At 42.2% G+C, this 72,089-nt stretch overlaps 2 protein-coding genes and 1 long non-coding RNA gene across 3 annotated transcripts; 2 read left to right on the forward strand and 1 right to left on the reverse strand.

Moving 5' to 3' along the window:
- Nucleotides 1-8,193: 8,193 nt before the first annotated feature.
- Nucleotides 8,194-12,322, forward strand: LOC133343834 (ankyrin repeat domain-containing protein 34C-like). The gene is made up of 2 exons (XM_061553735.1): nt 8,194-8,680; nt 9,632-12,322. The coding sequence occupies exon 2, from the start codon at nt 9,655-9,657 to the stop codon at nt 11,236-11,238; it is 1,584 nt and encodes a 527-aa protein (XP_061409719.1). The 5' UTR covers nt 8,194-8,680; nt 9,632-9,654; the 3' UTR covers nt 11,239-12,322.
- Nucleotides 12,323-27,242: 14,920 nt separating this feature from the next.
- Nucleotides 27,243-37,041, forward strand: CCDC112 (coiled-coil domain containing 112). The gene is made up of 13 exons (XM_061553736.1): nt 27,243-27,345; nt 28,440-28,558; nt 30,726-30,847; nt 31,140-31,229; nt 31,343-31,418; nt 31,818-31,944; nt 32,704-32,829; nt 32,973-33,128; nt 33,388-33,555; nt 33,829-34,059; nt 34,297-34,392; nt 35,162-35,280; nt 35,619-37,041. Exons 1-13 carry the CDS (start codon nt 27,247-27,249, stop codon nt 35,647-35,649), a joined length of 1,560 nt encoding a protein of 519 aa, XP_061409720.1. The 5' UTR covers nt 27,243-27,246; the 3' UTR covers nt 35,650-37,041.
- LOC133343836 (uncharacterized) lies at nt 36,761-42,115 on the reverse strand. The gene is made up of 3 exons (XR_009755285.1): nt 41,867-42,115; nt 41,017-41,629; nt 36,761-36,860 (listed from the first exon to the last, which is right to left on the reverse strand). It is a non-coding gene; the product is annotated as an uncharacterized LOC133343836 (long non-coding RNA).
- Between the last annotated feature and the right edge of the window lie 29,974 nt (nt 42,116-72,089).

The raw sequence follows: 72,089 nt of genomic DNA on the forward strand, positions 1-72,089 counted from the left end.
TTTATGGAAAAAAAATTGTAAGTGTATCTACACATTAATATACTCATTATCACATCTGTGCAAAATAAAGACAGTCTTTCTCGATTTTGGCACGCAATAAACCAATATTATATAGTACATAAACAGTATTCTATACTATACTGTACATGGTATACTGTATACAGTAGGTTACAGACTTTCTTTCCTAATAAACAAATATACAAGTGGGTTGAAAAAAAAATCTCAATAATCTTTTACTCATAAATAATTACGGGGAAACTTGAAATACAACTATGTTTAGATACAGTGCTTTATAAATCCAAATTATATAATCCATTGCATAGTTAAGCAAATAAACACACTATATATGTGAACGTATTACATGAGCTATGGCAGTTGCATGGCTTCCACCCGGACCTCCAAGTGCGCCTTCATAGTCGACCAGGCTGTATATAATACATCAACACGCCTTTCATATGTAGCCACTTACCATAACATCCGAAGATGGATAGATGGCTGAAGACTGTAAATATGCTCATATTTTTACGAACTTGAAATATCGCGTATATAAACACAAATGCTTGTTTTTGGGGGGGTGAGATGTACCAACCTTATTTCCAGCAGTAAAAAAGAAAATCCCCAATATAAATGTTTCATGGGCACACATTCATTCAGCACTTTGAATGGACGTGGGTGGCATGACGGTTCGGTGGTTAGCGCTCATTGCGCTATGCCTCTAGAAACCCGTGCTTGATTCCTGGCTGTGGCTAACAAAGATCACGAGTGAGTGATATGGCAACTGCTCTTCCCCTCCGAACGTTCATTTTAATCCACCTAAACTGACTAGTGTGGTGAAGCATGGTAACAAAAAAAACCTCCACAACATGACATGGGGAAGGCTTTCATCTGGCAGTGGATCAAGAAAGGCTTGTACGTTCATTTAGTCTGCTTTAAAAAAAAGTTATCAAGATACCAATTTGACAGTTTAGTACACATTGTCAAACAAGACATGTGTAGAGGAGAGATATACGCGGTGCGCACTGTTAAGCGGGTGCAACTGAGGTCGAACAGGTGCGTGCGTTGCAACATGAGGTTTGCACCGACAAACCGCCAGTAATTAAGGGGAGAAGCGGGTGCAACCGAGGTCGAACAGGTGGGTACGCTGTGACCCGAGGTTGGCCTGGAAGAGACGGAGATGGGGAGTGATGATGAGGGATTAATGGGACAACTGGCGCCGAGCTGGCGGCAGCTTGAGGGGGAGCACGTGAGGACTCGGAATGAGGAGGGGTATATAAGGGGAGTGTGCGTAAGTGGAGGGTTGTTGGTGCCTGAGAACCAAGAGTGAAGACATCTCACCGCTGCCGCTTCAGCCGTCAATGGAACCTCAAACCTCACGCCGTTGCTGGGCGGGTGTTGGCTGAACCCCCCGCCCGGGATAGACAGGTGAGCGGGTCTGATGGAGCATAGGTGAGGGCAGCGGTGGAGATGCAGAGTCGCTGTGTGCGAAGTTGCTGTGTGCAGAGTCGCTGAGTGCGAAGTTGCTGTGTGCAGAGTCGCTGAGTGCGAAGTTGCTGTGTGCAGAGTCGCTGTGTGCGAAGTTGCTGTGTGCGGAGTTTGCTGTGTGCGAAGTTGCTGTGTGCAGAGTCGCTGTGTGCGAAGTTGCTGTGTGCAGAGTCGCTGAGTGCGAAGTTGCTGTGTGCAGAGTCGCTGTGTGCGAAGTTGCTGTGTGCGGAGTTTGCTGTGTGCGAAGTTGCTGTGTGCAGAGTCGCTGTGTGCGAAGTTGCTGTGTGCGGAGTCGCTGAGTGCAGTGTCGCTGAGTGCGGAGCTGCTGTGTGCGGAGTCGCTGAGAGCAGAGTTGCTGAGTGCAGGATAAGTGAGGTGCAGAATACTGTAGATAGGAGCGGGGAGAAGTCAAGTATATGTGACCATGCAGATAGTTACAGGAGCGCCTACAACTGGCGCAAGAACAGGTGAATAAAGTGTAAGCAGGTAACTTGTCACAACGTGTCGGTGTGAGTAATTTTTGAAGACACTACACATGTGTAGTGATGGGTTTAACGAGGGTGGAGATGAACGTTGGAGGCAACACGTTTATTAACACAAGGCTACGATACAGTGCGTAGCGAACCCTTAACACTTGAAGGGGTTACAGCCCCTTCACCTGCTGCCTAAGGAGGTACTGCCTCCGGACTGACATGCCCTACTACTGGGGCCACGGTCTCTGGGTCCTCCGGCTAGGGGTGACCTAGGGGAGGCTGTTCTGACCCAACCCAGCCAAGGTACAGGTCCCGACCACTGGCCCGCTCGGTCCCGGCCCTTACAAGGACGTCGGGTCAGGTGAGTCCCAGGGTCCTAGCTAGCTGGGCTTCAGTCTTCAACTGGCCCCGGACCTGTCCAGGTATATCAGCCCCTGGCCACGCCTCCCTTCCAGAGAGTTCTGGGGGGAGGTGGGAGGGGGTCTCGGGGGATCCTAGAACACCCCGCAGCCCCCCCTGCTTTGGGGCTGGAGAATGTAGCGACCCTTATGCCGGTCCAAGTTACTGCTCCTGGTGGACCCTGTCTGCTACTGCACGTAGCCCCTTTCCAGCGCTACACATGTATTAATTATCAGTCTACGTGCCACATATTTTGTGATGTCACAAATATGAAATTAAGCATCAAACTAAAATGATAATTGTGTTCTCACCAGGTTCCTGGTGATTAACACCAGTGGGTTGAAAGTCTTAAGAAATCTGAACCTCAGGGCCTACCTCATATCAATTTCAATGTCGGTCTCTCTGCTCCAACATTATGTAGATGAAGTGTTAGTTCATAATTGAGTAAACAGAATACAGACATTACGTAACTAATATTAAATGGCAGATGAGAAACTGTGATATGTATTTAGCCCTCAGGCCTGTTAGTGAGACCTGACGCAATTAATGAGGTATGAGACTTCAAAAGAGAACTAGACATAAATGCAATCTATCAAATTCATAATTACACTGGTGTTCACATGTTTAAAAACCATGTTTTCACATTCATATAAGATTAAAGTACAAAACTTTAATAAAATAACATGTTTAATCAAGCCAGTACTTTGAAATTTCTGTGCCAATAAAACACCTGCTCTCTCAATAAAACGTTAAAATACGGCATATCAAGAAATCTTTTTTTTGACAATTATAGTCAACGAAGATGTGTTCCGCATATCAATTTTGACCTATTTTGCAAGCAATGTTCATGAAAACAAATTCTGTGCATACAATTGTTTCAAATAAAACCAAATTAAAACACCAATTACTGATTATTCATCCGTGTATAGTCCAATATGCTTCTTGCAAATATAGCGATCAATAAACGAGGGAAATGTAAGAATAATAAATGTGAAAATGTAATTATTAACATTACAAATAACAAGTAAATGACGAATAAAATAGTCCTTTAGGAATCCACTGCTGGATGAAGGCCTCCTCATGCCTCTTTAGTCATGGGACTTCATCAGTGTTGTGAAATATGGTCAATAATTTGCATTTGACTGATATGCAGATGTATGTATATTGCATATTTCACATCGTACGTAGCCAACCATGCTAGGAGGTGCAGGCTTAATCGAGGACCCAAAACTAATAGGGACAATAAAGAGCATTGTCATTACAATATAGGCATCAAGCCATAGATTCCACTTGGTTATTTAATATCACTTAGAACATTGACACCTTCTGATTTTTGCACAAACTAGAGGTGGGACGATTTGGTCCATTATATCAATGACTCTACAAAACATTGAAGTCGACTCATTTTTCGAGGTCACCTTATTTGAGCCCATTTAAAAATGACGGCCACACCCCACCTTCTGGCTCCCGAAGGCAGGTAACCCCATACAAGCCATGCCTAGCGTGATGTGACTGATGATGTTGATGATATCACCAAGCCCTGCCCATCACCTCCCATCTAGTGGCAAATGTGGGAACAGAGATGTAAAAATAATCAGCTTTTCATCTTTGCTGCACAACCTTATCCGCACAATTAAAACGAGAATTTGTAGAGTAACTGGTTACTTTAATAAACACATATCTCAGCTGTAATAAAAACAACAAAGGAGAATATGAATCTGTTTAAAGAGTAATTATGACCTGGATAATATCTGATGTGTATTCTAAGATTACAGTTAATGAAATTTGTCACAATGCAGTATATACAAATGTATGCACTGTAATGATTCACCAGTGGAAAGCATACATTATAATATGAGCAGAGCACAATTTTAACACTGGTGGATACAGAATAACAATACAAAATAAACTGCTTTTTTCATTTCCAACTTTGTATGCTACAATGGCAGGCTTAAATTCTCACAGCTTATTAATTCAATGAAATAACCTGAAAACTAGTTTGAAATGTAATACCCCTTTCTATGCGATTGATATTTGTTATTTTGGCTTTGGTAATGTCAGGTCTCGTAACATTGCAACACTTATTCGTTAGAGGCTGAAACTCATGTTTAAAGTTACTCCACATAAGGGCATTATTTTGACACAAGCTAAAAAAGCATCAGTGCTTCATTTTCCTCCATGGTTTAGATGATCTTGTATCAAAAGAATCCATTGGCTCGTCCATTGGTTAAGGTATGTCATTGTCAAAAGAAACAAAACTCGAGTACAATCTAAAATTTAATTCCTAGGTTTAACTTTATGCACAGTTGATAGTTTGTGAAATATTATTTTAGTAAAAAACACTCATGTGCATTTGTTCCAATAGTGGTTTTATTTTCACATTTTACATACCAGTAGAGGAACACATTCCTGCGGAGAGAGCTGGTAGGAACGTTGGGTTCCTCGTTCAATGGCCAGGGTCAACGGCGGCGTGGGGTATTCCGCAAATATGCCCGACTGTGAGGGCGGGCACAAGCCGGCGTGAGTAGGTTAAACATTGAGTTTTATAAGGCACCACGGGGTGACCAGCCCCTCCCCACCCAGCCACACCCCTCCCACCCACCAACCAGCTCCACCCTCCCCACCCAGCCCCTCCCCACCTTCCCCACCCAGTCCCTCCCCACCTTCCCCTCTCCACCCAGCCCCACCCCTCCCATTTTTGGATGCACGACGGACGGACGGACGGACACAATAATCCCCTATGGGCTGGTGTAACCAGGAAGTTCCTATCAGTACAATATTCATGTTTAGCTGTATGGTCCGCACGCGAATTGATCTGGCTAACGCAGACATGATTCCTTGCAAAAGGTTTCTATTTGGTGGTTGTACCTCTTAAAACCTGTTTTATTTACTAGAAAACGTAAAACCGATTATTTTTTTTCATACCTTGATACTGGCAAAAAAGGATCCCATTTTGATCTGCACAATTTAATTTTCAGGAAAGAGGCTTTCATGGGTGAATTGCATTGAGCATAGCCGATCTTCCTTGGAGTTAATTGAGTACATTGTTATGCAACCACTCTTCCAAAGTACCCACCTTGTGTGGCCCACTTTAAAGAACTGTAATATAGATCACTCGCCTGCGAAAAATTGAGTGCACATCTGGTCCTGAGATTACTGTACAGGATTGGCTATGTTTATTTTAGATTATGTTTTGAAATGTTTAACAATAATAAAAGCAAGATCAGAAGAGCTTACAATATTAACCGTCAAAAAGTAGGTTTTTGAGCGTGCAGTACATTTTTTATGAGAAATTAAGCAATATCTGGGACATTTTACTCAAAATTGTGGTTTATGCAGAAAGAAAACATGACATCCAGAACCATTCAGAATACTTATTTGGTGGGGTGGCATAACTGGCAAAACATAGACCCATGTCCAAGCAGTCATTTTTGTTGACTGTACATGGTGGTCCAGATGTTTTGTGACCCCCCCCCCCTCCAAAAATTAATTGACCCCCGACATTTTTTCTTCCCTTTTGCGTATTCATTTTTGCTTTCACACCCCCATTGGTATTCAAAATGATTACGTTTTAGAGAATTAAGTTGGGGTGACAAGATATCTGGACCACCCTATCGATAATCGTGGGATTTAAGTTGGAATAAAGAGCAACATGCGTTGTTTTACAGTAATTCATCATTGTCACATCCTACATTGTCACCAGCTGAAAAGAAAAGAAAACAAAAATTTGGGCCAAACTCATGCAGGACAACTCTTAATGCTGTTAAAATATTTACACCTAGTTCCAAGTATTTCACACTGGAAATTGTTTTCTTATTTTGCAATGAAACAATTACTTTTAAATATGAACCGTTGCCACTTATGTGTGTTGTTGTAAAAAAAACCTTCGTATGCAAGTACGCACTGTATTGTCCCCCCCCCCCCCACACTTTTAAAGCACTACACGGCTGGTGGAATGGTGCAGGAGTTCAGTGGGTTCCAGCTCACTGCGCGATGAACCTGGCATTTTAGAGTCCCATTCCCGGTGAAGACGCACGTAAGTGGTGAGTGACATCCGAGACAGGCCTGCGCACCCTTCACATCCTCACAATCCGTATTCGCCAGCGTGGTGAAGGTTGGTCAAACAACGCCCCCATGACCCATTTCCATTGTGGGGAGGCTTTCACCTAGCAATTGATTGACTAAGGGGTCAAAAGTAATTAATTAATTAATGGTAGGATCTTTTCAGGAGGTATATAAGATAGGGTGGGTTACATTCTCATGCAGAATAGTTAGTCTATATCTCAACATGGTCATTAACTGTATCTGTGCATGTGGTTTTGTGATATTTGGAAGAGCATATGAAATACAAATTCATTAGGGTTGTGTAAAAGTGCTGTATATTTTAGCTATCAATGAATGCTATTGAATACCAATTCCCAAATACAGTACGATGTGTTTTACGCTTGTCAAATGGATATGCAATAATATGGCATAGCCGTTTTAACACCATATCGATAGCCGCATTTGTTAATCTTGCATAGTTATATTTACTGCTTTGAAGTGGAAGATGAAACTGCTGACATCATGTGCACAACCCACACAGTGTAATTTGTATATATGTTTTACATTTTAAACCTTATTGTTGCAACACGTTGATGATAGGGCCTTCCACAGCATTTGTTAATTCCAAGTGGTGTTACCAATTGGGCATCCAAAAAAAGCCGCATCAAAACAGCCGAGCCAGCTCCACTTGCAAATCAAGAACACCGTTGCAATTAATATTGCATGGATGTGCAGGGATATAAAAAAATGCTTTAAAGCAGAGCAGCTATCAAATGCAGACACAAAACCTGTCTTTACCTTTGCCGTAATGGGCCATAATTATTCCCCCAGTGTACGTGTAATGTTGTCATTCTGGCCTCGTTTCCATATCAAGAACATCCCCACGTGGTGCTTTCTTAACCACCACGCCCATCACCCCCACCCCCGCCACACTCAAATCAACTGATACCTATCCCCCATCCATCCATCTACCCATCCATCCATCCATATGTCTTCCCATCCATCCCGCAAGACACGAAAACAAATCTGCAGGCAATGATGCGGCTCGCTAGCAGACCGCTTCCAACCATCCAACCATCAAGGGCAAGCATCTCTCACACACAACCAGGCAAATATTTGTTAGAATAGCATCAGGGGAAAAAAAGACCCGAGCCTTTATCATGCAGTATGTTTTACACCAATGCAAAATAAGAATGCAATCGACTATTAGATTATTAGCAAAGCAAATTGGAGCTAAAAGTCACCGAGCCACAGACAAGACAGATACAGAAAGCTATAGGCACCCCCCCCCCCCGGGACTTTGTGGGTGGGAAAGAAGGCACGCAAGCTGTCAGGCAGGCAGACAGGCAGTCAGGCGGGTAGGCAGGCAGTCAGGCAGTCAGGCGGGTAGGCAGGCAGGCAGGCAGACAGACAGACAGTCAGGCAGGCAGGCAGCCAGGCAGGCAGGCAGACATGCAGCCAGGCAGTCAGGCAGGCAGACAGGCAGGCAGGTAGGCAGACAGGCAGGCAGGCAGACATGCAGGCAGGCAGTCAGTCAGGCAGGCAGCCAGGCAGGCAGTCAGACAGGCAGGTAGTCAGACAGTCAGACAGTTAGGCATTCAGGCAGGCAGGCAGTCAGTCAGTTAGGCATTCAGGCAGGCAGGCAGTCAGGCAGTCAGGCAGGCAGGCAGGCAGGCAGTCAGTCAGTTAGGCATTCAGGCAGGCAGGCAGGCAGTCAGGCAGTCAGGCGGGTAGGCAGGCTTGTCGCGGAGGCGTAGGCGACGCAATTAAAGCGCACAGCTGGCGTCAAAAAAAAAAAGGGCACGCGGCTTCGCTCGCCGCGGACACGCGCACAGCGGCGCGAGGCGTGCGCGCGACGGCTTCGCTCCCCCCCTGAGCAGGAGTGTGGGCGCTTGCGACGCGTTCGTCCAACGCCTATTGTTCCCTTTTCTTTTGTTTGCGCTCTCATTGTTATTGAAGGTGACCATCGAACAACAATATGACTGCGGATGCCTGCGACGTTGGGCGAGCGCCGGTATTTCTCGCCGACGCACACGTACACGAGCGGCTGGGAGTGGCTTATGCGCTTATTATTTATTTCCTTATTTTTAACAGGAGATGTGGAGTGGCCACATCAAAGACGGGGCTGGTTTATTCATACTTCAGAGCCAGCCAACATCATGTGTCTCGACGTTGATGATAGAAACTGAAGTAACAATGATGTGTACATTGTTGTGAGATTGTCTGCGAGCTGCACATTGTTCATCACTTTCGTGGACGGACCCTCACGGCTGTCAGAGGAGGTAAGAATTCTTCAAATGTCATTTTACAAAACTCTCGTTACCAAACCTCTGCATTCTTCCTGCAATGTGACAAATATATATTGAAATGCATTTTTATAAAAAATAACCTACCGCATTGAAAGACAGAAAATGAAGTGTGTAACTTTTACAATTACAGCGTGCGCTGAAGTGGTTTGCAATGCTGTTATGTCAGTCTCTGTTTCATTTATGATAATGTGGCATATATTTATTGGTACATGCAACACCCATGAATACTAAAGACGTAGCTCTTCTGATGTGCAGATTTTAAAATGTGGCCATGCTATGTTAATGCTATAGTAAATGTGAAAATTGTATTACACCAAAGGCATGCAAGATCATTAGTAGAAAAAAAACCGTGTGGCCATTGACTTGCTTTGCTGTCACGGTGTAACGATTAGCTTACTTGCCACTTGCAAGATTTATGTTACGTAACAACATCTATCCTTTTTTTCAGATCAACGTGGCTCGCGTTTGTTCCAGTGCGTTGCTTTAAATCAATAAGTACCTTTATGGGTAGCGTGTTCTGGCAAGCTCTTCATAAATGTTTAATCGGTAAAATCAAATACCGACGTGGATTTTGTCATCCGTGCAATGCATTTGGCTCTGCAAACACTGATGGTGGTTATGATAGATCTAGCCGGCTGGCAAAGCAATTATGTGTACAGCATGCATTGTAAACAATGCGTTTTACAGTTTTACAATTCACTAAACTGGGATGGCGATTCATCGTCTGGTAAAGCAATACGATATTATGGATTTTGTTAATTTCATTCAATACTAGAACATTATCACACGGGAACAGAAATAAACACACTCCCAATGCATGACATTTCTTCAATAGATGGCAATGACCCAAAAAATGATGTGCCCGATGGTTTATATAAAAAAATAATTAATGAATGGATGCATCATGTCGATTGCTGTTGTCAGGAGTGCAATTCGGGCAGAACACGATGGACGAGTGCTCTGAGCTGAGGATGGAGAACAATTCCCTGTGGAAGGCCGTGTACATGGGCCGCCTACGCCTGAGCAGGCTGCTGTTGGAGGGCGGCGCGTACATCAACGAGAGCAACGAGAAGGGCGAAACTCCGCTCATGATGGCCTGCAGGTCGAAACAGATGGATTCTCAGAGTGCCAGCAAGCTCAAAATGGTCAAGTACCTCCTGGAAAACAAGGCGGATCCCAACATTCAGGACGTGTCCGGCAAAACGGCTCTGATGCACGCTTGCATTACGAGGGCAGGATCGGACGTGGTCCTGCAGCTGCTGCAGAACAGCGCCGACCCAAGCCTCGAGGATCATTCCGGTGCCTCTGCCCTCGTCTACGCCATCGATGCCGACGACAAGGAGACTCTGAAAGTCCTGCTGGACGCATGCAAGGCAAAAGGCAAGGATGTGATCATCATTACCACCGATAAATCCGCGTCGGGCTGCAAGACGACGAAGCAGTACCTGAACGCCCCTCCTTCGCCCAACATCAGCGATCGGCAATCCGAGGTCACCTCGCCGACAAACATCGAGCTCAAAACCGTTTCAGCACCTTGCGCCACGGGTGGCAACGAGACTGAAAATATTTTCGCTTTCAAATCAAATGAGTTGGCACCTCTCGCGCCGAATGACATCAGTAGGAGAGGAGGCGTCAAGCGCAGCGGTGCCAAGCTGCCTCAGCTGCAGAGACTCAAGTCAGAGCCATGGGGTTTGGTTGCACCGTCGTGTTCTGGCCAACACAACCTCGCAGCGACACAGCAGGACACCTTGAAGCATGCCACTGCGGTTGATGAGATGGCTTCTGGAATTAACTCCTTACTGGCAGCCCAGCGGCATACGCTGTCAAGGCATCACAGTCTCGAGGTGAACGAGCCGCCCCTTAGATTTATCACCGGCGAGCAAGCGTCCTCGTCGAACTGTTCCTCAGCGCAAGCGTCTCGCAAGATGTTGTATGAGAAAAATGCTGGACAGCCTCCGCGTCATCTGGCGGCGCGAAGGAACACCCTCCCCGTGGAAGAAATAAGCGAGACCCTTGCAATGCCTGCTGCGTCAGGTTTGCGTGACATCATCGCCCACCGGCTGTTGGGCAATGACCACTACAACTCGGACACACAACTGCAGGCTGAGCCTGCCATTATTGTTCCAGTGGACCTGGGAAAAGCCACACTGGAGCGCAGGAAACACACGGTTATGTTGTCAAATTCGAGGGATTCGTTGGACGGTCTTGCCGGAAACCCGACAATGATGTCTCAGCATCGACACCCAAGCCTTATAGAACGAAGAGGATCTGGAACTCTGTTGATGGATCACTTTGCTCACACGCGTCCAGGAATTTTGCCACCAATCAACACGAACAGCAGCATGCACAGTATGTCTGACTTTGCCAGCACAAACAAGACTAACTCTCCCACTGCGATGGTCAAGCCGATGGTGCCCACTGTAGCGAGCTCGCCCAACAGCTGCGATGCAAAACCAAGGAAGAAGATCATCAGGCGTCACTCCATGCAAGTCGAGCAAATGAGGCAGCTTCTAGCTCGGGAAGAAGATTGAGGGATTAGTCGAATGTACGACGCTGTGCCAGTATTTGAGTGCTCTGGAAAACGTGTACGTAGAAAGGCACCTCCGGTTAGCACGGTTGGCCACGTATGGTGCGGAAAAAGTTCAACATACAAATGCATGGTATCAGACTTTTTTGCGAGAAAAGGGAGATTAGCGGGTGGAGTTAAGAAAGGGTGGTACCGTGCCATTGAGAAGAACCCATGAATTCTGGATGTCCTGCCTTAAGAAGTTGAAGAGCACCTAATAGGCAATGGCAGAAATATAATAGGCATTTGTATCTCCTTATTCACCGCTGAGTTGCAGAAATGACACTTGGCTGCAGTTCATAATACTTGCACATTTAAAGCGTAACCAGTATTTAACGTGCAGTATATGCTTATATCAGCTCTCATTTGGCTCTTTGTGGTAAAATGTATGAGTAGATGAAAAAGTGTAACTATTATTGTTGGTTTATCAACACAAGTAAATTAATTTTCAAGTGCACTGGCTTCATAACCATATTTATCACAACACAACTTAGAAATAATTAACAGCACGAACACAACGGCTCAATCTTTAACTAACTATAGAATATGTTGTTTGGTGTTATATTTTGATATTTATTGGGATTAAATTCGATTTACATTTTTTTAAATGAATTGTCTAATTGTAAATTATTATGAAGTATATCTCTATGATTCTTTATTGCACATTGCTTTGCTTACCGTTGCAGAGGTTTCACATATTTTGGTTATGATTTTGACCAGTACATAAAAAAAAATGTATTTGATAAACTTTAATTAGAGTATGCAGTTGCATTTACTGTTTACTAATCAGCCAGTGTCACTGGTTTATACATGTTTTATGTGTGTAGTTATTTTATTGAAACATTATTTATTTTAAAAGACGGCAAAAGTATGGTATTTTGCGATATAGACTAACATTTCTGAACTGCATTTCAGGTATGGCATTTTGCTTTTGTATTGTGATAATGATATTATGTCCATCTGCTAAATTGTGCAATACTCGTAAAATGGTTTTGATGGAGAATTTTAATCGCGACCGTATGTTTATTAATTGCCTTATTTAATATTAAAATCAATGTAAAGAAGTGAAATACTTTGTCAATTGTTTCTTATTATTGTCCTTTAGGAATGTCATAAACATATTTTCTAACTAATATGACCAATATGTTAATATATACGTGAAAGCTCCAAGCACAGAAATCACAAATACACATTGATAAAAAAATCCGAAGACATCTGTGCATACACAATGTTTCTTATTATTATTCATCAATATTTTCTATGCAAATACCGAACAAGCGATTTAAAGTCAATGTGCTTTAATTCAAAACTGATTTACATACTACTAAAAATAGACAACTTGACACGCAAATGTGGAGCTAAGTGGCTTTGGTCTTGATGTACGATTGTGTACATGGGGTTAGTGCTCCCAGTCTCAATCTTATGGTTTTGAAATGAAAAGATGAATTTGTTAAATTAAATTGCAAAAAAACACGTAGAAAAAAAGTAACATTTTTTATATTGTGTGATAGGCTCAAGATTATCGAGATTTAATCAGAAAGTGGGTTTGAAACTGAAACCAAACCTGGTTATAGGAATATTATTACCAGGTCAAATATTAAAATGGTTTGATTTTAATCTGACAACATTTTAAAATTGCAAGTTTTATATGCCACTATCTAGAATCAGAATCATTGTTATTGTGGCCCCACAGAATGGATATAAAGACCAGTGGCTACGTGCAGCTTGTGTTCACAATGGAAAGTGAACGGGCAGCCGTGCAATTGATTGGTCCTCCACAAGAGAGAGAGAGACTGAGCTCTAGAGAGGCCCCTCTAAAGGGTATTTGGCCTACTCTTCAAAACTGGCCAGATGTCTTAGAAGAGGAGGGAACTTTAACTACGCTAAACATAAATGATGGCCGAGGTCTTAAAAAAAACACTCACATTGAACTGAAAGACCCTTGAGGCTGGATATGAATGCATGATAAAACTACATGTTTTAATTTACAACGTTACGTGAAAAGCATGTGTATGACAGTTTTCAGACACCATTCTGGTTCATAAATGAGGCATAACATATATTGTTTTAAATGTATCAGTGTGCAGGCAGTGCACATGGCTGAAATGTATTTGACTGATAATGCCATGGCACATAATTTGCGGTGTGCTGCTTTTCCATTAACTCCACTCCCTGTTTATAAACCTGTTCAGCAATATGTGTATCAAGTTATTTATTTTTACTTAGTTTGATGCATTGTTTCGTTTATTGATCACGTCCTGCTTTATCATGGCACAAGTCTTATCACAGAATTGGTTAGGTGTGGGCCTAATTAAGAGCGTTTTAAATCAGTGGATATCTGGCATGACAAAAACAAATTGAACAAAATCTCGACAGTATGCCCGCTGAACATTCCACTTAAATACAGAAAGAGGAACACAAGTAGATCAAAGAACAGTTGCAAATTGGAGAAAATGTATTGACTATTAAGAAGGGTAATTGGAATGTTGGCCGATAGACGGTCACTGATGAAGGAATGGCAGCCAACGGCACTTGCCCAAGACAATAACTACCGCAGCGGTGGAGCGATTGGATTAGCGCATGTGCATAAGTGAGATGGATTGTGGGATTGTGGCATTTACCCACCCGTAGATTTATCGTGGCTGATGATGATGGGAGGGAGGGAGAACTAAAGCATCAATGTGGGGGCCTTCTACAAACCCACAACCTCAAAGCCATCTTGTAAAGCCACTGATACAATTTAAGTGTCGCGTGAAACACGCAGGCAAGGTCGTTTTCCAGTTCGCCTTTAACGCGGCCAAACAAAACGTGCGCACAAGTAACAGGCGAAGTAGAAAAAAAAAAAACGTAAGCGCCGACATGGCACCTGTGAAAAAAAGAGCTTAATAGCTCATCGGATTCCTCCAGCATGAGTACGCCGAGAGAGGCGACACCTGCACGACTCGGTCGGTGGTGGTGCCAACTCGTTGCAGCTGCCACGTGACATCACACACCCACTAGGTAGGCGGGCAGCAGTGATGGGGGGGGGCTACAAATAAAATAAATAAATAATCACCGCGCGGGGGGGGGGGGGGGTGGAAATAATTAAATAATTCTGCCGCGCGCCTTTTTTTACATTAAAAATAAAAGCGGTGAATTGTGGCTGATGCTGACGGCTGTACTGCAGCTTTAATTACAATACATCACTAAATCGTAAAATTGCATTAATTATAAAATATTCAATTGTGCATCATTTATGACAATGTGCAAACTTCATACTTAACGCAGCAAAATCTGAATTTACGTGTTCATTTCCACTCTCGTGCTGTGCGAAATTAAGATATCAATTTGCATATAGCTTCTTTATAGAATTTTGCATGTCTTATATTAAACGATAATTGGCTTCAAATGCACACATGTTGGTACAATTAAAATACTTAAATTAATTGTCACCACTATCATGGAAATTGGTGACAAATTTGTACAGCGCAACAACACCCGGCATGCTTGTGCAGTTGTGCGCTGGAGAAAAGTGAAGTGGAAAACGAGTGGCGAAATCTAGTCAGCTCGTATGCTAATGAGTTCATTGTGACGTCACTGTGGTGGGTCTCTGCATATTCCCGAGAAGTGGAAAAGCGGCTTCTTTGTGCGCGGCTTGAGGCGCGATAATAGTGACACTTTTGAGCGAACTAAGTGTATCGCTCGAAAATTGAAGTGAGAAATGGTCTGCAGTCTGCAAAAGCCATAACATTTGGGCCCAAAGTTGGTCGCAATAAAAAAAAAGTATGTTTTTTTCAAACGTTGGGCAAGCATCTGAAACAAGTTTACTTTTCTAACTCTATAGATGTGTTTTGCGATGAACAGATAAATGATTAATTCCAAAAGATTTCGCTATTTTTATGTTCAATATGTAGTTTCAAGCCAGTGATCTAAAGTGCCATTTATTGTATTGACATTTCTGGAGATACTTCAAAGGAACTTGCACTTAAATCTAACATGTTATGAAAATTTTAAATGGAATATTCTATTACAGCCTAGGTGATGTATCTGTTAAAATGTATCTGAGGCTCTTTCTTTACCCAGTAGAAATTGTATCTGTTGGGAATATAAGGTAGACATTTAGATAACTTTGTTTTTCTGCTTGAGAGCTGTAACGTTTATCAAATATTTAGTAACTTTCTCATAAATAGTGCAGACTCCAACGCTGATCTAGAATGCATCAATGCACGTGTCAAGACAATTTTGTGCACATTGCAATGACTGACAGTAAAACAAAAGTAAATTGATAAGCAAATACCTGTCCTGTATAAGGATAACTAGGCAATCATCCAGAGAAAGAAAAAAACTAAATGAAATGAAGGGACTGTGCATACCGCCAGTGTAACAAACCAATTAGGCTAATAGCCACACAACTTACTGTAAGTTCAAAGCTTCACAGACTCATGTGTCGATTTGATTTGCCATCTTCATAAATGACAAGGTTGTGGATATTTCCTTGTTTAGATTTTATACAAATCCCTGAAGGGATTTTCAATGTCATAGAAAGCAAACAATATTACAAGGTTAAATCAGCTATCGTAATAACACACTACTATACTTTCACATATCATTGATTATATTGCAGGAAATATGCAGTTGGAGGTTTTCTCTGTTACATTTGTCCAGTGGTCATATTATGAACCAACATTTTCAAATTACATTTCTAGAATAAAATCCACAACCAAATACAGCCTATTCTATGCCAAAGGGATTATATAACTTGCTTGGTGAATTTAGGAAATACTGTACAGTAATAATAATTGAAGGTTACAAACTCAATTCCACATTGGTGATATCTGCAGAGAATACAGTTAATCTAGTTTATATTTTAATCCCTGGGAGTTCTTTAAAGTGTTTGCATGACTGGATTACCTTACGAACCATATATAACAATTGAAGTGCATGATGCTCTTTGAGACGTATTCCCTAGCGTAATCAATATTTTACAAGAGTAGAACCCTTTGTTAACCCACTATGTGGATGAAGGCTTACCCACACCAAACCATAAGCATACTTTAGTGAATTGATGAATGCGTTAATTCTAGATTTGAAGCTTTCGTGACTGCAAGGATTCATATTCTTAGGTTTTTTCGGTAAAGTCACGTAGGTAAAAAAAAATTTAATTAATAAAAGTAAAATTAAAATAAAAATCACGACGTTTCGGAGGCAACACAAGCTTCCGTCTTCAGGCTGTGACGGTTCCACCTGAAGACGGAAGCTTGTGTTGCCTCCGAAACGTGGTGATTTTTAATTTATTTTACTTTTATAAGAAAAAATTACCTTCGTGACTTTACCGAAATAACCTAAGAATATGGTGAATGCGTATTGGATTTAGATATAATTTGCCACGACTGTACAGTACTTTACTGTTACCCATGGCTGGGGTACACCATTGCCCTGGCAAATTAATATCACGTGATGCAAACGCCTGCCTACCTATTTGTAAAAGTTGGTGGCAGTGAGCGTTTCTTGTTTATGACAGTAGCATATTGAGAACTGCTAAGGCTATATCATTCATGTGTGCAGAGGAAGTTGACAATCTTGTAATTACATGTACCATAAAAAGTAGAGCAGAGAAAGAATTTTTTTTGCGATGCAACTTAATATAAAGTATTCGGAACTAGAATATATTTTTTTATTGTATATAAATCACCACACTCTCTTGTACAACTTTGTACAAAATAATCACCAATCACTGAAAAAGAAAAGGTGAATAATAACGGCCAGGCAAACAAAGTTCCTACCATATTGTAAATATCAGTAAACTTAGGGAGACCGTACACATGACTCATATGTCCATATTCTTTGGGTCTTTCAGTAAGGTCACGTAGATAGGTTCAAAAATAAATAACAAAAAACTTTCTTTGAACCTATCTACGTGACTTTACCGAAAGACCCAAATAATATGAATTCCTGCAGTCACGAAAGCTTTAAGTCATCATATGTCCATGCTAATCATTTTTGTAAAGCATTTAATCGCAAAACAAGCATGATAAATGTTTAAAAACACCACCACATTTATCATTAGCATTGCCTCAAGAGAAAAAAACAAATGCATAATAGGCTAACATTTTGATTAATGGCGAGACTTCTTCCATCTTTCAGTTGGAAGGACCATTCTTGAAATGTAATCACATAACAGTACGTATTTTTGTTTTATATATTTTCCTGTAATAGGTTATAATAGAAATTACAAAAATATATGTTTCAAACACTCATTTAATCTTGAGTTGCAGTTGTATTTAAATAACGTTTACACCTCAATTTGTGTTGGAATGCATTCATGACGAGCATAACAGTTTTTTTTATTTGTGTTTTGATAAAAGCCATCGTTTTTAGTGTTTAAAATATGCTTCTTTAGCAATTAAAGTTTACACCAGCCACACAACGCTGTCAGTAACGGTGAATATCCCTCTAGAATTATGCCATCAATGTCAGCACCGCACCAGCTGTCTATGCCATGCCCTCTTTGTAACCACATTTATGATGAGGAACTTTTCAAAATGTCCCATCTAAATATGAGGTATTGTGCGTATTGTTCGTTTCAACAAGAGTTCGCATTTCGATTTAAAGCTTTCGTGACTGCAGGGATTCATCTTCTTGGTTCTTTCGGTAAAGTCACGTAGAAGGGAAATAATAAAATAATTAAAATAAAACATATGTATAGTCTAAGGTATAGGGGGGTATATAGAAATGCAGTACATAATTAAATTTTGGGTTTGTCCATGGCAGTATATAGTACGGGGTAGATCCGTGTGATGTAAGGGAAAAAAAATTGCTGGAGGCATATTATATTTTTTGCGACATAGAATTGTAATGTATGACTTACTGTTAGTAGCTCAGCTTATTGGAAAGTATATTTAGTATATTGGTGATATTGATGTAGTTTATATTTTAGTTTTTTTACGTGGTGGTTTGGCTGCTGCAGCTCCTTACTATTAAAATTCCTTCCCTTTATTATTGCTAACCCTACCTCCTCCCTTTGTTGCTGCTAATCCTACATAATGCACGGGCATAATATGACTTTGAGACCCCCCCCCCCCACCTCCTACGCATTCCACAAGTAGTGACTAATCCTATATCTGCATTTACCATAAATATGCTAAATTCCTCTGTTGATATGCAAATTGCTTTGTCAAGGCGCCCTTCCTCCCCTAACCCAGCTAAAATATACGCTGCCAAGCTTGGTGCTGTCTTTCCGACAGACCTGTTCTTCACCTGAGGACGGCTGCTTGCGTTGTGGCCGAAACGTCGTGATAATTGTATTTTATTATGTTTTATTTTTATTATTTTATTATTTCCCTTCTATGTGACTGTACTGAAAGAACCAAGAAGAAGAGTTCGCATATTCATGTATACGTACACCACTACTGTGTAAATTTCACGTGAAACTAATAGACTTTTACAATATATTTTGAATAGGTACATTAACATGAAAGAAAATGAAAATGCATCATAGCATACCGCGTGAACAAAGGTTTAGAAAAACGAATCTGCAGCATGGGTAGATTGGACATCCTTATCCATTCTTTGAATTTCAAATTCTCTTCCTGTAAATAGCGAAATCCAAATGAGTTTCACTGGTTTTATTCGTATTAGAGAACATAAGGTTAAACCAAGTGAGTGTATTTTTCACATTTAATTTCCAATGCAGCACAACATTGAACCGAGTAGTCATAATATACACACACACTCTGGTGTACACCTAGTACAGTTTAATGTATATGGACTAGGGTTGCCCACCTTTTCGACACACAAAACCAGATATATTTCTAATTCAGCCCAGGTCTATCAAAAATGTGCAGTCTTTTTTGTAGCGAAGTTGAAGATAATGCCACCAGATATTCAAATTCAGAGACTGTTCGGGTCAAAGCCGGACAGGTGGCAACTCTAATCTATAGAGTAAGTGCAATCTATTGTACAAACTGTACACGCAATACTCTAATTATACAAGACAATACTATTTTGCAAGACATTACTGTATGTTTAATACTTTATTATTATCACCTTTCGACGAATGTAAATGGTATAATGCATGTGTGACAGTAGGGGGCACAGTAATGACATGCAACGAATACAACGCTTTTCTTACAAGGGCAATATTTTAAAGTAACATTGTATGGAATTTCAACATTTCTATCATACAATCTTCATCTCTAAGAAGAGTGTATAGGGAAAAACTCGTGCATATATTTGACCTCTGAGCAAAAAAAAATATTTAAAAAGATGAGGTCTTGTCTGTTATGGAAGCAATAAAATTAATGGCACATTTTAACAGTCATAGGGAGAGCCCTATAATTTGTCCATCAGTGTCTCGGGATTGCTACATAATTCCAGGTCTTACACCAAGCACATCCATGCAATGTTTTCCATCATGGATTCAGCTATGCATGCAATTAAGGACACACAGAATATATCTTTTAAAACGTGGATCCATGTATAGACAGATACATAATGTGCATGTCATCTCGTGCCTCGTCCAGATGGCGATAAGCTTGGACATACTGCTAAAACAGACACGACATGGGTTATTTTCAACAACTGCAATGCAAAGCAGTATTGATATACGTTTGTGCACATTCTTTTTTTATACATATACATTTTAATGACATTGTCACTGGGCTATGCAGTAAATAAGCAAATTGTCAAGTGTTCCATTTCATACCTAAAATGTAGGACATTGGTTATGTCACGTAGCATTTAAATTTATAATTCATTCTTGATTGATATTATTTGTTTACGCGTGTGAGACACATTCAGCCTCAAGCTGTTTTACAAGAATGACCCGTGGAGGACCTTGGTGAAATGAAGGAAGCTTCAGCAAATAAATCATAACATTGCAGGCAATGAGCAGCAAACGCATTGGGGGAAAACAACATTCAAGTGATGCACAATTAAGTGAATACTGGCAAGTAACACAGTAAACACCAACTCACGTAAGGGTTCGCTAACCACATGTGCAAGAAAAGGTATATCTTAAACCAAGGAAGGAATGTAAGATAAATTATAATGAACGAATATTTTCACATAGAACACCCTTCTGAAAGTATTTATGAAGTCTTAATGAAACTTTAAATGAGCGATATTGCATCTCAGTACAGATTTGTTGAGTGATTACGAAATCATAATTGTTTTTAAACCAAGGGAAATAAACTATCCATTGCTGATAATTGCCAGTGTGCCATCGACTGAGAAATGTAGATTAAAGACCTCGAGGTGACATCATTACTACGGGTATATGCAGTGCCAGATTATCCAAGTAGCAAAAGTAGCATATGCAAGTCCCCCCCCCTCCACCCCGCACTTTCAAAGGGCCCCGCGAAAAATGCTTTCAAGCTATCAATTCCGGTGCAGTGAATCTGCACTTGCTCTATCACTATAGTACTATACCGCCTTCAACTTTTATGAACGACTGGGTGTTTGAGGTTAGCGATTTGTCGTATTTTCTGGCCGTATAGCAAATAAAAAAATACAATTACTTTACTATGCCAGTAAAAAAAAATTTAATATTAGTTTTTTTTATATGGCCCCTTTGTAACATATGCTACAGACCCCGCACTAGCTTAGTCCGGCACTAGGTACATGAGAAAAGTTTTGCCGGCTGGATTTGTGCCTGCCTGGCTGGATTCCTGGTGCCCGGGCAGCCCACAGCTTTGAGCCGGGTTCACGCGTGCATTGGTTTCACGTCTGTCTACTGCCCGTCCACCCTCTCTCTATCCCAGTCGTGTATCTCACGCAAATGCGAGACGGTGGCGAGAGATAGAGGGAGGTGAGAGAGATGGAGGGAGGTGAGGGAGATGGAGGGAGGTGAGAGAGATGGAGGGAGGTGAGAGAGATGGAGGGAGGTGAGGGAGATAGAGGGAGGTGAGAGAGATGGAGGGAGGTGAGAGAGATGGAGGGAGGTGAGGGAGATGGAGGGAGGTGAGAGAGATGGAGGGAGGTGAGGGAGATGGAGGGAGGTGAGAGAGATGGAGGGAGGGAGATGGAGGGAGGTGAGAGATGGAGGGAGGTGAGAGAGATGGAGGGAGGTGAGAGAGATGGAGGGAGGTGAGAGAGATGGAGGGAGGTGAGGGAGATGGAGGGAGGTGAGAGAGATGGAGGGAGGTGAGGGAGATGGAGGGAGGTGAGAGAGATGGAGGGAGGTGATGGAGATGGAGGGAGGTGAGAGAGATAGAGGGAGGTGAGAGAGATGGAGGGAGGTGATGGAGATGGAGGGAGGTGAGGGAGATGGAGGGAGGTGAGAGAGATGGAGGGAGGTGAGGGAGATGGAGGGAGGTGAGGGAGATGGAGGGAGGTGAGAGAGATGGAGGGAGGTGAGGGAGATGGAGGGAGGTGAGGGAGATGGAGGGAGGTGAGAGAGATAGAGGGAGGTGAGAGAGATGGAGGGAGGTGAGAGAGATGGAGGGAGGTGAGAGAGATGGAGGGAGGTGAGAGAGATAGAGGGAGGTGAGAGAGATGGAGGGAGGTGAGAGAGATGGAGGGAGGTGAGGGAGAGATGGAGGGAGGTGAGGGAGATGGAGGGAGGTGAGAGAGATGGAGGGAGGTGAGAGAGATAGAGGGAGGTGAGAGAGATGGAGGGAGGTGAGGGAGATGGAGGGAGGTGAGGGAGATGGAGGGAGGTGAGAGAGATAGAGGGAGGTGAGAGAGATGGAGGGAGGTGAGAGAGATGGAGGGAGGTGAGGGAGATGGAGGGAGGTGAGAGAGATGGAGGGAGGTGAGGGAGATGGAGGGAGGTGAGGGAGATGGAGGGAGGTGAGGGAGATGGAGGGAGGTGAGAGAGATAGAGGGAGGTGATGGAGATGGAGGGAGGTGAGGGAGATGGAGGGAGGTGAGAGAGATAGAGGGAGGTGATGGAGATGGAGGGAGGTGAGGGAGATGGAGGGAGGTGAGAGAGATGGAGGGAGGTGAGAGAGATGGAGGGAGGTGAGGGAGATGGAGGGAGGTGAGGGAGATGGAGAGAGGTGAGAGAGATGGAGGGAGGTGAGAGAGATGGAGGGAGGTGAGGGAGATGGAGGGAGGTGAGGGAGATGGAGGGAGTGATGGAGATGGAGAGAGGTGAGGGAGATGGAGGGAGGTGAGGGAGATATAGGGAGGTGAGAGAGATGGAGGGAGGTGAGGGAGATGGAGGGAGGTGAGAGGGATGGAGGGAGGTGAGAGAGATGGAGGGAGGTGAGGGAGATAGAGGAGGTGAGGGAGATGGAGGGAGGTGAGGGAGATGGAGGGAGGTGAGAGAGATAGAGGGAGGTGAGGGAGATGGAGGGAGGTGAGAGAGATGGAGGGAGGTGAGGGAGATGGAGGGAGGTGAGAGAGATGGAGGGAGGTGAGAGAGATGGAGGGAGGGTGAGGGAGATAGAGGGAGGTGAGAGAGATGGAGGGAGGTGAGGGAGATGGAGGGAGGTGAGAGAGATGGAGGAGGTGAGAGAGATGGAGGGAGGGAGGGAGATAGAGGGAGGTGAGAGAGATGGAGGGAGGTGAGGGAGATGGAGGGAGGTGATGGAGATAGAGGGAGGTGAGAGAGATGGAGGAGGTGAGGGAGATGGAGGGAGGTGAGGAGATGGAGGGAGGTGATGGAGATAGAGGGAGGGTGAGAGAGATGGAGGGAGGTGAGGGAGATGGAGGGAGGTGAGAGAGATGGAGGGAGGTGAGGGAGATGGAGGGAGGTGAGAGAGATGGAGGGAGGTGAGAGAGATGGAGGGAGGTGAGGGAGATAGAGGGAGGTGAGGGAGATGGAGGGAGGTGAGGGAGATGGAGGGAGGTGAGAGAGATGGAGGGAGGTGAGGGAGATGGAGGGAGGTGAGAGAGATGGAGGGAGGTGAGGGAGATGGAGGGAGGTGAGAGAGATGGAGGGAGGTGAGGGAGATGGAGGGAGGTGAGAGAAATGGAGGGAGGTGAGGGAGATGGAGGGAGGTGAGAGAGATGGAGGGAGGTGAGGGAGATGGAGGGAGGTGAGAGAGATGGAGGGAGGTGAGAGAGATGGAGGGAGGTGAGGGAGATAGAGGGAGGTGAGGGAGATGGAGGGAGGTGAGAGAGATGGAGGGAGGTGAGGGAGATGGAGGGAGGTGAGAGAGATAGAGGGAGGTGAGAGAGATGGAGGGAGGTGAGAGAGATAGAGGGAGGTGAGGGAGATGGAGGTGAGGGAGATGGAGGGAGGTGAGAGAGATGGAGGGAGGTGAGGGAGATGGAGGGAGGTGGAGAGAGATGGAGGGAGGTGAGGGAGATGGAGGGAGGTGAGAGAGATGGAGGGAGGTGAGAGAGATGGAGGGAGGTGAGAGAGATAGAGGGAGGTGAGGGAGATGGAGGGAGGTGAGGGAGATGGAGGGAGGTGAGAGAGATGGAGGGAGGTGAGGGAGATGGAGGGAGGTGAGAGAGATGGAGGGAGGTGAGAGAGATAGAGGGAGGTGAGGGAGATGGAGGGAGGTGAGGGAGATGGAGGGAGGTGAGAGAGATGGAGGGAGGTGAGAGAGATGGAGGGAGGTGAGAGAGATAGAGGGAGGTGAGGGAGATGGAGGAAGGTGAGGGAGATGGAGGGAGGTGAGAGAGATGGAGGGAGGTGGAGAGAGATGGAGGGAGGTGAGGGAGATGGAGGGAGGTGAGAGAGATGGGGGGAGGTGAGGGAGATGGAGGGAGGTGAGGGAGATGGAGGGAGGTGAGGGAGATGGAGGGGAGGTGAGAGAGATAGAGGGAGGTGAGGGAGATGGAGGAGGGAGGGAGATGGAGGGAGGTGAGAGAGATAGAGGGAGGTGAGAGAGATAGAGGGAGGTGGGGAGATGGAGGGAGGTGAGAGAGATGGAGGGAGGTGAGAGAGATGGAGGGAGGTGAGAGAGATGGAGGATGGGTGAGGGAGATGGAGGGAGGTGAGGGAGATTGAGGGAGGTGAGGAGATTGAGGGAGGTGCGAGAGATGAATGGAGGGGTGAGAGAGATGGAGGGAGGTGAGGAGATGGAGGGAGGTGAGAGAGATGGAGGGAGGTGAGGGAGATGGAGGGAGGTGAGAGAGATGGAGGGAGGTGAGAGAGATGGAGGGAGGTGAGGAGATGGAGGGAGGTGAGAGAGATGGAGGGAGGTGAGGGAGATGGAGGGAGGTGAGGGAGATGGAGGGAGGTGAGGGAGATGGGAGGGAGGTGAGAGAGATGGAGGGAGGTGAGGAGATGGAGGGAGGTGAGGGAGATGGAGGGAGGTGAGAGAGATGGAGGGAGGTGAGAGAGATGGAGGGAGGTGAGAGAGATGGAGGGAGGGTGAGGGAGATGGAGGGAGGTGAGGGAGATGGAGGGAGGTGAGGAGAGATGGAGGGAGGTGAGAGAGATGGAGGGAGGTGAGGAGAGATGGAGGGAGGTGAGGGAGATGGAGGGAGGTGAGGGAGATGGCGGGAGGTGAGAGAGATGGAGGGAGGTGAGAGAGATAGAGGGAGGTGAGAGAGATGGAGGGAGGTGAGGGAGATAGGAGGAGGTGAGAGAGATGGAGGGAGGTGATGGAGATGGAGGGAGGTGAGGGAGATGGAGGGAGGTGAGGGAGATGGAGGAGGTGAGGGAGATGGAGGGAGGTGAGGAGCAGATGGAGGGAGGTGAGAGAGATGGAGGGAGGTGAGAGAGATGGAGGGAGGTGAGGAGATGGAGGGAGGTGAGAGAGATGGAGGGAGGTGAGGAGAGATGGAGGGAGGTGAGGAGATGGAGGGAGGTGAGGGAGATGGAGGGAGGTGAGAGAGATGGAGGGAGGTGAGGGAGATGGAGGGAGGTGAGGGAGATGGAGGGAGGTGAGAGGAGATGGAGGGAGGTGAGAGAGATGGAGGGAGGTGAGGAGATGGAGGGAGGTGAGGGAGATGGAGGGAGGTGAGGGAGATGGAGGGAGGTGAGGGAGATGGAGGGAGGTGAGGGAGATGGAGGGAGGTGAGGGAGATGGAGGGAGGTGAGGGAGATGGAGGGAGGTGAGGGAGATGGGGAGGTGAGGGAGATGAGGAGGTGAGGAGATGAGGGAGGTGAGAGAGATGGAGGGAGGTGATGGAGATGAGGGAGGTGAGAGAGATGGAGGGAGGGTGAGGAGATGGAGGGAGGTGAGAGAGATGGAGGGAGTGAGGGAGATGGAGGGAGGTGAGAGAGATGGAGGGAGGTGAGAGAGATGGAGGGAGGTGAGAGAGATGGAGGGAGGTGAGAGGAGATGGAGGGAGGTGAGGGAGATGGAGGGAGGTGAGGGAGATGGAGGGAGGTGAGAGAGATGGAGGGAGGTGAGAGAGATGGAGGGAGGTGAGGGAGATGGAGGGAGGTGAGGGAGATGGAGGGAGGTGAGGGAGATGGAGGGAAGGTGAGAGGAGATGGAGGGAGGTGAGGGAGATGGAGGGAGGTGAGGAGATGGAGGGAGGTGAGGAGATGGAGGGATGTGAGGAGAGATGGAGGGAGGTGAGGGAGATGGAGGGAGGTGATGGAGATGGAGGGAGGTGAGGGAGATGGAGGGAGGTGAGGGAGATGGAGGGAGGTGAGGGAGATGGAGGGAGGTGAGAGAGATGGAGGGAGGTGAGGGAGATGGAGGGAGGTGATGGAGATGGAGAGAGGTGAGGGAGATGGAGGGAGGTGAGGGAGATGGAGGGAGGTGAGGGAGATGGAGGGAGGTGAGAGAGATGGAGGGAGGTGAGGGAGATGGAGGGAGGTGAGGGAGATGGAGAGAGGTGAGAGAGATGGAGGGAGGTGAGAGAGATGGAGGGAGGTGAGGGAGATGGAGGGAGGTGAGGGCGATGGAGGGAGGTGAGAGAGATGGAGGGAGGTGATGAGATGGAGGGAGGTGAGAGAGATGGAGGGAGGTGAGGAGCTGAGGGAGGTGATGGAGATGGAGGGAGGTGAGGGAGATGGAGGGAGGTGAGAGAGATGGAGGGATGGTGAGGGAGATGGAGGGAGGTGATGGAGATGGAGGGAGGTGAGGGAGATGGAGGGAGGTGAGAGAGATGGAGGGAGTGAGAGAGATGGAGGGAGGTGAGAGAGATCGAGGGAGGTGAGGAGATGGAGGGAGGTGAGGAGATGGAGGGAGGTGAGAGAGATGGAGGGAGGTGAGGAGATGGAGGGAGGTGAGGGAGATGGAGGGAGGTGAGGGAGATGGAGGGAGGTGAGAGAGATGGAGGGAGGTGAGAGAGATGGAGGGAGGTGAGGGAGATGGAGGGAGGTGAGGGAGATGGAGGGAGAGACGGTGAGGAGAGGGGCAGGGGAGAGAGTGAAAGAGGCATGAAACGGAGAGGAGAGAACAAAACGGAAAAAGGAGAGTGAGGTTGAGCGACATGCAGTGGGAAGGAGGATCAGGGAGGCAAGATTGAGACAGGGAAGGGAGATGTGGGAATCAGGGAAGATTGCGTGTCTCTCTCCCCGTGGTCGCGTGGGTTTTTCTCCGGGTCCCACAGTTTCTCCCCTTTCACATTTCGAATCGACACGCGGTTTGGGTATTTGGCTGCTAAACATTTCCACGTGATAAGCCGCTTCATTCGGGCTATCATTTGTGGCTGGCTCGCTTCTGAAAAAGGAGCCAGTAGCACAGTGGATCTTACCTGCTCAGATTAATTTTTTTTTATTTTGTATATATAATTCTAGATTTGAAGCTTTCGTGACTGCAATGATTCATATTCTTAGGTTTTTTCGGTAAAGTCACGTAGGTCAAAAAACATTAAAAAGTAAAATAATAATAAAATAAAATAATAAAATAATAATTACCGAAAAAACTTAAGAATTTGTATATATAATTATTTTATTTTAAAGTGATGTATTTACCTTTCCTACACTCTGCACTGCTATTGTGTATTTTTTTTCGTATTGTTGTTATAATATAACGTTCCGACCTGCCCCCCCTCCCCCCACCCCTTACTGGACATCCGTGTGTACAAAGAGCTTTACAGCTCATCGGATTCCTCCAATCTCCAATGAAACATCCTGGCACTTGATGACTCATCACTCGGTGGCTGTGGCAGGGCCGTGACCCGGATGTTGATGGCCCCGTCGCCATGGAGACGCCGAGGCCTAGCGACACCGTTGAGGCGTTGCTCTCCTACAGCGGCCGAAGCAAGTTGTATTGTTGTTGTTGTTCTGGTACTGTTTCTCATTCATTTATCATGATTGTTGTACTACTGCTATTGTTTATTATGAATAACATTTGCTGATTGCAGTTGTTATTCAGTACCGTTGCCATGATGCGTGTTACTGTAAATGCATTCTGCTGTTTGCCGATTTTTTATATTTCTCCTATTCGTCAATATATATATAACTTGTTGTTTTTGACAATGTGCCACCGACAGTAGTTGCTTCCTTACCCTTCGCCACGCTTGCATTGCTATTATCCACTGCTGATGCAAGTCATTAGCTGCGACTCCTGCTGATATTGACGTTCTCTCTTTCCAAAGCTGGTGATGCTTCTCATTTAACGCTTAACTACTACTCATGCTGCTGTTTAACTCTTCCCGAGGATTAATTGCACCTGCTGCTGCTACCCGCTGATTAAGATCACCTTCACGTGCAAGTGATGAATAACGAACCATAACCCAATGATAATTGGTTTTTTACCCTTTTATCTGGCAACAAAACTGACACCTTTTTTACATTGACCACAATACCTGCAGTCGGAATGCAAACAAAAAACACAACTCTGATAATGTATGCACTGTCCCTGAAATTGATTGGTCCTTTTGGCGTCATCTGGTCCAACACCATGTGAGACTAGGCTCTAAAGAACGCTGTCTCGAGTGTGGACCAATCAATTTCAAGGACAGTGCATACATTATTAGAGTTGTGTTTTTTTTAGCATTCCGACTGCAGATATTGTGGTCAATGCAAACATGACTCCATGTTAAAAAAGGTGTCCGTTTTGTTGCCAAATAAAAGGGTAAAAAACCAATTATATTTTGTTACTGGCAAATGAGGTTCCAATGACATAACCCAATGCTCTTTGGTTATTTCGGTAAAGTCACGTAGGTACAAAATAAATTAAATCACGACGTTTCGGGCGCAACACAAGTGCCCGCCATCAGGTGGAAACAACCACAGCAATAAACAATTGCTGAAGTGGGCAAAAAAACAACAACTTCAAATTTAGACATACCCCAATGCTTACTTGCTCTTCCTGATGATAATGACTTAGCGACTGTTACAGTGCTGCAGATGATGATTCACAATGTCTCCTGCTGCAGATTAGCCACCGCCTGCTGCTGCTGCTGCTCACTGGGCAGGCGATGCACGCAGCTGCACGGACGGAGCGGCCAGGCAACCCGGGCGCCTGGATCCGAGATGGACAGTCGCTGCGGGCACAGTTCCGTATTGCATTCTTATTCTTATTATGTTAATTTGTCGAATGCTGTTTTTCTTTTCTTTTTTCACCAAAACACTTTTACTTAAATGTGTTTTGAGATTCGGGCACTCTTTAAATGTTAGTTCACATCTTGCCACGGTGGCGAGATAGAATGGGCGCTATCTAAATCCGAAATAGAATAGAATGTTAACTATCTCGCCTGGTATACATGAGGTCCGCGAGTTCGGTCCTCATCCTGACGCCTGCGCAATATCTGGAGTTTGCATGTTCTCGTGGTCGCGTGGATTTTCCTCCTGGGTCCGGATTTTCCCTACACGTTTAGAAACATGCCTTCAGAGTATGTGGCTGCTGTAAATGTCCATGTGATAAGCCACTATTTTGAGCTAGTATTTGTGGACTGTTCGTTTCTGAAAAATAACTATATAGCTCAGTGGGCCTTACCTGGTAAAATACAAAATAATTGTTACGTTTTATTAAAATGGTAATTATTAAAAAAAAGCCTCATTGAGTTCAAAGACACTTTCAGGAGTGTCCTACATTGGTATTTTGTTGCTGTTAACATGAATGAGTGTATGGCAAGTACCACTTTGTGGGAAGTTAACAGGTTGGACTGTTCTCCACCATATGTGGAATTTCCAGGCACTCGAGGCTATAAACAGATGATCACCATCCCATGTCTAAAACGGATAAACAAATTAAATACCTTTGGTAATACTGTACTTCAACTTTCTTGACATGACGGTATTTTGTATGTAGATATAAGGTATTAATATACAGCAGCATTGATAGGCTGCTCAGCCGTCCATACATTGTTATAGTCAAGTAAAAATACAGTATGTTGGTGCAAAATTTAAACCCAGTGGCAACTAAGTGATGGGCTATGTAGCCTCATAGTTACCAATTCTATTTAGCGGTTAACATTTGTTTGAAGTTTGTTTTACGTTTGTGTCGTTGCTCCCTCAGTCTTTGTGTAGTGACTGACTCAGAGACACTAAGAGTAGGAGGCACTCTGTTTATTAACACAGCCTAACTGTTAACACTTGGTAACTACAGTTCCCAGTCAGGACAGCTGGTAGACTGCCTGACTGGCGACTCCGAGATGGCGAATACGGAGATGACGGTGAAGACTCCAGCAGCACGATGGGATCTCACTCCAAACGACAGCCCTGAGGTCCCTCCCGGGGCCCCTCTTTTACTGTCAGCGTGGCCTGGTTCTGCCCTCGGCCACGCCCCCTTCTGGAACCTACTAGCGGGTTCTCGATATGTCCCTCCGTCACCTTTCCCCTAGATCCCTGTCTGGTCTATCACGTGGCCTTCTGTCAGTCAGGGCTGCTGTAAGCTGCAGATCCTCTTCCCTGCCAGCAGCCAGCGCTATGCTGCTACATGACCGATTCTATGTCACTACATATGTGCAGTGACATAAATGAAGTCACTATGGCGTTTAGCGCCAGCTACCGTCACCATAGTGGAGCTGTGTGTCTTGGGCCTCTCTCGGGCACCAGAGTGGATATGCAATGGAAGCAGGCCCGAAGGGGCATAGTCCTGGTGACAGTGAGAGAGAGGTCGAGTGAGGACATGACAGTTTGGGTGACCCCGAGAAGGCACGTGACCGGACGAGGTGGCAAGGGGGGCCCAAAAGGAGGGGAGAGGGACACGTGATGTAGTGAGTCTTTGGGAAGGATCTGGAAAGGGACGTGGCCAAGGACGGAGCCTAGCCATGCCGCGACCCATAAAGGCCGAGCCTCGATCCAGGCTTTCTTCTGGAATCAACCCGCCGTGCTACGGTCTTCGCTCTTCCCTCTCGGTCGTCACATTCGACATCGTGTGTCAGGCAGTACTTCACTGACCTGACCCGTTTATATAGTGACCTTGTTGAGGTCTAGCTCCGTGGTAGTTACCACATAGTTATCCCGAGTGTTTATGTAGTTTATGTAGTTACCCTGTTGGGGTGTGTAATAATAGTATTGCCTCCAAAGTACAAGTGTCTGCCTCCGTGGAACCCACTACATATGTATACCTACTCGAAACAAGGTCATGACAAGGCTGCTCTACAGTATTGTTTTATGTCCCATGAAATAACTTACTACAATAGGCAAGTGTTGAGTCATGTATGGTCAATGTGTGATTATTGATAATCCATTGTGTGCTGTTGGTGGTGGCTTTATAGGATTAATGCCTTGGAGAAAGAAAAGCGCATACAATTTTACAGTAAGAAGAGTGAGTTGAAGCATGACCTCGGAGTATTGGAGGAGTATGAGCTCAAATTACTAAATGATAGGAAATCTGAAGGTATGACATGAATATGCAGAAATGTATTTCGAATGCATAGCACATTGATGTGTCGAAGCTCATACTGACAGTCTTTTCATGAATTTACTTTGTATTGCCAACGCATTTTCGTATGTGAAAGTATTAGTTTAATAGTAAACATGCTGGTGAATTGCATCTTTACTGTACTGGAAAAATAAGTTGTGTATAGGGCAACATGATTTCTGATATGCTGCAGAAAATTCATGACTGATATTTCCTATAATTATTGTTTTGCTGTATTGCAATACTCATTTCATTGTTGTCTTGACAGAACTGAAGTTGCAGCAGCAATTAAACAAATTAAAAACTTGTGTGCGCTTGTTTCAAAAAGAACTAAAGGATGTTGCGCAGAACTCAGAATGTGAGTATACTTATTTTGGTCTGTTTTGCTTTAAACCTTACGCATTTTGTCTTACTGTCGTGTGAATTACATACAAGTTAAAATACATGACTGGAAATGAAAATGTTTTTTAGTTGTCAACAAGCTCAAGGGGACCATGGAGGAGGTTGAAAGAACCATCAGCTTCTTTAAAGAACAACAAAGAGAACTGTACGTATACAGTGCGTGTGCTTTTTAGATGTGTGAATTGAGCTACAGGTAGGTTATAATGTAATGCAACATTAATAACAATGTTACCTCTAGTTTAAAAACGTCAGTGGTAACTTTTTTAATCCCCATAAATACTTGAAACATGTACTGTCAAACTCTTTTTATGTTACCTTCATGTTTATACAGTATTTTGGTCATGAAAATTATCTCTTTTAGAACATACCTTACATAGAGAAATGAATGTGATACTTTTAACACAATTTTTTTGTTAAAATTGTTGAATGTCACGTTGTGAGTTACGATGCTGTTTTGACTTTGCATCCATGTGCGTGTATTGCTCATAGGCACTCATTTAAAGTGCAATTAAGGAAATGTGCCTGTTTTCGTGAAAATATGCAGCTATGAGCATCTAATGAAAGATGAGAAGATGACAAGTCAGGAGATTGGTGCTTTGGAGAAGAAAATTGAATCCTGGTCCCAGGGGTCATCTAATCCCAGGATAACAAAATCTGCTGTTGCTGCTAAGGTCTCTGCATTGCAGACACATTTTAGAGACTTATTGAAATATATGTATTTTGAAATGCAGACAATATTAACTTTTACAGCTTGCGATATATTTTTACCGAATCTCAATGCTATTTCTACATACTTGTGTAGTTTTATTCTGCATTTGGTCACTAAGCTATAATATGTTTAATCGTTATGTAGTGTGATAACAGGGGCAATTACATATATATTGATTGCAACAGAAAAAAACGTATTTTGTTGTACATTTTGTTAACTCAGGAAAGGAAATAAAATAGTACATCACTGCTTTATGGTCCTATGCATAAGCTAATTTCATTTCTCAATCTCCAGAGTCATCGGCCTTTTGGGTGTGTTTTTTCCTTTGCCAATCTATTACCAGTCTCATCCATCGGCTGTCTGCACCTTATAGCATTGTGTCTTGCCCATGCTCACATGCTTCATGAACAGTCAACGTGATATCTATAATGTGTGTGTGTTCTCTGATCCATATGTTTCAATGCTGTTTTTTATTTGCAATATCTCGATGCTTTACAAACGTTTCAGCTTTTGTTCCATGTACATTAATGATCAGAGTCCATATTTCCAATCCGTGTTATTAACAGGTTGCATGCCAGCATGTACAATTATATAAATAAATTAATTATATTTCGACATTCTATTATTTGTATTGAATGTTGCTCAATAAGTTTAAAGAATTACATGTTTTTGGTGTTAAGTTACCCTTCTGATTATTATTTTACTGAAATGTGATGCACAGGTGCCTTTATCCAAAACCATTGAGGATGACCTGCCAGCAGAGGTGGTGGCCTTTGAGAAGTTCCTGCAGCAGAGTGGAGGTCGACAGGGTGGGTGGGACGACTATGACCATCAAAACTTTTTGAAGGTACAATAGTTTTTAGTAACTTTTAGTCATGACACCTCTCGCCCCATGTGTTGCATCGTCAGCAATAGATTTTGGTTTCCAAGAGGTTTTCAGGTATGGGTATATTCTGCTTTCCAGTCTGGATATAACAACTATTTCTTTAGGTGCGGACAAGGCACAAGGGGAACTTGCTGTTTATAGAGGAGGCCTTACATTATCTCCCTGGACGGACACGTGAAGATGTGGAACAGCATGAGACCTGGTACAAGGAGTTCCTCGACCTGGAAGATGAAAAAAAGGAAGCAATTTCTCGTTGGAAGGTACATGATACTATTATATGCTTACTCATGGATTATGGGTATTATTTTGTCACTTAATTTTTTTAGTGATTAGTTTTATCGTCAAATGAAGTACTCTATTGAGTGCCAGTTATACATTGTAACATGTGCCGTACATTCATGAAACATGTCCATTTGTTAATAAAAGGCTTAAAATACAAAACCTAATTTAAAAGGCTATGACTTTAAACTATACGTAGTGAATCAATCACATCATCATTGCTCGTCTCAAAATCCCAAGTTATGCAGGGAGCGCGAGCGAGCAGAGAAACTTGCCAAGCAAGAGAAAAGTTCAGAGGGGCAAGATGCAGAGAAAAAGGACCAGGAGGAGGCTTTGTTACAGAAGCTGAAGCAGGAACAATTCCAGAAACGTGAAAAGATTAATGCCTGGAAAGCCCAGCAAGAAAAGGTAAAAGCCAACACCTGCAATTATGAAGTATAACGGGGCTGCAAAATTCTAAATATTAAACTGAGTACTTTACAGACATGGTTATTGGTGAAAGTAATGTGATCGGAAGTATTATTGATTCATATATTGAGTTTGTGTGAGCTCTCAACAAGGCACTGTTTAACACAGTGTGTCATTAAGTTCTAGATTTATAAGCGTGTGGATTGATTTACACACCAGAAGATGCACCTTTTCGTCATGCACATGCTAAATCTGCATTATTGGGATGTGCAGGCTCGGGCAGATGAGGAGAAGCGGCGGCAGCATGAGGAGGAAGAGCGTGCGCGACACAGGGAACGTGAGACGCAGCGCCAGGCTGAGCTTCGAGTCATTGCCGGGGAGCATGTGCGGCGGAAACGGCAGCTGAAGGAGCAGCGACGGCGAGACGAAGAGCTCCGGGCGCAGGCCGAGCGGGAGGACAAGGCTCGTCTGGCCGCACAAGAGATCCAGCGTTTCCAGGAACGAGTGGGTGATTTTGCAATTCCTCCTTAATTTTTTTATTCAAGAGGTTCCTGATGTGTTTAAAACCAAGCATGAATCCGTGTTAATGTTTATGACGGAAATCCAGGAAAACAACATGTAAAGTTTATTTTGTAAAATAAATAAAATCTACGTAGATTTAGATAAAATATAAAGAGTGGTGTTTTGTCACGCTGCATATGAGTTTAAGATAATGTATACAGTACCTGCGTGTGATTATAGGATCAGGAGAAGGTTGAAAGCAAACTTCTGGAGAAGAAAGCCAAAGAGCAAGAAGACATTGAACGAGACAGGCGTCTTGCTAAACTGAAACAACAGGTTTGCCTTTGCGGATGTGGACTGTTATATACTTTATGATGAATAGTTTTTGTTGGATTTGTACTTAAATTTTACAATAAATTGTAAGGAAGTTAGAGGTTAGGCTATATTATACATTGGTTCTATCCATTCGTTTGTACATTGCAGAAACTTAATGAAATAATTCAAGTGGAGGCTATGAACATTTTAAACGGCTATAGAGTAAAACCTCTTGAAGCCATGCTTATTGGGGGGAGAGCATTCTGGTTATGGAGGATGTCCGGCATCCAGCATATAATAAATAATGCATAATTACACAGTTACATTATAGTTACACATAATTATCACCGAGTTTATTTAATGGAATTAAATAACTAAAAAAGTATTTACAACTTAATATTTACAGTTTGAAAACATTAAACTATAACAGTTTAATTATAGTATCTTATCATTATGGTAAGTCAGTTCATTACTAGATTAATGCCTTGCATATTGTGTTGGTTTTGAGGATTGTTTGACCATACACCACGTTGAAGGGAGGGCTCAGGAATCGTTTTCGGTGTTTCTACCCATTGAAATTAGCCATGGATGGCAATCCAACTTGGGTTGCTGCCCCAATTGTGAAATAACATGCACTGATTAATTATGCATCTGGCATAATGCATGGTTATAGAGTGAGTGTTTTATTTGATTTAGTTCACAGTACAATATATCTGGGCAATGTCTCTTAAAATGGCAAGTGTTCGTGCTCTTGCTGAAGCACGCGCATCTGGATGATGTTCCGGAACAGGTGGATGTGCACGTAGAAAGGGACCCCAGCAGACTCTTGAAGCTCACTAAGGGTTGGCTGGAAAGAACCAAACATATTGGGCCTTCTGGGGGAGGTCCACTTTTAACAATCCCTCACAGGTATGGACCATGTACAAATATAGTGTAATTAATTTCACTTGTCAGATGTGAGTTAATGGAGTGAATTGTTAGCATGTAGCTTTGTTTCATAGGAGTAACTAAATCTAAATCTGCATGCCAAAGTTGATCATATAAATGCTCAGCTAATACTTTTGGTATATGTCATAGTTGCACATGATGATGTGTTAATAAGTGTACACTGTACATTAGTTATGTAGATAAGCATAGTTAAATCAATGTAAATATTAATATATGTATTTCCATTATATCATTATTAGTTAAATTGTAATTGTATGACCTGCTTTATTTAAATTATAAAATACAGTCTTTCTTTGCAGAGCCGTTCCTGACTGGAGACAAGGACTCTAATTTTCACCATAGTGGAGGTTTGTTCAGGCAGTACATTGTGTTAACAATAATCTATTATATTAAACAAGGTTGACCACAGTAGGTTTACCACAGTAGTGTCTGCTAAACCTGTTGTTTGAAACAAATATTGTGAAATATTTTGAGGTGCTAACTTTAGCAATTCGAGGCGATGAATAATGCAATCAGATTTAATCACTGGCTTCCAAACATGATCGAGTATTTTTCTATATCAAGAATCGATTGTACAACTTGAAAGGAGGTTTTCATTATCCTCGTGTAAAATGTTTCTACAGAGTTTAACATTGTAATATTTGCGTCAATTGTGTAACGGTAAATAACATACAGTCATTGATTAAATCAGTTTTGCCTCCGTTTTTTTTTAAATAAGAGTAAGTGCAGAGTCATGGCATGATTGGGGTATTAAAATTTTGAGTAAACATTCAGTAAACAGGTCGACAAACTGTGTACCACCAGCTAATTATGCTACACTGATGATTTCCAGTTATTCCATCTGGTACTGGAGCTATCCTTTTTCATATTGAAAATGGCAGTGGTTGTTCCCGCATGTGTGATATCTGTAAATCATGTGAAAAACTATCCTTCACCTGTGGAGTTTGAATTTGCTGTAGGGACGAGCGTAAAATAACACGATGTTATATGATTCTTTGTCGAAATAATGTTTCATTATTTTTATGTATTTCTTGGCTGTGAGCTCCCGCAGATGTTATTCTCCCTTATTCCTCTCTCCGATGCCAAATTAACCAACCATCCTGTCGTCCCTCTTACCTACCCTGGTATTGAAGTGCCTCATTTCCTATGGTGCAGTGTGTTTTGATGTCATTTAGATGTTGGTTAATCTCTTCATACATGTAGGCTACTGATACATATTGATGGCTTGTTGTTGGAGCATACATTTGAATGACTTAACGTGTATTCATTAGAGAGTCTTAACTTACATTTGGCAATTCTATCACTTGAAATACTTTTGAATCCTAAAATCCTGTACTTTATTCCTGCAGTAAATAGATTCAGGATTTTTTTCTGTGTTTCCTATTATCTTATAAACTGATCTCACAGTGATTATTGTTGCTCTCTGATGTGTTTTATGGTTGTACCTTGTGTTCTTTTGCATTCTCTCCCACCTTTCCCTCCACATATTGCGAACTTCTTCAATAATTGAATTGAGCAGCTCACATTGACATTGTCATTACCTGTAGAGGGAGACAAAGTCACTGGGTTGTTAGACTTACTTGAACATGCTGTCATTTACTAACCATATTTAGATCAGGAATTGTTGGTTAAACATTAATTGTGCATATTAGGAGCCTGCAATTAAAAGTGCGATTTATGCATGTTTTAAAAGTTTAATGTTTTATATATTTTTTAATAAAGTGGCATGAAATGCATCAATTAAAAAATGTTTGAATTTTTTTTTGCAGGAAACTAAAATTATTATGTTATATTTAGCACAAAGTGCCACATCGAGTTTTTTATTAACACATTTTTGTAATATTTTTTCGTTCAAGTGTATATGATCTAAAAAACACAAATTTTGAATCTTCATATTCAAACGAAAAAATTACCAGTGCTCATGAACCAACCACTTTGGAATGCTGTACACATGTTTATTTTTTTAGGTGAGTAAAAATAATTGATTAAAAACGTCTTGGGAATAATATTCTGCCACAACATAGTGTCAAATCAAATCCTGCAAAAACGTGTCGGATTTAAAATAACTATCGGACCTCAAGGCTGATGAGGTACGCAAAGTACTACCTTTAAAAAACGGAAAGGACAATATTTCCCGTGCATCTCGACACACAAACAACTTGACATTTATGCGAATCAATTATATATTGAATTTATTGTGGGAATGTATTCTTTGCCAATGTATCGTGGAAAAACAGTGAAATTTATTTGGCCATTTTATGCTGAAAATTGGCAAAAAGCTTTTCATAATGCCCTAGTCAGGACCCATGTGCCAAACAAGTTTACCACAATGTTAATGCAACAATTGGATATCGGAGGGAATAAAAGATCCACACATTATTAAAAACTATTTTAGAATAACTGTTTTACACATCTGATAACTCATAATAAGCTCCATTTGTGTTTTTACACAGTGTCTTTAATGTTTGTTTATGTTTGAAAAATGCCTTTAAAATCAGGCAGCATGTCCTATCGAAGACAGAAATATTTTTGGAGATCAACTTTAGTCAGTGCAGATTCAGATCTCATGACATTTTGAACACTTAAAATAGCATGAATAAATGTGTGCACCAGGGATAAGAGGTAAAGTATAATTTGTACTTTTGGTAACGTATTCACTTCTCATTTTTTATTATTTATCTAAATGGAAAACATCGTGTAGATTTCATGTTTTAATTGATCGACGTTTGTAAACAAACGTATTGAACGTAAATGAACGTTAGAAAATAACACTACAAACAACTCAACAGATTTGTCAATAACACTGCCTTAAAATAAAAAGGATATAATCGGTGACGTTTAGGGAAATGGCCCTTCTTCATCACACATAGGCCAGATAAGTACAAAGTGGAACAAAGTGCCAGCACTTAGTATCTTTTCATGTAAAATTTTAAAAGTTAGTTATTTGTAATGATAAAATTATGATTGCACATTTTACCTACGTAATGTAAAACTGTAATCGGAAAATAATTCACTGAATGTGAGGACAATTGAGCAAGCTAATTGTGTATACATTAGCAATTTTAACCACATACATTTTCTATTTATGATATTAACATTAAAACAATGGGCACTGTTTACAATGAATTGCCAATTTGTTGCCAAGTTTTACAATTATACCCAAGTGTATTTTATTCATAAATAAACGTTTCAGCACAAAATATGTCATAGATTATGTAAAAAAAAGTTTTATGTATAACATTTAGCGTTACAAACCCAAGTATATGATTTATGGTGAGAATATAGAGATTAGGTAGCTAATCTTACAGAAATGTGTCCATGCAACTAAAGGCATACAAGATAATTGGAGGGATTACAACTATTGTAAGGAATGGACAAAATATGATTTATAGTTCCAATATGTTACAGTTAAAAAAGCAATAAAACTTTTCAGATAATAGCTATGCAATAAAACCAATCAGTTCTAAAGAGAATGTGTAATTAAAAATATGCGATGATTGAATATATTTTAGAACGCGTTTGGTTTTCCCAAACTTCTTGGTTCTTTCGGTAAAGTCACGTAGAAGGGAAGTAATACAATAATAAAATTAAACATAATAAAACAAGTTTTTATTTTTATTATTTTATTACTTCCCTTCTACGTGACTTTACCGAAAGAACCAAGAAGATGAATCCCTGCAGTCACGAAATCTTTAAATCGAAATTTCCCAAACTTGTAACATATTGGTCATCTGATGACCAGTAATATACATAAAAAGTGTTATTTGGCCCAAATAAACAATAGTTTTATATAATTCAAATTTGTATAAATAGTCAATTTAACATGTATGCTTTCGCGACCAATATCTATAATAGAGGGGTTTTTATGGTGTTAGATTGCGTGAATATAAGTGTGTCATAATTGGTTCTTTACCCTTCTATCTGGCAACAAAACTGACACCTTTTTGCAAGGAGTCATGTTTGCATAGACCGCAATACCTGCAGTCATAATACAAACAAAAGAACATAACTCTGATAATGTGCACTGTCCTTGAAGTTGATTGGTCCACACCCGAGACAGCTTTCCTTCGAGCCTAGTCTCATTATGACTGCAGGTATTGCGGTCTATGCAAACATGACTCCTTGCAAAAAGGTGTCAGTTTTGTTGCCAGATAGAAGGGTAAAGAACCAATTATCATATTTTTACTGGCAAATGAGGTCCCCATAGTATAAGTGTGTCGTTAAACCCGCCACCACCCGACGGCTAATTCGTAAGGTTTGTCACGTACGCATACTTTGTAAATGGTGTTGGGTTCACTCTCCAACACACGGGTGTGCTGAACTAGTAACGAATTGGCATGTTCTATTTACCTGACAAACCTTACTAATGGTGGATTTAACGACATTTATATTTACGCGATCTAACCCAAAAAAAACCCTCTTAAGGAAAATGGTTAAATACTTGAAGGTGCAGTACATATAACAAATATATATTTTTTGTGCTCATTGTCCTTATTGCAATTTGGGTAGTGATGTTAGATAAACAATAGCTTTGGCACAGTATCTAGTCCTTAAACGTATGCTAAATGAACAGATGAAGCAATGGGTTTTGAAGACTACTATTGCATGAAATTTCTGTTTAGTCGCCCATCAATACATTACATTAAAAATAATGAGCTTCAAGAACATATAGGAATAGAGTATAATTGTTGGCATATGGCATGTGCTTTTATATTTAATTATAAAATGTATGTTTTAAAACCACATCACAGCAGGAAAAATGGATGTATACCTATTTTCAGGGTTTTTTTCCACAACATTACATAGTAATTTAAACTGGTTAGATCCCTTTGAACTTTAAGCTTCAATGCAAAAGAAGCTTCATGAACATTTTAAAATGTTTGGCCAGGCAAGTTAAATGGGCGTGTCATATTGTATTTCCTGCTTTTGATATAAACCAAAACTGACATTTAATAAGGCCCTTTATAAGTCACCCATATGGTTCAAAACAAGTTATACACAATATATATTTTCAGCATTAAAGAAAGGGAGATAAAAAAAAAGTTAAAACGATACTTTAGTATTCGCATATATCGAATGTAATAACACGATGTAACACAATTTTTGTTCCTGGGTAGTAAGTGTTATTTCGTAATTGCTTATGGCTAAAAAGTATAGAAAATGGGCTATTATTCCCCACAAACTTTGCTTTTGTTACCAGGACAGTGATATTTTGAAATTTACCTATTTTCAATGACAAAACGGGCGAATTTGTGTATTTTCGTTCACATAAAGTCAGAAAACAATATTAATCAAAATTAAAATTTATTTATACTAAAGTAATAGAAAAATTACTCCAAAAGATTTAGAAGTGAGTAGTTTTTCGAGATTTACGATTATACTGTAAATCAGTTTCACGAAATAGCCCCCAAATGTAGTCTCCCATCATGTTCTAGTTATACTGTCCTTGGTAGCGGTGTTCAAAGTCCAGTATATCCTGGTGGAAGCGCTCGCCTTGCTCTTCCGATTACGCTCCCATGTCTGCTTGAATTTATCAAGATGAGCATCAAAGATATGGACTTTGAGGGACATTTTACAGCCCATTTTGCCGTAGTTCTTCACCAGTCTCAACCAGCTCCACATAGTTTTCGACCTTGTGATTGCCCTGGAAGCCACGAACCACTGCGACAAAGCTGTTCCGAGCCGCTTTCTCCTTACCAGTGAGCTTCTTGGGGAATTCATTGCACTCCAGGATCTTCTTTATCTGTGAAGACACTGGCTTTGACCTTTGCCTTGTGGCAGGGAAGAAGTCTTGAATATACTTGAAGGCTGCTGACTCCTTATCTACAGCACTGACATTGTTTCATAAGGCCCAATTTGATGTGCAGTGGTGGCATCAGCACCTTCCGGGGGTCCACCAGTGGCTCCCACTTGATGTTGTTCCTCCCCACAGAGAACTCGGTCCCACCTGTGGTAGTGCGCCTTGGTGTGGTGTATCTGCTGTCCCAAACGCAAAGATAGCAAGGAAACTTGGTAAAACCGCCTTGGAGACCCATCAGGATTGCCACAATTTTAAGTCTTTGATGACCTCCCAGCCATACTCATCATACTTCAAGGCATCCAGCAAAGTATTGGTGCTGTTGTAATCCTCTTCCAAACACGGCTGTTCTCTCTCCGGAGGAGTGGGTACGGGGAGCTCATGGCAGTGTGACACCGGGGCGATGGATGAAGGAAAGTCCGGATACGTGATGGCAGGTGCATTCTTGCTAGTCCGACGTTTGGAAGGGTCCACCATGCAGAAGTAGTAGTTGCTTGAGTGGCAAGTGGGTTCCTGACAAATTTTTGGGATAGTGAACTTCATGGCTCTCTTTTCCCCTCTGTACCATCCTAAAAATTTGTTTTCACTCATGACTAATGTGTAAGATTATCGCAACATTTTTTATATATGATATCTTTTTTCAATAACATTGAAAATTGTATAACATTTTAAAATTAAAAACTTTTATAATTTAAAATATTGTAACAAATTTTATAACATACAATTCCGAGCAACAATTGTCTATCTTACCTTTCAGAGTTTTTTTGCATTGCTTGCAGGTGACATGAGGTGCCCAGGGTTTGTCTTGGTCCCCGATTGTCATGCCGAAATATGCCTTGTAGGCCTCACACATCTTAGCAGATGCTTCCACAGAGTACTTTTTCACTCTTGTCTTGATAAATTGGCTGCAGACATAGCAAAATGCGTCTGCCGGATGCTTACAGCCTCTTGATGCCATCTCAGAAAAATGCAGATATGTATCCACTTAGGCAGCTGGAACTAAACTGAACTGGTGGGCTTAAGACCCCTGTATTTATACTACTATTTATATTACGGGAAAGTTCTATAATGTTCTAGACGTTACTCCAAGTTTACTCAGCACTGAATCTATCTGGAATGTTCTGGAAAATAGGTAAATTTCTAAATGTCACTGTCCTGGTCACAAAAGCAAAGTTTGTGGGTAATAATAGCAATTTTTTGTACTTTTGAGGCATAAGCAAATCGGAAATAACACTTACTACCCAGGAACAAAAAAATAAAAAAAATGTTGTTACACATTGTAATTAACAGGTGGTTCTGCACAAAACTACCATAAGGTTGGTGGCCAAAGTTCAATGGGTATCTCAATACCTCTCAATAATTCTATGCTGATCTAAATAAACACTTCTCATCGAACTTGCAGTTAGTCTAACCAGGCTGACAAAGAGTTTTTGTGTAAGTGTAATGCGGGCGTAAACGACCTTCCGGATGTGACGTCACGGGGGGGAGGAGTTACGTCACGTCGGGGGTAAGGGTTCATGTCTTAAAGGGGAGAAACCGGAAGAGGAGGGGAGTGATTAGAGACTGGGCTAGAGTGAGGCCACGCAGGGCGAGGGCTGGGGGAGTGGCGAGATCGCCACACACACAGAGTACGGTCGGCACCGTCGGCCAGCGGTGACCGACCCCGGAGGAACGGGGAGCAGCGGTGAGACTGCAGCGAGAGCAGCCGGGGAGGCTGCACGAAGGGATCAGCAGCGGGGCTGCCTTGAAGGAGAGAGACAGCAGCGGTGAGGCTGCAGCGAGGGCAGCCGGAGAGGCTGCACGAAGAGGTCAGCAGCGGGGCTGCTGGAGGACGGAGGAAGAGGCTACAACAGCGACAACAGCATCGGCCGCGGAGCGGAGGGTCTCTGAGAGAGAACCGTGTGGGGAAAGAGAAGACGAACCCGAATAAAGGACACCAAGCCAGATACCGTAATCGAGTCCTTTATTACACTGGTGTCAGAAGTGTAACGGCATGTCAAAGCAACTAAGAAAAAGAATATTCCGACGCCATCATCTGCTTCATCATCCGACGACGACGGCCTCCCTCCAGCGATGGACCCAGCTGCGTTGGTGGAGGAGACCCGGGCTGGAGCGAGTGCGGGTCCGGGGGTTCAAGATGTCGCCGCGTCGGCGGGCCCGTCAGCACCAACGGACGTGGATTTCTGATGGGCACAGATGGCGGACCAGCTTGAGACGCTCAAGAATGTGTTGGCGCAGTTATGTGCCCTCGTCACGCCGAGGACGGCGTTTGGGGGAGCCGAGGGTGGTCCACAGGCCGCCGCCTTGCCTTCGCCGTCGACGCCATCAGCCACGCGGCACGAAGACGCCATCTTGGGCGTGGCGGGGGAAGGACGGCGGGAGGCCGCCATCTTGTGCTCTCCGCGACGGGAAGCCGCCATCTTGACCACGCCGCGATGCGACGCCATTTTGAACCTGCCACCGGAGGATTCATCGCTTGAGGACGGCGTGCCAAGGAGTCGCAGTCGTCATCTTACTACGGTCAAGGAATTCTCCATCGGGGGCGATTGGAGCGCTTTCGCCTGCAGATTTTAGGCGGCGGTATGCTCTGCAAGGTGGACTGACGCTGAGGCTTTGGAAGTGCTGCCGACTCTTCTGGATGACGAGTCGGTCAGATTCTTTCGTTCTATAACGGCCGAAAAGAAGAAAACATTACGAGGAGTTTTTGACGAAATGGCGGATGCTTACGAGCCACCCGATGATGCTCATCGCCGATTTGCTCAACGACAGCGAGCGCCCGAGGAGTCGCCGGTGGCGTTTAGGGGTGCGGTACTGGAGTTGGCTATGGCCGCATATCCGGAGACGAAGCCTGACCTGCTCGAGCCTCTCATCTTAGGTAAGATGCTCGAGCTGTCCCGGGATCTGGGGATCCCCATGCCGGTGTGTGGCCACGAGAAGCTGACGTCTCGGGCGGCAGCCAAATGTCTGGACGCCCAGTTTAACCTGCGCCGGTGGAAGCAAGTCGTGGCGTGGACGGGGGGACCCATCATCGAGGGAGGTGCCATGGGTTGGGACCCTAAGAAGGCGGTATACATGCCGGATGAGGGGAGCCCGCAGGAGCTGACGGCCGCCTCGGGTCCATGGTCAGGCCGCGGTAGGCCGGTCCCGCGCGCTGCACCGCCGACACGGGGCCGTCGGGACGCGGGGCCTGCGATGCGGCGCAACGACGTTGACTGCTTCCGCTGCGGGCGTAGGGGCCATTACGTCAGGGACTGCTGGGCCCGTATCCCGGGTCCGCCCCAGCAGGAGGCCTCGTCAACGGACGCGCCAAAGAAGGAACCTCCAAGACAGACAGACCGGCCGTGACACCGCAGGTGACGAGGGGCTCTGCTCGGGGGGTGCCTGCCAGGACTGCGGGAACTCCGAGCCCCGCAGCCCTTCCGACCCCGCTGAAAGCACAATCGCGGGACACCTCCGAGGCTGAGCCTTCGGGGACACGGGACCGGGACGCTGGTGGGCCTCCAACAGCGACAGGAGGATTGCGGCCTGTCGCTCTTAAAACACCATCACGTTCCCGCTCTGCGGGAGGGCCGCCGACCGTCCGGGACGGGCCGGCGACCCGCACACGTTCTAAATCTCTTACGTTTCGTTAATTGTTCATGTTGTGTTATTGTTCTTGCTGTTATATTTATTGCATGCTTCGTGTCCTTTGGTGTGTCTGGGTCGGTTTCGCTCGTTACTTGTTCATGTTGTGTTATTGTTCTTACTGTTATATTTATTGCATGCTTCGTGTCCTTTGGTGTGTCTGGGTCGGTTTCGCTCGCATTACTTGTCGGAGTCCTTGTTCAGCCGAGGTCGGCTGGGTTTTCTCTACGGGGGAGGGTGGTGTAATGCGGGCATAAACGACCTTCCAGATGTGACGTCACGGGGGGGAGGAGTTACGTCACGTGGGGGTAAGGGTTCAGGTCTTAAAGGGGAGAAACCGGAAGAGGAGGGGAGTGATTGGAGACTGGGCTAGAGTGAGGCCACGCAGGGCGAGGGCTGGAGGAGTGGCGAGATCGCCACACACACAGAGTACGGTCGGCACCGTCGGCCAGCGGTGACCGACCCCGGAGGAACGGGGAGCAGTGGTGAGGCTGCAGTGAGAGCAGCCGGGGAGGCTGCACGAAGGGATCAGCAGCGGGGCTGCCTTGAAGGAGAGAGCCGTGTGGGGAAAGAGAAGACGAACCCGAATAAAGGACACCAAGCCAGATACCGCAGTCGAGTCCTTTATTACATAAGTATTTAAAAAGACAAGCAGCTGTCCAAAATATTTTTTCCAGTTGGCTAAAAGAAAATTGTGTTGAATCTGAGAATATGTTTATAGAGTGCACACTCATAAAAACCCTGTGAAATTTAATTTGAACAATGCCACAAATGTAATATATTCAGGAAAAATATGGTAACCTTCTCTTCAATAAAATAAAAATATCCAACATGTATAAACGAAAGGGAGAAATAAATAAAAAACCTTGTTGTTATGCCTATATGAAATAAAAAAGAACAATATATCCATATATTAGCAGTGGCCCAACGGACATCATCTCAAATAAATGTAATTTAATCAAAATTTAATGATAGGCTATGGGGGGGGGGGGGGGGTGGGTAGTAAGCATGGGAAGCGATCAGTTCAGTCTGGTGGGACTTCAACATATTCAAGTTTCGTGCTGACTAAACAAGTAGTGGCCTAGATGTGTTTCTGTTTCAATAGATAATAGGGCTCAAAACACAAAATGTTGTGCCAGTGAAAAACAGCCTAAAATGCAGTTGGCTAGCCAGGAGAGAACTTTTACAGATTGTGTTGGCAAGTGATTGTCACTGATCATACATTTGTTCTTCGCAGTTTCCAAAGACACCAGACTCAAACAACATGAAGCAAGTTGCCTTGTTGTTAAATATCATCTGGAGATATGCTTTGTCTACATTTATTTATTGTAACAATGGGGCTTGTAATCGTTGAATGTCAGTATACTTCAGGGCATAGCGCAAAACTGAAATATGTAATTCTTTCCTCTGACTGTGACAAGAGTGAGACGCCTCCAGAGATCCAATGGTAATAAATTACTTTGAGGAAGTTTTCTGCCAAAAGCTCGTGTTTTCAATCTTGATTTGAAGCTTTAGTGACTGCAGGAATCCATACTCTTTGGTTCTTTCGGTAAAGTCACGTAGGCATAAAATAAAATAAATCACGAAGTTTCGATCGCAACACAAGCGGTTGTCCTCAGGCGGAAAAAATATAATCCAGCAGTTGAACTGCTGAACCAGCAAGAGACCAGTTACAACAAGAGGTTATATATGTGGCGATGGGCAAGCAAGCAGGGGTCTGAGCTGGAAAGGAATTTCATCCACGGACCCAAGCACGTCAGTTGTGTTAATGGGGGAGATTAGGGAGAGACGGATTAGGGAGGGAGATGAGCATGAATGAGCTTCCGTCGCCGCATAAGAGTATCATGCCCGCATATGCGCACAACAACAGCGTTAATGAGAGATGAACACCATGAGAGTGCAATACAAAGGACATGTGAGCATGAGAGTGCAATCCAAAGGACATGTGAGCATGAGAGTGCACTCCAAAGGGCATGTGAGCATGAGAGTGCAATCCAAAGGACATGTGAGCATGAGAGTGCACTCCAAAGGGCATGTGAGCATGAGAGTGCACCCCAAAGGACATGTGACCATGAGAGTGCACTCCAAAGGGCATGTGAGCATGAGAGTGCACTCCAAAGGGCATGTGAGCATGAGAGTGCAATCCAAAGGACATGTGAGCATGAGAGTGCACTCCAAAGGGCATGTGAGCATGAGAGTGCACTCCAAAGGACATGTGACCATGAGAGTGCACTCCAAAGGGCATGTGAGCATGAGAGTGCACTCCAAAGGACATGTGAGCATGAGAGTGCACTCCAAAGGACATGAGAGACATCTAAGAGAGAGGCACAAAGAAGGTACCCCGCTCCATCCTATCGTCTCCACCATTAACTCACCCACCTACAAACTGGCCCGATCTCTGTCTGAGACCCTGCTTCCTTTCACGGGCAAGTCCACCTCAGCTGTACTTAACTCGGCTCACTTGGTTTCTCTAATCAAGGACATTTCAATTCTCCCGATGATTTACTTGTCAGTTTCGATGTAGTTTCTCTGTTCACCAATGTACCTGTACTTGACACCATTTCAATCATTGAAGACTTGGTCCAAGAAGGACTGTATCCAGATGTACTAACTTTGGTAAGGCACGGTCTTACCAACACATACTTCACCTGGAATGGTACATTCTACAAACAAAATGAGGGTACCCCAATGGGGTTTCCCTTATCGCCAGTGGTCGCGAATGTTTTCATGGAGAAATTTGAGACAGATGCCATCCAGACATCCACCTTACGTCCTTCCTTGTGGAAGAGATACGTAGATGACACGTTCGTCATCTGGCCACATGGCCTGCCAGCACAACCAATTTCTCAACCACATCAATTCGATACACCCGTTTTATCAAATTCACCATGGAAGTGGAAAAGGATGGCAAGCTACCGTTCCTGGATGTTTTTATTGAGAAGAGACCTGATGGCTCATTGGGACATTCACTCTACAGGAAAGCCACCCACATGGATGCCTATCTAAAGCCTGACTCCCACCATCATCCAGCCCAGAAAAATCCCTTCATCAAAACACTACACCCTCTGACCAGCACCACCTAGCTAGTGAGTTGGAGCACATACACCAAGCCCTCAAGATGAACGGATGCTCGGACCGTACAATCCGCAAAGCTGCCTCCCCAGCCATAGGGAGACAATCTTCTGAGGATCCAACCAAAACCATCACTTTACCGTACATAGGGGTTACCAAAAAAAATTCCAAAATCTTAAACAAACACAAGATCCAGGTTCGTTTCAACATAGTACACAAAATCCGTGATTTAATCCCATCTGTAAAGGATGCGATTCCTGACATGCAATACCCTGGTGTCTACAAACTGAGTTGTGTTGTGGCAGCAGTTACATTGGGGAAACGAAACGACATGTCTCAGACCGTGTTCGTGAACACAAGGCAGATCTAAAACATGGTAGGACCAATACCTCTGCCGTTGCTGATCATTGTTTTAACGTTGTGGGCTCACGAAATTGATTTTCCAAGACGGATGTACTCTGCAAACTTACCGGCTACCTTCAGAGATTTGTTCACGAAGCCATCCAGATATATAAACACAAACACAACTTCAACCGAGAAGATGGGTACAAACTGAGCAATCATTGTAAGGACGTAATTAACCAGGTAAAGTCTTAACTGACTGTGATGTTTCCACCCTACCTGCCTATGTCAGCTGTTATTTCCGACTCTCTGTGTCTCCCTCTCTCTCTATGCCTCTCTCTTAGATCTCTCACATGCCCTTTGGATTGCACTCTCATGCTCACATGCCCTTTGGATTGCACCTCTCAGGCTCACATGCCCTTTGGATTGCACTCTCATGCTCACATGCCCTTTGGATTGCACTCTCATGCTCACATGTCCTTTGGATTGCACTCTCATGGTGCTAATCTCTCATTAACACTGTTGTTGTGCGCATATGCGGGCATGATACTCTTATGCGGTGACGGAAGCTCATTCATGCTCATCTCCCTCCCTAATCCCTCTCTCCCTAATTTCCCCCATTAACACAACTGACGTGCTTGGGTCCGTGGATGGAATTCCTTTCCAGCTCAGACCCCGCTTGCTTGCCCATCGCCACATGTATAACCTCTTGTTGTAACTGGTCTCTCGCTGGTTCAGCAGTTCCACTGCTGGATTATATTTTGCGATCAAACGTCGTGATTTATTTTATTTTATACCTCGTGTTTTAACTTTAAAATAAAATTATCATTACATAATTTCATTAAAACTGTATTTGTAACCAACAATACAATGACATAGAACGTAACACATTTGGGTGAGTTATGCAGTGAATAAATGTCAATGCATTTCCTTCTAAAGTCTAAACTGTCCACATCACTTCATATATTTACTTGCTAAACACTTTATTTTCAATACCGAGGAAAACCTTGCCCAATGCGACTTGATCGAACCCGTATTTCGGCTATCCTTCGTTTACAGATTGAGGTCTATTTTCCAGAACACGGGGAGGTGATGCTCCGACTGTGATGTTTTTGACGCTGCTAAAGATTCTCATCTCCACGTCGAAAAGTATTGCAGCGAGGGTGCTGCATCCGAAGGTGTAAATTAATCGACTGTGCGAACGATTTATGCACCATGAGTGTTTTTGTGTGCGTTTGCTTTTTTTGTGTATGTGCGATAATTTAACACACTCAACCACAAATGTTCGAACTTTGCCGCATGCATCCAGACCTTGCAGTCGTTGAGGACCGTTAATCATACGGACACCGAGATGGCGAATGCGGACGCCTAGATGGCGAATAGTTCCCGTTAAAGTGACAGTGTTAGGAGCGAGCGTAGGGGCTGTCATTTGGGTGTTAGGGGGTGACGGTTGGACGTGAGTTCCAGGGTGCAGGAAGTGCAATGGAGTCGAGGTGAAGTTGAAATAAGTAATTAAAAAAAAACCTTTTTAAAAACACGCTTTAATTGAAATGTACCGTACGAGTCATGGCAGAACTCCACGACTCCAGGAAGTGGCCCTGAGGCTTGCCTTAAAGTAAAGGAACGTGGTGATTTACAGCCAACGTGAGTTGAGCATGGACAATTAGAGCAAAGGCGAAACATAACATACAAAAAAAGATGGTTTAATTTTTTTTTTATGATAGAATATAGTATTGTCATCAGTATGACAAAAGTATACCAAGTTTGCAGTCGATACCACATTGTGAAGTGAGTTAAAATTTAGTTACAAGATTTGAGGATACGACAACAACAACAGACAGTGAGTTAATAGAAAGCGTGTAAAAAGATTGTTTAAAATGTTATTTTTTTATGATAGAATATAGTATTGTCATCAGTATGACTTAAGTATACGAAGTTTGCAGTCAATACCACATTGGGAAGTGGGTTAAAATTGAGTTACAAGATTTGAGGATACGACAACAACAACAGACAGAGTGAGTTAAATAAAAGCGTGTAATAAAATAGTGTACACACACGCGCACTCGAGATGGACAGCAACTGAACTTCCTTTAGTACAATAACAAGGGTGGAGATCGTGCAGAATTAGTTCAACGAAGAGGGAGTAGGTTATCAATTCGGACCCAGGAATGGCAACCTGATTTTTCCCAACACGGCATTTTCCAGGAATGTAACCCCCACGTTCGGGAAGGTCTGCCTATACACATTCAATACGTTTACATTCAATGAGGCTAATGGTAAATGGCATTCACCTTTCTATTGCATGCTTTTGAAATAGGACTCGCTTTGTGTTCTTGACTATACATCGGATAAGCAGTGATCAGACTGATATGCCAAATTATTCAAGTTAACCGGTCCTAAGGCATATATATATATATTCAATTGCTCATAGTAACTAGATATAAGCTTTCTAATAACACCATTATTGAATTTGGTAGAGTGGTCTACCAGGAGTTCTCCAGACGAACATACGTACAGTTCTTGTAGATTAGCTGCTTATTATTTATAATGTATTAATGTATATCACCATCCCAAAGTGTAAGCCCCATTGAAGTTTTTTTTAAATTCATATCAATCAATATCTATTTATAATACAATTGGTCATGTAATTAAATAATCAGGTTCCTGTAGTGGGAGAGGTGGTGCAGTGATTAGCACATTGTTCCCTAAACGTTGCGGTGGCGAGATGCTAACTCCCTCGCCTGGTATGCAGGAGGTCGTGGTTACAATCCCCACCGTGACGCCTGCTGTATATTTGGAGTTTACATATTCTCCCTGTGGTCGCATGGATTTTTCTCCGGGTTCTCCGGTTTTTTCCCTCCACATTTAGAAACGCACGTTTAGAGTATTTGGCTACTATAAATGTCCACATGTTACCCCACTTTGTTGAGCTATCATTTGTGGCCAGGTCGCTTCTGAAAAAGAGCTATAAAGTATAGCTCAGTGGTAAAATAAAAAAAATAGTATAGTAGTATTGCATAGTCTAAACATCGCAATCTGCATTGATTCCTGGCTTCAGCTACATGTGTGGCATGTCATTTTTTAACCGTTCTTGGAATCCTCTTTTCAACCAAGCACACAAAACCAGCATCGTGACCGACACATCATGGGGGGGGGGGGGGGGGGGGGCTGCATCCAGCAGTTAATTGACAAAGGGCTGTGAATTGGTATCATATTGTACAATGCTTTCTTAAAAAAAGAGAATTGTATTTAAGGAATACTCTACCAAATGTCATATTAGTAACTGATGTTATTTTGAAAGAGTGAGGTGTTAATTGTTTTTCCATCGTATGTTTTGAAAGTAAGCCTGCAGGCATTTGCCAATTCAATTTCGAATGCAATGGATGAAACATGCTGACAAAATTAACAATCTTAGAGATCGTTTGTCAAATTTGTCTCACTGGTAATGTGCAGCCATAATTATGTTCATCAAAACTAGGAGCACGTTTGTGACCAAATGTTTATAGAAGCTTATTTTTACATACTACTTATAAAATCAAATTGTGGTAATTGAGGTTTTATAATTATTCGTTAATCAATGAGTTTATATTTACATTTTCTAGTTTCCCATGCCCTTTAATTTTTTTCCCAGCAATGGAGCTCGTTATGTAAAAGATCAGTCACATAACTTGGTCCACAAACCTGTCTCGGTGAATTTCTCCCAATATGCTTGATTAGTGGAATGCTAACCTAGTGTATGAGTTGGCGAACTGGACTTGCAATCTCTGGTCACTGGTTCCATTCCATCTCCGGACGTGGCACCTCTCCATCCCCAAATATAATTGGGTACACCACAGTCAGGCGAGCAGCAGGATGCGTGTGGTGGGGTGAAGTGTGAGCACACCCATAACTTATATGACATCTGGCTGAGCCTGGAAGAGTAGGCCTATATATTCTCTTCGAAGGCCGCTCAAGAGTTCGCTCTTTGTTGGAGGCCCTTAAACCAGCAATGGCATGAGTGATTGCAGCTTTAACTTTTGGGTTTTGGCACTTCGACGCTGCTATTCAGCATGCAACGTTGTTAATGTCTGGTTGAAATATTTCCAAAATAAACATTGTTATGCATGCAGTTGCTGCACATTATTATTTCTAGTATGGATAATTATCCATACTAGAAATTAATTATCCATACTAGAAATTATAATATTAAAAAATCTTAGTTTCCATATTTTAGAACGTGAATTTATAAAGCTATTAATAATTGTTTGTCTTTTGTTCAAGTTGTAGTGGGAAACCAACAATACAACCTTTTACTTCTGTAGTGGTATACATGTATATGTCGTTAACATTTTTCTGACCTTTGTATAAATATTCGTATTAATTTGGGTAATTCATTTTGTACTACTTAAAAAAAAACACAAGCATAGCATAAGATATGAAGCAGCTGTTCAATGAAGTATTAAACCAATGTAACTGAAGCCAAAACGTCTACTGAAAATTGCACAAACAGAGCATGTAGTCAGTAACCAGTTACTGTATAGCAATTTATTACCTCTTTTTTTGTAAGACCTGATTTTCAGTAAAACTGAGGCTAAAGTCTCTGCAGCACAAATATGTATAATTATTTTCTCTCTGTAAAATGTGTTTCGTGTGTTTCAAAATTTGTTATGGATTGCATACTCCTTTAGGCTTGGTAGTACCCTCAGCACACATCTGGAAAATAAGAACTCAATTGATCTGTGTGACTGTATGAATCATTTATGTTCGCGAGCATAACATTTTAAAATAGTTTACTGACGACCATTGTTGGGAACAATACGACTAAACCTCATTTCTAAAGAATGTGTGTGCATGTAAGGACCTACACCAAATTTGTATAATTTAATAAACATACAACCACTTATATTTCATTATTTAATAATGGATCACACTTTATTCACGTTGGTGCACGTGTCTTTGTGTGTTTGTTGTTTTTATTTGTAATGTCTCTTCATAGTTTACCTATGTAAAGAATTTTTTTTTTCTGTTTCATCCAAAATATTGTGAATATAAAGATTGTGATTTTTTAGATGGGTCATTGATGCATTTATTGTAGTTTGGAACCGCACAAAGTTCAATAAAATTATGTAATCTTAAATTCACACCATCTTTGTCATTTGAACGTATTAAATGCGATGTGTGAATTCCACCAAATCTATAACTGCACGTAAAGAATTATATGAGTGATCACTGATGATAGAACCTTTATGATGGGTGGGTATGAATATCAGCCGTTTATTATACACCTAGTTTAAGCAAATTTTCTAAACTATTTGGCCACCTCAAGAACTTTTAAAACTCAAACCCACAGGGTTTGAATGGTGTATCATCTGAAGCCATGGGAAAATGCTTTAAATGTCCTGCCTCTGTCCAGTCAGCAATATAAATGGATACGCCACAGTAAACAATCTGTATATTACTTGTGGTGGGGTAAAATGTGGGTACTCTAACTTCTTACAAAATGTCTCAACAAAATATAATCTAGAGGGGCTCTTTAGGGTGCCCTCTAGTGGAGGCCTTACTGCCAGCGGTGGCATAAGTGAGCAATTGCAGGTGTTTCCCTTTACATTTTGACATCGCTCAAAGTTCTTTGATTCACAGATAATTTTCAGCATTGTTTTGTTGCGAAGGACATTTTTTGTTGAAGCTTGGTCCGCACTCAGGAAAACAATTACGTGTGGTTCTTGCCTGAAAATTTCAACTGCAATCTATCAGGAACTCTTGAAACTATTTTATAGGAGGAGATTTTTTATAGTGATTAATTGCTCTATTTAATCTAAAAATCGTGTGTGTATAACTACGGCTATTGCGTTAAAATACATACGGAGTTATCCCATTCACATCAAAACACGCATATACTTAACTGTGACCCTAACGTCATTCGAGTTATGGTTCATATCACATTGTATACAGTAGTTTTGTGCATCTAATAGCACTCTATCAGTACACTTAGTTAATAAAAACAAATTCTTGTCAAAGGTTGTGGTATTATGAATGGTAGTTGTGAAGAGTAGAACAATTTTTGGTCGTGACTTCAATCTCCCATGTGCCATTCAATGCACAGTTTTCGAGCACGTGTGAAAGTAGTATGTGATGACAGCAGTCAGAAATTCAAGTGAACCATTGCAGTCTAGACATCATCTGGCAACTTGGCTTGCATTGCAGTAAAGGTTTTATACTTGGAAGACAGTCGATTAATATTAATGGCAACCTTTCAATAAAAAAAGCAAATAACGTGTATATTGTGCCGACTTTATTTTTTCAAGATTTATTTACAGTCTCAGAACCAACAGTAAATGTTACAAAAATGCTACTTGATGTTCCCTGCCATGTTGTCGAATTAATTTTCCTTTCTCAGCATCTTTTTAAATTGCTTTTTGGCAGGCTTTACATTTATGATGCTGGTATTTATAAATGTAGAGGCATCCAACCAATTTTAAATGTGCTCGGTTGGACACAAAGTTAGCATTATAAGTCCACAGGCCCACATATCAAATTTAAAAAAACACACGCTTGTTTGAAGCCATAATGAAAAGTGTAGAACACTATGCAGTCATCTCTGGCACATGAGATTATCAAGATGCTGGATCAACCATTTTAAGGCAACAGCAGGCTATTGTATGAGAACAGTTTACATGGACCCACTGTTGACTCAACCCTTAAGTACGATGACAGCTATTGATTGGCCACGTAGGCGCTATCAATGTACACGGTGTTGACACATTGTAGTGGAGAATCACCCCGTAAATGTGGCATTTCGACCTCTGGGATAAATGGTGGAAATAATGGATGTAGCATATGGCCTCTAAAACAACTCTATACTTTTTTTGCAAAAAATGTTGACACCATTTGCACGTTTCAGGCATTCATTAGAAGACATGAAAAGGCTGTTTAGGTATAGGACGCGGCGCAAGTTTGCTACAACATAGTAACTTAGCCCATTTCCTGGAATTGTAAGAATACCTTTAAACAAACCAGTAGATTGTTATGCAATACCAATGGTTAATAACTACATAACAAAAAGAGTTGATTATTTTCATTTTAAATGCAGCATAAAATAAATTAGGTGGATACAGTTTAAAAATAAATATTCCAGTTCGTTGAGTTCATTAGGTTGCCTGTTCCTAGCCAAATGTTTTTTGTAAACGAAAGACAGGAGTATGCAGGAAAGAAGTGTGTTAATGGCATCAAGCTGTTTCAACCTTGGAAACATTTCATAAACTAAACACAGAATTAGTAATGGATTTTCATTATTTTCTCATTGCTGGCCCAGGGAAGACTGAGTCTCATGACTCCTTTTCAGGAGGATTCTGCCAAGTTTTCACAGTAGGGGGACACCGATCGCTATGTAAATTCCAGTTGATTAATTTTTCTAATTTCTCACATTTGGCCCGTGATGCCAACACACATCGGTCCACTCTTGCGAATGACTATCACGGGACCTATTGCGTCCACTGTGACGTAGACGGTGCATATTTGTTACGGTTAATAAACCCGCAGTATTAACCAGGGTGGCTGTTTGGGTTGAACGTGAACCTCTGCAACGAGCAGCGAAGCGCTACCACTGGGCCGTGTCACCGCCCTCATTTAAACTGGAAAGTTTTGCGCACCAATTATGCCCACCTCATGATGTCAGCAAAACCATAGAAAGATTCATACTGACATTGTGAGGTCAGGATTGCCATAAAGTGATATCGTTGGCGTTGTCTGTCCATTTCCCACTTTTGTATACTTTATTTTTACATTGTCATGGAGGTGCAATACTATGGCTGTGTTCAAATATGGATATTGTCATTCAATTTCACATATCTTAGGCATCTAGAAGTGTAAGCTCATGCTCTACGGGTGCAGACACTTTGACATTATTACGCAGCATACTAAGAAAGCATTGGTCTATGATTATGCAGTTTAATATGGTTGTAATACAATTTTAAACAATTATTGAAAACATTGCTTACCTTATAAGGCACTGTTTTTTCTATATGCACAGTTATTTTGTCAATCCATAGCTGAATGAGAGCCTTCCTGTGTTTCACCATGTCTTCCGATGACAGTGTAGCCCTGCAGCAGCCTACATCACCTAGTTTGCACATGGTGGGCACACCTGTCCAAGCAATATCCAGGCTCCACGCTTCGTAGCTTCCGAGATCGAAGGAGATCGGGCACATGCTGGGTTATTAGCACGGTTAGCTACGTACGGTGCGCAAGAAGTTGAACATACACGCATAGACTTGGTCAACATCATGTATTCTTTAAGCGGAGAAAAATCAAACATCTTCAGAATGCTTTTTCAGATGTGGAGTGGTGTTATGTTGAGCGAATTGTTTGCATTGCGAGTGGTCTTACTGTGCAATAAAAGGTGGGTCTAAATTTCGATTTAAAGCTTTCGTGACTGCAGGGATCCATCTTCTTGGTTATTTCGGTAAAGTCACGTAGAAGGGAAGTAATAAAATAATAAAAATAAAACATAATAAAATAAAATAATTCTCACGACGTTTCGGCTACAACGCAAGCAGCCGTCTTCAGGTGAAGGAAAAAAAAAAGGTGGGTCATTGTGAAAGCACGCTTGTTTACCTGGCAGCGAAACCAACTTGAGCTGATTCAAACAGGTGTCTGGCTGAAGTGCTAAGATGTTACATTTTAAAAACGATTTTCTTAATTTTTATGAGACGTTTTAATGCGATTGCATGGATTTGTTGCACAATGCCTTTTAATTACACAGTTGTGATTTTACATGTGGAGGCAATGAAAAACTGCTACGATTATAAAATTACGAGCTTTCAACAAATGAGCAAGTACGTAGAAATTAGTTGATCAAATTGTCTGTTTATTATACAAAATGCATGATTAGTATTTAAATAACTACAATCGGATCACTTGTTGCTGCTGTGTGAATGGCATTTACCCTTTCTAATCATAATAATAAACATTGTCAACTATGATCTATTCACTGATGGATATTTATAGGAAGATGATGGCAAAAATATACAAAATTGGTAAGCATGCTGCTTTAGCTAATTTGTTTAGGACTGCCTTTGCAATAATTCACAATCACAAATGTACAGCAATAGCAATACTATATATTCATGACCTCTGCTAGGTTATTACTTGTTTTTTTATACTGAATTAGTACAGGTTTGCAATGTGTAATTGCGGGAACCACGCAATAAAGAATTGTAAACATTCCCCTAAAGCCAAGACAAATGAATATGCCAAAAAACTTCCCTCTACTCTTAAATTTAACTCAACTTTAATGAAGAAAATTATCGTTGCTCAAGGGTTTAAGAGCATTACATGAACTCAACATGAGGTGTGAATGTAAATCATAAACATTGAGTAATGTGATAAAGCCATTTGTTCAATCCCCTCATGGATGAAAGGCCTCGCCATACCAAGCCAGCCATGGGGGTTTTTTTGACCATGCTTCACCACAATGGGCAGTGCGGGCTGGTAATGAGGCTGGAGGGTGCCTAAGAAAAATTCAGATATCACTCACCACCGATTTTATCCATGCCTGGGAATCGAACTCGAGTTTGTAGTGCAAGTGCACAAACAAATGTGAACAGAGGTCAGTGGGTTCATTGTGCAATGTGCCACCTACTGCGCCACTATTTCACCCCAAGTTCCACAAATGACTAACTTGAAACTGATTTTTTTTACATTTACGTCTATAAATGTGAATTTGATATTTAATGGAATGTATTGTCTGATACGATTAACGGCGTTTTTGTGTAATTACCATCAGCTCTAAAAGACATGCAGTAACCTGTGGTTTCAAAGAGCCGCGATTAACCAGGGTTGAGGTGTCTTTGAACATCCATCTGTATGGTAAATGAGGTGTATAATTTATTGTAATAATATTTCCTGGGATTTAGGCACATTTTATCCCCAAGAGAGATATTTTTTATGGCTGTGGTAGTTTTTTCAGCATTTTCAGGTCTGGCCTGCAGGCATTACGTCTGGAACGGCATGTTCTTCCACATGAGAACAGGGCACTTTGTGCAGCCACTCGACATAACATTGGTTTGAGTAACCTTCCCTTGGTGATTTTGCTGGCATTCTTCATTGTTGCATGGCTAAAGAGCATCTGGATTTAACATCAGCACCTTGACAAAGAAGCCAGTTTTCTGATGAAAATTTCTGCACACACACATACCAGCCGTGCCACTATCAGATTTCTGTTTCTTTCCTTTTGTATACTTTTTCATAGAGTGGAAAGGATATCAGTACCTCAATGGTCATAAAATATACAGCTGAACAGCAAATATTGATGTTATGTGTGGTCGTGCAAAGAGATATTCAGGTATGCTGTTTGAATTGTATCGCTATCAGTTTTTTTTCTTAATTTAATATGGAATTTTATTATTATTATTCAAGTATTAAACATGACTAATACATTCATCTAGGAGGCTTTAATTTAATATGGGGATGGGTGTTGACTTCCGACAATAACAATCTTATGGATTGCATTACCGTAAGTACAAAACCATGTGGCTTACAGTTTTTAAAATTGCATGAGAAAAATCCATATATACAAGCAATTTATTTGCTTGAAATTCATGATGCCAGTAGGTGTCATCAATACACCACGAATCCTTATTTGAGGTGAATGCATCAATTTAAAATCGGGTAGCTAATTACACATGAATTGGTTCACGTGAATGACTGCCCTAAATATCCAGTGAGAAAGATTGAAAGTGAGGAGCTTGCTGTATGTTGTCATAGTTCGCATTGATATTGGGCCATTGGCTGTCTATTACATTTTAAACTAATTTTTTATTTTGGCAAATGTCAAAAATTTACATTAATTGTTTAAAGGTTTCACCCGATAAAAATTGTTTTCTTAGCAACCATCTGTTTTTATTGAAGTTTCATTGATGAGCAGGAGGAATGGTCAGCTGTGTTGGCATCAGCCACCATCCAACTTGCCTCAAACCTAAGGCATTTTAAGGGCCTTGGCATACCAAACACTTAGACTCGCACATACATAACTGGTAAAACACATGGGCTCCATTCTCCTAACTGCTGTTCAACCAGTTTTATACTTTCATGAGTATTATTTAATTTATCGAATGTGTCTGTTATTAATACGACATCATTTTATGGTGAAACACAGTATGTGGAATTTATATTTCAACAATGTACATCTTTGTTTTGAAGTACATTTTCACGGATACGTCTTCATTGTTCTTTGGTTGAGACTACATAATCGCCGGAGGTTCGATAGAGGTACTCGTACTTTCCATGCATTTGACCCTGGCAAATAAGTATGTCTAATAAAGTTTCACATAAATGTGTACCATCACACACAAAAAAAATCCTGATGGGCAGCATCAAGGCAGCCGAAGTGTTTGTCTTAGCTTACACATGCACACTGATAGGGGAGACATTGGCAAAGGGCGCATTAGTTTGCGAGAAATAATTGTTCTGGGGCAGCATTCAGTCCTCAATTAACTCAAGCAAACCACGCCATGAAATGTACCTGGGAACAACAATAATTCCCCCATTTCATTGTAGCCTCTCCTGATAGTTTCAGGCATTGATGTATGGTGTACCTCTCGTTACCTTTAGATATCACCTTAATCATTTGGCACACCGAGTTGCTCATGGACAACCGTGAAGGCATTTACCAAACATAACTACTCCAACAAGTAACGCTTAGTTTTGGCCTGAATGTGCGTTGCGTTCCGCTTCAAGTATAACTGCTGTTATGTGCTACCCTTTGCTGGCATATCCCTGTGGGTCCTGGTGCCTAGCAGGCTTTGGCCAGACTACATTGGCTCACACAGGTACGTTTTGTGAAGCTAGTTACTTTGGACTCCTCTGCAGTAGGGACTGACGCCCTGGCAAGCTCCTTGTGTTGTCGCTCCCACTCAATGGAATTTTGTGTACGTCAGTATGTAATGATGGAAGTTATATTGATAGGTGCAGCATTTACCCAAATTCACTTGAATCATTCTTGTTTTTGTTGCTGTTTTTGTATCCACGTTACCTGGAGTTCTCATTAGTAGTTTCGCTCATGTGGAGGCCAGACAGCAGGCAGCAGTTTCTGTCTGTTCCATTCCTGGGGTTTCCTGGTTTCCATTTGTTTTGGACACAAACCACGTTCGGCTACTCTTTCACATCTATTATGCACGCTTGCAATTCTGTCATGAACCTAAGCAATTCAATGTTGAAATAAATGTCAAACTCCTTTGCTCTTCGCATAACAGCTTGTTTCGTCTGTGTTGCTTTTTTACCTAATCACAGCAGCGTAGGAGTCCCAAACGGAAGTGTGTCGAGAGTTGTAAAGTTACACGATGAGTGATGAGCAGTGCCTAAAAGAGAATGAAACTGGACAAAATATCTGACCTGAATCAATAAAGTGCATGCCACTGTTGCTGTGTTAAGACACAATGGCATTACAATAACTTTGTTTTGATATTAACACGCAATGCCTATAGATTGCAAATGACATCAGTTGTATGCACGTGTCACAGAATACATAGTTAACCACATTAAGCATGTACTTTTATTCGCAAGGTTTAAAAAATAATAATATAACAGACCAATACGTACGGTAATCACAAAGCGAGCAATTGCCAAAGTACATGTAATTGTTATAAGACTAGGCGCATGTGAGATGACAACATGAAACAACTTTAATTTTGATCAACGTACATATTTAAATGTTTGTGATCACACATGTACGTAAATATGTTGAACTTCTTTCGCACCGTACGTAGCCAACCGTGCTAATCGGAGATGCGGGGGAAACACAACAAACTAAACACAAAAATCACTTTTAAAGAAATGAGTTTTCAATCTGGATGATTTGAAAGTGGCTTCCTAATATCGGAAGGAAGAGCATTCCAGACGGCCGCAGAAGCACACGTCTGAAAGCGCACAATGCAGTGGCCGTCTTTAGTTTACTCGTAAAAAAAAGATACACACGCGTACATACACAGCGTTCAAAACTGCATTGACTGCATTTCTTGAGGCTTGGGGGTCATTAGAGATGATGGATAGGTAAACTTAACACTTTGAAAAATTGGCCCACTAATGTGCAATAGTAGCCAGGCAGCTCTCTCTATGCACGGATGCCGGCATGATTTTGGGGGGCTTATTTGGGGAGGGGGGATTGTGTTTGGTTCTTTTTGTGATGATCTTACTTGCTCCGTTTCATCTGCTCACTCACAAAATCTGCATTGCTTAAATATATAACAAATTAATACAACAATTATTCACCATGCTAATTCTCGAGAGAACGGGAAACCGATACCTACAGCTGTGTGGTCCCAGCGATCAGCCGAACAGCTGAAAGCTTCACTTTCGTCGCGTTCATTTAGCCAGTGTTTATTTTTAAGCTGTACGCGTTCCTGATTTCAGTTTGCAGGTGTTTAAATGCGCACTCGTCACGTTGACTTTATAATGAGAAATTCTATTGTGTGTGTTTTTTTTTGCGGTGGAAGAGTATCTCAGCTGTAGCTCTCTCCCTGCTCGGCACGTGCTTAAATGTAATGTTTACATAAAATGGAAAGGTGTTCAGATCTGTAACAACTGTGGCAACACTGCTTCCATAAAACGGCAAAGTAAATTGATGAGAGATATTAAACCAAGATATATATTACGTTGATATTTTTAAATTATTATCTATACGTGTAAATCATTAATCTGTGAAGTACCAACAATTATTTGGTATGTACTGTATGTGTATTACTACAAAACTATTTTTTTACAATACATTTCAAACAAGCACCAATATAAAATGTTACACTTTTTCAAGTGAAGTAGCCAAATATAAATAGCCATTATCACACTACCTTTATGATTTCACAAACTGAACTCCCATGAGTGTTTGCTCGACTGGAACACCAACACTTCGCTTTTGTTGCTGCTGTTTCGTTTTAAACAGATCACCATGTACTCCAGGTTCCAGCCTGCTGGGAGATTTTTTTTCATAATGACTAAAAACAAGTATAATCCGTAAAACAAAGTTTCTCACTATAAATCCTTTATATGCGTGGCGGCTAGAGTCCTCTCGTCCTCTGGCTTGAGGTGGCTGCCACCTATGGGTCAGATGATTGTCTGCCAGTATTAAGCAATTGGTGATTAAATATTTAATTTGTTTTCCCTAAACAGTGTAAAATTTTGGAAAAAAATTTTCACGAACATTAATTGTCTCGCACAACGAGTCTGTGTGCAAAATGTCGGCTCGATTGGATCACGGGAAGTGGGTTAAAAACGACCGAAAGGTTTGCACGGTCGTAAGCAAGCAAGCAAGCACGCAAGCAAGCGAACTTAATATAAAGGATTTAAAAAGGCGTGAGACTCCTATTGGCATGCACCCCATGGGTTCCCAGTTCCTGGCGTTAATTCAAACAAACATGCAGCTGCTTATTATGAAATCTATCTAAGATTTTACTACGTCTGGAAAGTACATTTTCTGCGTGCACGAGTGGAAACACATAGGTTCAATAGGCTGTCTCGCAAGGTGACAAGAGAGCCCTTTCAAATCTGAAACCCGCAGCAGATATTACCTCACCAGAACTTTACGTCCTGGGCTATCATCGCAGGAACAATTGGTTCCAAATAATTGTAAATGCCACCACCTGTGTTCTATCTCGTGACCAGATGTGTGGCTTTTTTTTCGGAAACCATTTCGCACCTTCACACGAGCCAATTTCAATTTTCCTTCTCCCTGTTGGACATCCTTTTCATGCACATTCCGTATTCTTGGCCATCAGCTGTTACCCATCTCGTGCATTCGCCTATCATCCCCTCTGGCGATACTGTCTTTGTCTGAAGCCTGCTTACTTGTCTCAACCGTTATAATAATGTTTTATCTTGTTCTCTTGTCAACATGCCCATCTTCATGTATCTCCGTGTAATTCCAAGCATGTGTAACGGGTTCCGGAGACACTTGTAGAGGTAACTTCTTTATTACGATTCAACACTCCAACTCTCCAACACTCCAACAGTCCTGATACTCTGTAACAGCTCCCAGGTACACAGCCTAGGTACACTACTCTGGCTACGCTCTGGAACTCGCCCTCACAAGGTCGTAGAGTCGGGAGTTCCAGAGTCCCACCACTGGCTCTCACAGCGTCCCTGGGTCCTCAGATGGCTGGTCTTGGGTCTTGGGTCTTGAGCTACGACTGACCCTGATCGTCCAGGGAGCTCCGCTTTTATGCCTAGTCCCCAACGAGGGGTGGGGCCGTGTGCGCCCCCAGATATCCCACAGAGCACACACAGCCCCCCCCCCCTTTGGCGGCGCCAAGGGGATTAAGCGCTTGGGCCACCCGGGAACCCAACGCCTGACGCCAAGAGGCTTAAGCGTCTGACCCGCCTGGGAACCCACGCCTGGCGCCAAGAGGCTTAAGCGCCTGGCCCTCCCAGGGTCCCAGAGCCCCCAGCAGCCCCTCCCTTCTTATGTCACTACACATGCATCACTGCATTCTTCTTTGTACATTTTTCAGTTTTCATTTCATTTTCTTCAACCAAGCTGCTCTCATCCACCGTTTTATTGAATGATTTTGATCTGGGTCCATTTTCAATCGCTGATCACTGAGTTTTCAAATTGGGTTCCTCCAGCAAATATCTCTCAATCGTTCATTGAACTTGTTGTACCCTGACCTTTGTTATGCTCATTTAGGCTGTGCCCAACTTTTCAGAATTCTTCATTAGGTTGTTCTTGAAAATTATATACATATCTATGTAAGCTTTTCCGTAACATGACAGGGGCCGGCATAGCACAGAAATCTGACAATTTTAATGCAAGTAAGGCATGTTCTGCTGTAGTGCCCAGCCATGATATGGCGAAATGGTGGGAGAATAGTGGAATGGATAGGAGACGGTAGCGAGAGAGGAGAGGGAAAATGGAAAATGGTGACTATCTGGTAATATGCACATAACAGGCGTGAGTCAGGGCCTTTATTACGTTCTCATAAATGCCCTGCAGTTCATGAGATGGTTACTGATTGCCCTACTAACAAGTACATCTTTGTTTTGTTTTTCCAATGCAATTTTTGGAAATACTTTCTCACATTTTTTTGATAATGAATAAAAAAATGCGATTTTTAAGTTTACAAGAAATCTACCAAGAGCGGCAGTTGAATGTGAAGCAGTTTTGCATTACAGCCAATACATTTGGCTTCATTTTCATGGAAAATCTGGTAAACATTATCCATATCTGATGGGTAGCTGTGGCTTGGCATTTCTTTCGTTTGATACAGATGAAAAAAGACAGCATAATTGACTTGGCAGTTCTTACACAATGTACAATTTATACGTAACATTTTGTTGTTTACAAATACTTTTCTAGTGTATTGGTGGTAGACTCTGTCAGACTAAATATTCTGGTGGAGCGATGATGCATTCCATCCTCCTATATTTATAACTCTTCAGCATCGTGTTTTTGGATGGCAATTTTTCCACATTGTCACCAGTTAAAATCCACGCTAAATAGGAAATTATGAATGATGGAGAGCCTTAAAAGATCCACTGGAATCAAATACACATGATGTCTCAACAAGGTAATCTAGGCAGCCAAATCAAATATTGGCAAATCAATAAATGCTGTTAATTTTCAGGCTCGATTTTGTCACTTTTACCTAATAGTAAGATGGCAGCAGTACCGTTACTGCCAAAACAGCCACTGTGGAAATATGATGGAGGGTCTCATTAACATGGCGGAGCAGTGGCAGAGTGGTTGAATCTGGTTACTTGGGCTCGATTTTTGTGGCCATGACTAAAATCAGTGGCGAGTAATATCTCAACCATTCCTGCCCCCCACAGCCCGCCCTTCACAAACCCACACTGACCAGAAGTATGGTCAAACAACTCCCATGACTGACATGGAGTGACGAAGCTTGATATTATTATTATTGTTGTTTTACTTTGATAAAAAAATAAACAAGAACGTTAGTCTCGTTTGTGTATATCCAAAAGGAGTTCACTGTTTATGATCGATACGTAGAATTTCGATTTAAAGCTTTCGTGACTGCAGGGATTCATCTTCTTGGTTCTTTCGGTAAAGTCACGTAGAAAGGTAATAATAAAATAATGAAAATGAAACATAATAAAATAATTCTCACGACGTTTCGGCCACAACGCAAGCAGCCGTCCTCAGGTGAAGAACAGGTCTGTCGGAAAGACAGACCTGCGTTGTGGCCGAAACGTCGTGAGAATTATTTTATTTTATTATTTTATTATTTCCCTTCTACGCGACTTTACCGAAAGAACCAAGAAGATACGTAGAATGTTTACTGCATGATGTCGTGAATAAGACTGCGACTACTGGAGAGTTCATTGTTGTTTTGTTACGAGCCAAGCCTCTGTAAGTTTCTTTGATGATGTGCTTCTGATAATGTGCTCCTGGCACGTTATCACAAACGATACTTCCTCTGTAAGTGCCCCACTCCCACGTCATTGTGTAAGAACATGAACACGTGCATGCAGCTCTGTTCGACACACTCGTAAAGCGTCTATGGGCCATGTTTATAAATGGCATCCGCATCACTTAAAGCCGTCAAGTAAAGGTCGATGTTTTTAAAATTACTGAGTTAGAGATTGTTTTTTTATAATGAGTATTTTGACGGAATACATTTATGCAGCCTCTTGTATGCCTGACTATGAAAATGTTTAGCAAGGTGTTTGTCCTAATGCAATGCTCAAATTAGCCAGCGCATTCAGAATTTCTGAGGTCACATGATGCTCGGGTCAGCCCAAAAAGGTTAAGTGTCAGACTCTTTAACAACAACATTCAACACATCCGTCAATGATACTGTGGCCTTAAAAAGAAACGTCTAAAAAAGGCGCCGTTTCATGCAATCGCCCTCATTGCCCAAAGAAATAGCCTCTTACATACTGTTCAGGTAGTGGTATTGATCCACGTGTTGCATTCTTTGTGATTTGTGATTGGGCACCACTGCCAGTAAAGCGGCATCACCAAATAATTTGTTTCATTTTGAAGACTTGTTCCACAGACTTTTGTTCATGTTTATTTAAGTGCCTGTTAATTTATATTCAATTGAGTTCAGTATAAATTTCGATTTAAAGCTTTCGTGACTGCAGGGATTCATCTTCTTGGTTCTTTCGGTAAAGTCACATAGAAGGGAAATAATAAAATAATAAATAATAAATTGCATAATGTTTTATTTTTATTATTTTATTATTTCCCTTCTACGTGACTTTACCGAAAGAACCAAGAAGATGAGTTCAGTATATTATATTTAAACATAAACAGCTACAAATACACCGCAACCTAATAAGCTCCTTGATGATTGTATAATTATTGTAAAACGGTAATAAACATGATAAAGCAAACATTGCAATATTTATTATCTGTTGAAATGAAGCATAAAATATAACACTTCAAAGTGATGGATTGTTGCTTTTTTGAACATTCACCTCCATACAGACATTGCACGCTATACTGTATTAGCAACAAAATTGCATCAGAGAGCGATGACAGCATGCAGAACCACGTTTAATCACTTACCATCTGCATGTCATTAAAGTAAATTGCAAAGCATGGGTTTGTGAATGTTTAATGAGTGTTCCAACATTAATACATCATTATTCATGTAAATTATAAAAAAAAAGCTACAATGACTGAGCAAATCCTGGTCAACATGCTGATACTAATGTTAATATCGTGTGCTTTTTTACATTTTAGTAATTGTACTTGGGGAAGGATTATCACTCTTATTTTTCCTGTTAAATTTGTCAGCTGTGCTTGTGAGACTGGTGTTATTTCCAGATCTTCCTGTTATTATATGATACCAAAGTGTACTCTATTACTCACTGCAAGGTTTGGCCATTCTAAGCATGGCAGTTGTGTTGGGTTATCTACAGAAATAGCACTGAAACAATGCCTTCAAAGATGAACTATAAAAGACACATCTGAATATCTGCAAATATTACATGAATATAGTAAAACGTAAAAAAAACACATTTGCTATACATTACTCAGGTACACGTTCTCATTTTATTATTTTATTTCAGAAATAGATGTTTTAAACGCTCGATGGTACGACTTGTGTTTGAATCGAATTTTCCTCGAGTAAAAAAACACATCACAGACGACCGACAGTTGCAATTGATGACTGTGTGTTTCATTTCAAGACTAATCTTTACCCTAAATACATTTCAAACTGCTGTAAGTCATATATCTGGCTCCGTGATTGATAGCAACTGACAATAATACATCTTAGGAATATGAATTACTCAGTGATGGGCTGTGTTCACTCTATAGAAATCAATCTATAACTTTAAATGCTTTCAAAATGTTGAATTTTACTTTAAGCTGCATTAAGACATTAATTAGAAATTGATTAGACATATGAAGGATTTGCTCTTGATCTTTAAATGGCTTCATAAATGAAAGCCACGGTGCTTTCAGAGTCGAGATACACCGAGCAAGAATACATTGTGAGCTATGTACGTTTAGCAGAAATAAAAATAATAATTATAATTCCACACTTTATTTGGGTTCTGGAAAAAGCAAAAAAGACATTTGTTGAAGCTTGCGTAAGGGGAAAATCATGCATTCATCATTGCATAAATATTTAATATTTTTTAATGACATTCACAGGCAAGTTTGGCAACGTTTTTTTTTGTCAGCCTACAATACCACTCCATGTGTAGCTTGGCAGTATGATGCTGGGGATTAAAAGGAATTGAGCACTAAATACACGAGAGACGTGCACCAAAAACTTAGCAAGACTTTCCTTCCCGTGTTACCCTTTCATTTAGGTATGTTGGAAGCAACTACACAAGCACACTCGTTTAAAATAGCCACGGCAACTTCCAGTATAAAAGCAGCATCTACTTGATTAATTGCCATGCATATAATGCAATACAATTGTAGAACTGTGAAATAACTTAAACTCACCACATTTGTCAATAACAGTACCATCAAAAGGAAAAAAACGCAACGTTTCAGGCAATGGCTCTTCTTTAGAAATGTGTGTCTCTATTATTTTTATTATTTTGCTGCTATGAATTTCCACGTGATAAGCCACTTCTTTGAAGCTATAATTTGTGGCCAGGCCACTTCTAAAAAAAGAAACGAATCGCTCAGTGATCTTTACCTGGTAAGATAGAAATTAGTTTCGTTGTATTTGTATCAGGCGCGGTTCGTCCACTAGGGGCGTTTGGGCGCCGCCCCACAACGCAGCTGGAGTTGAGAAATTCATTTTACTGGTAGGAACCTCCTGGTTACACCAGCCCACAGGGGATTATTGTGCACGTCCGTCCGTCGTGCATCCAAAAATGGGAGGGGTGGGGCTGGGTGGAGAGGGGAGGGTGGGGAGGGGGGTGTGGGGAGGGGGGTGGGAGGGGTGGGGCTGGGTGGGGAGGGGCTGGTCACCCCGTGGTGCCCTTATAAAACTCAACGTTTAACCTACTCACGCCGGCTTGTGCCCACCCTCACAGTCGGCCATATTTGCGGAATACACCACGCCGCTGTTGACCCTGGCCATTGACCGAGCAACCCAACGTTCCTACCAGCTCCCTCCGCAGGAATGTGTTCTCGTAAAAAAATATTTTCAATAAATAGATTTGATTTGAAGCTTTCGTGACTGCAGGAATCCATACTCTTTGGTTCTTTTGGTAAAGTCACGTGCATTATTTTTATACCTACGTGACTTTAGCGAAAGAACCGAAGAGTATCAATAAATAGTTTTGTTGTGTTTACATGTTTTTTTTAATGTAATGATTATTTCAACGTGAATTGCTTAATGAAGATAACATTTTAAGTTCATATTAGAAACCGCTGCAACACCACACAGTCTGACTTGTGCCTCGGGGAGGACTGGACATCTGCGAAAAAGAGCTTATTAGCTCATCGGATTCCTCCAGTACGAATACTGATTCTGATTCTAATTATAGCAGATAACAAAGAAAAGGGGCAATTGTCTACATCATCGCCATATTTTCTTTGAATGGCAGTTTTATTGACATATTTGTTGACTAAGTGTATGTGCTTGCATAGCACTGCCACCCCTGTGTCACAAAAACACTGCTAGATAAGTTATGTTGATCTCAAATCATTAACGACAATATTACAGTTTGCTCTTTCCCCCCCTGATTTATGGTACACAGCCCTTCATTGTACACCCTATCTGTGGGTTAATGAACACTTATGGGACACAAAATAAGTATGATACTATTGTTCTTGTTGATTTTACAATTCTAAAGGGGGTTTGTCATGAATCTTGGAAAATATGTGGGGCAACGAAAAAATGTGCTAAAGTAGCAAATGTGTAGGTCATTAAATATTCTGCAGTAGTCGTGATCTTGAAAGACTAACATTATGAAGACGTTTTCACAAAATAATTATTCAATGCCTCTATTGGAATGTTGTTCGATATTAATAAATAAATGTTTCGTCTTGAAGTAAGCTCGCGAAGAATGCATTTGCGGAGCAGCTTGCTATTTGTTGATCCATGTCATGTCCATCTGGGTTAACTTTGCGTGTCTCATCATACCTTCTGGAATGGTAATGCAGTTCAGTTATTATGTATTGGGTGTGCTATTTTATCGAGGGCCTTTACAGTAATAAACGTTTGTGTACCTTGCATCATGAAGCCTAATGGCAGATCAATTATTTTCCCAAACTATTTGGCAGTGATGCCTTTTTGTATGACGCAAGATGACAGTAAACTCCTCCAACATTACGCTTTTGTATCAATTTAGCCACTGCATCCTCATTTTCAAAATCTTTAGGTCTCCATCAGTGCGTTCTATGTGCATTCTGATACAGTATCAATGATCTGATAGGGGCAAAAAATTCAGTTTGGACCAGAATTGGATCCGATCTGATTTTCACGAGATAAAATCAAAATTGAATGGGGATGATGAGTACGGCCGTGCATGGATCAGGATGTTGCCCTATCTTTTTGATTTGATTACTGGATCTTTAAGCCACTTATAGGTGTGTGCCCCCCCCCCCCGATGGCCCATTTTAGTGAATGGGGTAAAATGCCCCCTTGTGAAACACAAGTTTCTGCGTTCAATGACTAAGCAATGATTTTGTTTGAGTGTACAACAACAGTGTACAATGCACACATGTTTATGGAATGAATGCATAGTCATCTATTAATTGCTTCTTGTGCACTGTTCAGCGTGGTCAATGTCCATGTGTCTCATCTGTACTGTATGTCGTCATACCAGGTATTCTACACTGCACATTATTATGTTTAAAACGCTATATTGGCATTTGAAATTGGAGAGACGCTGCCTAGGAGTGACACTGAGACACAAAAAGATTAACCATGAATTGGAGAGCATATGCATGTCAAACACAGCATATATGCATGTATGTTGAATTTCGTACGTAGCCAACCGTGCTAATCGGAGGTACAGGGGGAGAACAACAAACTAAACACAAAAAAGCAGTTTTAAAGAAATGCATTTTCAATCTAAATTATTTAAAAGTGCATAGCTCCAGTGGCTTTCTATTATCGAAAGGAAGAGCGTTCCAGATGACCACAGAAGCACATCTGAAGTGACCGTCTTTGTTCAATGGTCTGCCAAAAGAATATGGACTGTTAAGAGAAGTAAGTGGGCTTAGACAAAACTCACCGCTAGAAGATATGATGGCGGTCGAGAATAATGACACAAGTGGCAACCAAAGGAGTGTAATGGGACTGGAGCATCACGGGACCATGATGAATGGTAATGGCACGGTGAGGCCTTCATCGATCAGTAGATAGACAATTGTTGCTGCTGACGAAGAGAACATATTAATAATTAAATGTATAAAATAAGTTAAAATTGCGAATGCACGCGATTTTGCGTGAAACAGTTCAGTGATGCTTTAATGAATGCTGGCTACTCTGGGTTTTACGGTGAAGGCTCTGAAACCACTTGGATAAAAAAAACACAATTATTCAACTTTCTTCTACAGTTTTCCAGTGACCACGGCTACTCATGAATGTTATTACTGGAGCATTGTGCGAGAAATAGCACAAATGTAGCAGTTGTATAAGGCATAGTTAACATTCCCTGGATTATGAGTACATTCAACCAAATTTAAGCAACTTAGGCTGTGCATTACCCATCTTGGTCATTCATCTTAGACGTTATTTTAACAACCCATGGTTCCCTAAATGAATTGATGTGTGTCCGCGCGTGTGCGTTCATTTTTCATCGGCATCTTTCGATATTTTCCGAAAGCTACTCAGTAATCCTGCGGTAAAAAAAAAGCAAACAGACTGCATTGCTTGGAAGCAGGTGAATGTCACCGGCTTTGAATTCCCTCTCTTGATCACCCACACCACTGCCAATTTGGCAGGGGCAAAACTGTTTTAGTGCCACACGCCACGCCACGAGTCACACTGAGAATAGCTGTGGCACAACCACCAGGACTGTTTTGTGTCATCCGCTGGACCACGATGCGTCATATGCCAACAGCCTAAGCTTACATTTGTCTGCATTCAACTTCAATGTATTGGTAAATAAAAACGAGGTAACACGTTTTTACGCACACCACCACACAAATAGCTTCATTCGTTATGTAGTTTTGAAGGGCTAAGCTTCTCGCAGAAGTACATCAGAAACATATGTCCCTATGTATATCCTGCATCTTTTAATATAGCTAACATTTTACATGTGCTTTTTAAAGCGTAAAATATTCCAATAAGTAACACACATAAGACAGAAAACTCGACCTATAACTTGCAAAAATAAACCTCTCACTTCGTTTGTAATGCGGAATTAATGTTAGACACATGTAAAGAATGTGCATTTTTTTACTTAATGAAACTTTCTTCTGAATGAATACAATAATGATAATGGGGTTTTCTCCCTTTTTCTGGCAACAAAACAGGTGTTAAGATGTTAACACACCAAACTGAAACCTTTTACAAGGAATCATGTCTGCATTAACCACAATGCTTGTGGTCAGAATGCAAACTAAAAACATACTCTG

This window comes from Lethenteron reissneri, chromosome 18 (genome assembly GCF_015708825.2).
Source record: "Lethenteron reissneri isolate LAM-NWPU_2019-01 chromosome 18, ASM1570882v1, whole genome shotgun sequence".
Taxonomy (NCBI): domain Eukaryota; kingdom Metazoa; phylum Chordata; class Hyperoartia; order Petromyzontiformes; family Petromyzontidae; genus Lethenteron; species Lethenteron reissneri.

What these genes read in the sequence shown, in the direction of transcription:
- LOC133343834 (XM_061553735.1), top strand. Translation starts at nt 9,655, where the DNA reads ATGGACGAGTGCTCTGAGCTGAGGATGGAGAACAATTCCCTGTGGAAG.
- CCDC112 (XM_061553736.1), top strand. Translation starts at nt 27,247, where the DNA reads ATGGCCCCGTCGCCATGGAGACGCCGAGGCCTAGCGACACCGTTGAGG. An exon ending in GGACAGTCGCTGCGGGCACA is followed by an intron (nt 28,559 to 30,725) that starts GTTCCGTATTGC and finishes GTGGCTTTATAG; the next exon opens with GATTAATGCCTTGGAGAAAG. An exon ending in ACCATCAAAACTTTTTGAAG is followed by an intron (nt 32,830 to 32,972) that starts GTACAATAGTTT and finishes CTATTTCTTTAG; the next exon opens with GTGCGGACAAGGCACAAGGG.